The 61,421-nt window shown below is 38.0% G+C and overlaps 1 protein-coding gene across 1 annotated transcript; it reads right to left on the bottom strand.

The window, feature by feature from the left end:
* Positions 1-45,431: 45,431 nt before the first annotated feature.
* On the bottom strand, positions 45,432-60,529 carry LOC140135665 (uncharacterized). The gene is made up of 6 exons (XM_072157247.1): positions 60,211-60,529; positions 56,048-56,272; positions 55,640-55,757; positions 51,971-52,139; positions 50,554-50,972; positions 45,432-45,872 (listed from the first exon to the last, which is right to left on the bottom strand). Exons 1-5 carry the CDS (start codon positions 60,395-60,397, stop codon positions 50,592-50,594), a joined length of 1,080 nt encoding a protein of 359 aa, XP_072013348.1. The 5' UTR covers positions 60,398-60,529; the 3' UTR covers positions 45,432-45,872; positions 50,554-50,591.
* Between the last annotated feature and the right edge of the window lie 892 nt (positions 60,530-61,421).

Raw genomic sequence — 61,421 nt, 5'->3', positions numbered from 1 at the left:
GTTTGTTACATCTCATCAAGCTTAAGGGATGAGCCTATAGGAATAACGACCAAACAAAGAAATTCTTGTTTATGCCGTAATATTGTAGTCTTTCAACCCTTTCACAACTTCAGCTGTGTAACTTACAAAAATTCCCGCTAAAAAGTGGTTCTTTTAATTTTAGAAAATACATTAATAATCGCATTGGACTTTTCGTACTGATCGTACTATAAGTGACCACCAGCCTTTAATGTTCTAATCACACTATAGACTGGGATTACATGTGACGTCATTGCCAGGCAATTGGTCTCTATTGTTCCTTGCCCGGAAATATGCCCACGCAGTCAGGGACCGTGCTTTTAAAACGCCCGCCAGATCACAATAAGGCCATTGAACTGTGTAGTGGCCATACGTCCCACCATACGTACTCGTTGAAGTATAACGGTAGCACGTTCCCTTACCGACTCATTATTAATGTGTGGAAAGGGGTCAGGGACGGTATTCTGATCATTCTAATCCTTTCTTTTGAGGTCAATAGATAAAAGAAAGGCCTTGAATACAGGTGCGGGGTTGTAGATAATATTTAATCATCAAAGCTGCTGGCATAAGAAATTTCGAGGAGGCAGCGCTTATTATTTCTTGTAAACACAATCTAATGTGGTACTCACTACATGTAGAAGGCCGGGCGAGTCTGCAAATTAGTGCATGAAGCTAGTAAAGATATAGATGAGGTGACATGTGTTTACATTTGATACGCCCTCTGTTGGTCTGTGATCAAAACTGTCAGGCACAAAACACTATAGTTTACATGGAAGAAGTTGATTTTTATTCATTAACTTTGGTTTCAAAGCAAATAATACAAACAATGGTATCAATCTTGTTTATAAATGCATCAAGCTATATACATAATATCACACAAAACTTCAAAGGTTTTTAAAAGTTGAGTTTTAAAGAGATTTATGTGGTCTGTCATAGACACTTCTGTGTTATTTTGCCTGCTTTGAAACAACAGAGGGCGGTCTGAATGTAAACATGTGACATCATAGGTCACCTCATCTATAGCTTCATGTTCAGTTTAATCAATTAAAATACTATGGCAGGATATCAAAAAAATCGCGAGGCATTCTTTCTTGTTATGGACGACAAGTATTAATTTTTATATTATTATGACAAAATCCAGTCCCTTCTCAATTGAATAGGCTCCGAGATTAGACTTTCCTTTCCAAAAATAAATTATATGGCCTAGAGGACATGATATAGGCCTAATCTAAACCCATATTCGGTATCAAGAAACCTTCACAGTCCGAGCGGCGCTTGCACTCGCATCGCATTAAACTAGACAAAGTTCGCTAAACTGAGGCCTGCTTCAATTGCCAACCTTTATCGAGGGGCGAGTTTGAGGTTTCATAGTCATCTATTACCTATACCATTTTTCACCCCGATGTGGCAGTGATGTCAACGCGTTGTGAACAGCTGTTTCGCTCTCGCATCTATGCGGTGTCTTTAAGCACGTGCGTATGTACACCAGCGCCATCGAACTCCAGCGAGTGATGCTGCGCCTAATAAAATTCGTATAATGCCCCCAGCATACTTTCCTGCCGCTGCGACAAGCGGCAGAGCGTTTCAACCAATGACAAGCCTTGATTGTGTCCGATTGTCTGCAATGCGCGTGCGCCACGCCGCTCATTGCAAGCGGCAGGGTAGTATGAAACCAGCTTTATACTGACGTGACCCCGGATGTGACGTCACTGTCACATCAGGGTGAAATGGTATTGAACAACGCAAACCAACCAAATTTGTCATAAGTTTGAATAGCCATTAGAAAACCCGTGAATATAGTGTCAGAAAGTCTTACACATCTTAGTATAACCTTGTCATTAGTGTGATACTGAATGCAGCGCCATATTTGGAATATATTCGTACACGGTGTGGGCAAATAGTTGGTCAAATGTAGGCTAAGTAGGCCTAAATCATGAAAATCGCTTAATCTGAATAATACCAACCAGTAACGGACACTGAGACAACACTAAGTGTGAAGTTTGAGGTAAGTAAAGCTTTTCCTTGTTATAAAAAACAAGGAAAAGGCAGTCATTTTTATCACAACGCGATATTTAAAAAAAAAGGACATTTTGAGAGGGCCTACGCTGGTTCTTTTGATTCTAGTTTAAAATATGTTCATCACATGCAGTCCGATTTGGTATCTATGGTTTCATCAAAGTCTTGAGAACTAATTTGGATGGTAAGTTGGTTAACAAAAACGATACTGTTAAAAATAGCGGTATTTATGCAAGCGACGTATCTATTGTGTAAAATGCATTGAAAATTTTCGGCTAAAGAGGGCATAAATTAAAATCGCGAAGAGTAATAGCAACAATAACTATCTACATTCCAAGCGGAAACGCTTTTCAAAAACATACCACCTTTTTCGGGCAATCGCTGAAACCGAAATATGAAATTCCAGGCCATCTGTAAAAAAGTGCGTGAGCAGAAATGACCATGAACTTGGGTCACCGAAACAAGTGTTTATATTGGTGTCAGGCCTTTCATAGTGATACAACAATTAGCCCCCAATAATGGCTTTCATTTGAACCGTTATTTGTTAAACTGCGATTTTTACTTTTTGAGAAATCAATGAATGTATCAAAAAAACTTTTCGAAAGTCGATTTCAAATGGCCTAACCAGTTAAATAACCAGGTCATCGCGCACACCGACATCGCCCGGTTAATAATTACATTATACAACAAGAGACACTGAAATGAATACACGGTATCGATACACGTAAATGTGCTATGCACGATTGATATTCAGACGATAAATCTTTGGATACCGGGTTTGAAAATGATGAATATCTCCCGTAAATGATTTCGTATAAAGAAACCAGATCTGGTTCCTTGCACTTGAACATATATGTTCAACAGATATTATCGTCGTTACTTTGCGTACTGAATAACTGGCGTGCGTCTTGAGCTGAAAAAGTGACCAAAATACACATTTTAAATAGCGCAGCGTAGACCCTCGTGGAGGTAGTCTCGGACCAGACTGTATGTGGCTATCACGAACATACAGGATCGACGAGTGTCAGACCGACTGACACAAACTGGCTGTGTAGGAGACTATCATAGAGGCAGTCTAAGCAGATGACAATGGCGTATGTATGCTCGCTGACCATACAGAGGTCAGTCACAGGCTAATGTCATTAGCCGTAGTCGGATGTCCTTCAGCCTATTATGCGTTTAAAAACTATTAAACAGGTGAGAATACAATGGCATGCGTGGCTGTGGATTCAACCTACCATGGTATTTTCTAACATGAAGATATCGGGGCGATGACACTGTGTGGCGCCCATAGTATCGTGTTCATTAGATATTGAGATATTAGAGCTCGAAAAGACAACAGATGTGTTTTTATGATGAATAGGAAATAATAATGCCTCTTAAACCTGTTCGCGGTTAAATCCATAATGTACGATCTTATAATATTGAAATTGGTTAATTTTTTTCAAACCTGATTTTTTTTTGCATATGTGACCCACCCACCACGAAACGCTGGTCAATTTTGTTTTATTTCGTGTTTAGAAAATATATATCATACCAGAAGCGGATTATGGTTTGTTGAACTTTGCTCCTTCAGCAAAAGGATACCTTATTTTGGTGCTACATATTATCTCTTTTCCACATAGCTGGTAATAAATTGGTCATAATTAGCGGTCACTTCAAATCATTCTCAAGTCAACGAGGTTCAGGAATGTCCTGTCATTGTTAATTGTTGGTTAACCCACAACTAGAGCAGGATTTAGCCAAAGCAAACAAAGACTAAGGTATTATCCTCTTCAACAATAGGATTAATGGTTGGTTTAAAAGGTGTTTGGCTGGCGCTACGAAAATGACAAACATGTAGCACCAACTTGAGGTACATAATGAATACAACCTTTATGCACATTTTGCACTGTAGCTCAGAATAGAATTTGCCGACTTTACGAGCGGTTTGTGGTGGACGGTCACATATTGTAATGTTTACACATGTCCCAACTTACACCTGAATGGTAAAAGCTAAATATGTTGTGTTTGTAGGTCAACAGAACAATTTTGACATAAAGTCATATTATAAAACTCCATCATAAATGGCCAAAATAGCCAGTGGGGTTTCTTTCACTTAACCTTGTTATTTGAGCTTAAATGAAGAGAAACCCTTTTCGGAGTTATTACTAATATTATATCAGCATTTTGGGTAAAGAAAAACAAAGTTAAAAATTTGACGGAAATCGTACGTTATGGCTTTAATATCATGACGATATTATAACGAGCTAGTAATTAGAACTAACGTCTCATATAACGCGCGACATCATTATATTTGGCGTAAAACAACTCGGCTTTACTTAAAAAATTGATGTCGCCCGTGTTATATGAGACGAGAGATGCACTCCAGCTGCTAAAAATAATACCTTTATTCTCTAATTCTAGAAAGGATGTTATGGATGGCAATCACAGGCAGCGGCGTAGCCTCTGTGGCGCATGGACAAGGAGTGCATCTCCTTCAGCCCTATCCCTTTTATAATATTTTCCCCTTACGGAGCCCCTGAACCCTCGGTTCCATGAGCTTCTTCCACCCTGTCCACCCGCTTGCTACGCCCCTGATTAGTCGTGTTATGAACCACGTGACGCCGTACCAGGGGCTATTTTAGAAGAAAAAAGTCACTGCACGTTAGCAACGTAAAATCTAAAAGATCAGCTAGCGGAGACAAGCTTGAGGGGAAGGGGTTGCTGGCAGAGGGGTTGTATCCCCTCGACTTCTTAAATCACGCGTTAAAATCACGCATTTTAGTGACTCATTTTTGACGTAAAGGGCTGAGAGCTGAGAGCATATCACTCAGACATACCAAATTGCATGACGAGGAATAGCCTTAACTGATATCAAATAATTTTGAATTTTTGAAATTTGCGATATACACCTATCCGACTTCGCCATTACTGCTGTGTCCCCGATGTAAAACTGCGGTGTCCCGAGGTCGGGGGTTCTATCCATTATTTATTGTGTGCTATACAGAATTGTACCCGGGAATTGTACACAACAGTGATATTCAATACACAATCATGAGTATTGAATTACGAATTAAATCTCCGCTCTGGTACATCTGTGTTGCCGTCAATAGAGGGCCAAATACAGTAAACGCTTCTCGGATTGGTGTATAATACAAATTTTATGACAAATTATTAAACTGATATTTTTGACATTTAACAGTCCTCGAAATAAAGTTTATCAATCTAATGATATGCACTTAAAGTTGAAAATTGATACATGTCTGGTTCACTAATGTATTTCACTAATTCATTTAATTGACTTGTCATTATTTTTAATTACCTACAGCTCCATGAAAGTACACACTAGGATTATTAATGTCATTAAGTTTATGGTATTGATGGTATTGATATGCAAAAACGAATACAAACTCTACAAAAATGCATAAAATGCACACAGGTGCCTACAATTGCACAAAATTAATATCTGTAAAATGTAATAATAATTTAAAAAAAATCCTTTTGATTTACTGAGAAGGGTGGGATTCAGGTTCACCGGGATTCATTTAAAATATCATTCCATTTAATTGAATTATCATTTTTGAAAACTCCATAAAAGTACACAGAACCTCTTTATTAAATGTTGAATGAAATGCTCACGTGTCCCTACCATCTCTTAACCTGTCGCACAGTAGCGTAAAGTTCTCAAAATGTGATAAGATTTCTGCAACTTAAATGATGCAAAGGTGCATAAGTTGTCGGCAAATTGCATAAAAAGTTGCATATAAATTGCATTACAAAAGATTAAACACACTCTTCATGAACTAAATGTCTATAGTGCTCAACTTAAAACACTAAGATGTTCAGTCCATCGCATAAACATGGTGTTTATTTTCTACAAGCAATATACAGTGAGTAAAAAAAAGTGCAATAGTGCAAAGAATCCATCTTTATTTTATAACCATTTTCTTAACCTCCTTGGCACCAAAGTTTTCTTGTCCCTTGTCTTGTATAACTAAGTAGAGGATAGTGACCCCAAGACAGTTCCTTTTGGTTTTATTAGTTAACCCTTACACCCCAAAAAAACACAGAATACCACGATGAAAAATTCTGCGCATGCATGCATCCCAGGGTCTGCGATGACGCAATCACCCTAAGTGTCAAATGCTCATGGAATTGCGGGCCGGGCAGCAATTAGCCGTGTAGCTCCCGGTCCGCGATCGTGTGGTTGGCATGCGGGGGGTCAAAGGTTCGAATCCCGGGGGTGCCAAGTCAAAAATTCTTCTTCTTCTTGAAAAATTCGGATCTTCTGTGACTTCCGATAGCAAAAAACCTGGGTCAGTGTTAGGGTTAAAGAACATTTCTAGGCTACTATTATACATCAAAAAAATCAAATTAAAAAAAAAATCAAAATTGTATATTCATTTTAAATTCAGATTTTTGGAAATTCCCTAAGACTTCCCAAAAGGGGAATATACGTTATCTCCAGAAGGGAAGGTGGTATGACGGTCAAACAACCACCAAATTGTGTATTTTTACCCACACTATAATGTCATGCCAATAACTCAATTTCAGCCAAAAGTGGATATAAGGGCTTTTGCAACAGAGCTCTTCATTTGTTGTTATTTTCATATTTACCCTTACATTAAAAATGTTCATTTTCTATAAAAGAAACATACGAATTTATGGGCGGGTTTTTCAAATGTCGAAAGGAATGCATGCAAATTGAAGTGGTGTGAATTACAACTTTATCCAGTATACGTTGGACACATTGCAGGGAATTGAAAAATGGAGCTGGAGTTGGGTGAGGTATGACGGACTTAAGTAATATAAAAAAGTTAGTTTGAACCGAAAAAAAGGAATTGAAAGAACGACAAAAATCAACCTTGATTTAAGTTAAAGCCAGTCTCAGATCTGGTGTCTTTATTTCCCATTGTGTGCTCTCATTCAAATTACATGGTCTCGTGGACAAAGAGTTAAAATGGGTATCGCCTTAAAATGACTCATAAAATTTAAAGGGTTCACTTTCTTTTTTCACAAAAGGTGAATATTGAGTGTGGCATTTATAAAAAGTTTCAATAATGGGAAAGTTCAACTTAGTTCTTATGTGAATATTGATTCGTTGACCTATTGCACTTTTTTTACTCACCCTGTATATATACGTTTAATACCCAAATGATTTGATGTGCTCCTCATTAAGTGTCTATGTGTTTAGTTTAGCGTTTAAAGTGTTCAATTTAGTAATTCCTCTATACCTTTACCTTGTAAGCACATAGAAGAGTTTAAACCGTCTGATTTCACATGCATTTAGCAAATGAAAAAACAATCAATTTTTTGATAATTATCAAATAGTTAAGCAGTGCTTTTTTCACTGACCTGGACTCCTCTCTACTAATATCGATCGCAAATCAATAAATTATAATGGTCTTTAAAGATTTCCATGAGCATGCCGAGGAAAGCCGCGCTTTTAGCCCTTTTCACACTAATTGGCCACTGGGCGACACGGGGGGGGGCTAAGGAGTCATTTGATCTGCATGGAATGTGTCCCAGGAACAGTGGCGTAGATTTCTTTTTGACATGGGGGTATGCGGTTGGAAAAATTGTCTTGAAGTATAGTGAATTCAGCACCTTTTGGCGACAAGTTTATGGTACAAATGTTGGCATATTGAAGCTAAACTGGTAACATATGGTACAAAAGTGGAATAAATGCGCGCGCAAAAATTGTTTTTTTAGGTTAAAATGATCAAATATGAGGTTAATTAATAACTCTCAGAAGTAGGCCTACTTTTCCTTTTTTCATTTGGGGGGGGGGACAAGCAGGGGGCAAGAGTTAAAATCGGAGGAGGGCCCCCGCCCCCTGTGCCCCCGCCCGCCCCCACCGCCTCCCCCCACTAGTAACGCCACTGGGTGAGCGGCGATGAAAATGTTCCTGATTGTTATAATTTTTGGCCTGTTTTACTGGGACAATTGCGCACGAAGCGCGCAAAACCTTTCCATTTTACACTATTTTAGCACAAACAAAGGTGATATGTTATGGTAATTTGCAACATTACACTATTTCCCCCCCAAATTAAGGTGTTTAACGGTCTAAAAAATAAGATGCACAGGCAAATTTTGGACAATTTCTGTCTGGTAGATGGAGCTGCCCCACGCCTGTTGATGATTTTCTCGTCCAGAGGCTTTCCCCCACGAGTGACCGAAAAATTGGGAGGACAGGACGTTACTAGAGGCGTTGTGAGGCAATATTTGCTTGATTTCCCCTGCCAATGTTTGACTGATCACCACAAACTATACAATATAGGATATAGGATTTCCCGATTAGATCAGTCTTACTTTGTGGAGGAACTTCTTTAATTTCTTAGTCATTTTTCGGGCTAAAACTAGTATAGAAATATTTTAAGCACGGATTTTTATTTTTCACCGCACGGATTTCTATTCTCACTGCACGAACGTGCCAGGAGGCACGTTAAAATAGCCCTTGCGCCGTACACCGCGTTTGTATCAAAGATGCAAATCGCAATTCAGTGGACAATCTCTACGTATGAAGTCAAATTTTTACACGTAATGTTGCCTTATTATATACGCTGTCGAAGTGATGATGTAATAGGATTAACTACCATAGCAATAGATGAATACAATTTTTGAATATATCGCTCTCAGTCTGCACTACAACGTTCACGCGGTACCTATGCATTGAACCATAGATGTCAAAGAAGTGCTAATCACTTGCACCTGTTAGATAAGTATCTTTGAAAAGAGCGGTATTGTATTCAATCTAAACATCTCAAAAAAAGTAACTAACCCCCCTTAAATAATGGCCATTATTCAAAAACGGGCTATTATATTCCAAATCTGTAAAGTGTGTTGGAAGCAGAATTTATTTCTGCGCATTTTGACACCTCATTCGATACGATAGCTCAGAATACAATAAAACACCGGTCAATTTAATGTAGTGATGTCCAGATTTGAAAGTTGCACTTACAACAATACAAAAACACTCAGATATCATTATACCTATTGTCATTTTCAGTTTTAAACTTATGTGATTTAATGGCTTTTACAAATGTCTCTTGTAACTGTTGTTGTAATGTTAACCGTAATGTTCACTTTCATATCAGTTCATATCGAGTGTGGCTTTCTTCCTGTTTACAAGACGTCTGATGCGTCCCTGGTCTGTTGCTGCCCAATCCCGTCTCAGAATTTGTTCCAGTCCAATCAAAGTTGTTGTTAGCTTGATCCTCTTGTCTATCCGGGACTTTAAATGTCCCCACAAATCCTTCAACGGGTTCAGGTCTGGAGATTTGGCAGGCCATAACATACGATTGATGCCTTCCTGTTCCAGAAACTGGATGATTATCCTAGCCCTACATGGAGTTGCATTATCGTCCATCAAGATGAAGTCTCTTGTAACCTTGGTATGTTCAAAAGGTGAGATGTTACGAAGATGACCAGCCTCTCTTGATCTAACTTAACTGTTGAAATGACAACTTGGCGGGGCATTTAAAAATGTGTTAACTCTTCTTGTTTCAACTAGGGATTTAGTGAATATTGACCAACGATAAGAAAAATGACAATTGATATGATATTTATTTTCCCGACATTTTGACCCCCAAATGCATGAAACGAAACGAACATTTCCATGAGAGCCGAGCAGATTTCCTTCCATTATACTGAATTCGTATCAATAGAATTTACTGCAACTTTCAAATCTTGGATTACATTGATTTAAATGTAGGCTGCGGTGTCAATATTTAGACAATTGCTACAAATGAGGTGTCAAAATACGCAGAAATAAATTCTGCTTCCAACACATTTGACAGATTTGTAATACAATCGCCCGTTTTTGAATAATGGCTATTATTCAAAGGGGGTAGTTACTTTTTTGAGAAGTTAATGATTGCACACATACATGTGATGCGTGCAACCTGCTTATAGTGCAGGGCGATCTATTCAAAAATTGTATTCATCTATTGCTAGTTAATCCGATTATTACGTAACTTTGACAACGTATTGATTTCTTACAACATGTACAAACAAAATGAATTATATTATCAGTAAGAATTTTCCTTCGTATGTTTAGTTAAGGGCTGGGGTATGAACGTTTGGACAGTATTTATTTTGGGACATTAGAGCACATCAGACATATCGAATTGCATTCTGAATACGAAGAATGTCATTCTAATATCAAATAATTTTGAATTTTTGAAATTCGCAATTTAATACACATTTTATGGCAAATCATTAAAATTGATATTTTTGATATTTAACAGTACTTGAAGTAAACTTTATAAATCTGATGATTTATACTTAAAAATGTATGTAGGTGGGTTGAAAAGCCGACGATCAATTGAAAAATTTGACCTTTCGTATTGAAGATATGGATTTTTTTTCCCAAAACACCAACAAAAATTAGGTCTTTTTGGTAAAAAAATTCCATATCTTCAATATGAAAGGTCAAAATTTTCAATTGACCGTCGGCTTTTCCTCCTGCTACATACACTTTAAGAATATATCATTAGATTTATATAATTTACTTCGAGGACTGTTATATATCAAAAATTCGAAAAATATCAAATTTTTATAATTTGTCATAAAATTTGTATTATATTGTGATTTTCAAAAAATGAAAATTATTTGATATCAGAAAGACATGCTTCGTATTCAGAATACAATTCGATAGGTCTGAGGTGCTCTCATGTGCCACAAAAAATACTGTCGAAACGCAATAAACGCTCATTTTAGATCCCTTAAATATCCTTAATTGTCTTAAACGGACAAACGGACAAATTTTGTTCATATTCTACGACTGCTGGGAAACCAGTTTTCTTGTAATATTTTATTGCACATTGCTACACACCTATTTGGGAAAATTTGACATAATAATATTTGCACATTTTTATCAGTTGACTGTAATCACGGGCTTTCAAGGTTTTCAATGGTAAAAAAAAAATAAAAAATGAAATTAATAAAGCCTGAAGGAAATTAAGACGTTGTACCAGTGAAATTTGCCGATGAGTTTAAGTGCGCCGATCCACCGAAAAAGTGTGAAAACTTGTGCAATCCTCATTGAAAAGCTGCAAATGTTGGTTGTTTTAAATCCTAAAAGTACCCCCACTTTGTGGGTAAGAAACCTTATCAAATTTAGTATTACCCAGCAAACACAAAAACGTTTTTAAAACGTTTTAAATAAGTTATATTTTGGGTTTTGGTTTAGGTAAAAACGTTTTAATAACATTAAAATGTCGGGTTATATAAAGGTCATGAAATCGTTTTAAAATGTTTTGTATGAAAACACACTACAACAATATTTTTAAAATGTTTTCGAAATGTCCTTTTAAACTATTTTTGCAAACTTTTTTGGCCAAATATTTTGTCAACACTTAAATAACATTATGTTAAAATATTTGCACCCAGCAAACACAGTAATGTTCTTAAAATGTTTTTTACAAAACGTTTTAATAACATTTAAATGTCTGGTTATATAAAGGTCGTGAATACATTTTAAAAACGTTATTGTAAATTTTTGGGCAAACATTTTTTGCAAAATATGTTTTCAACCCCAAAATAACATTCTGTTTAGAATGTTTTGCTTCAAGTTTTCAAGCATGTTATTGGAATGTTATTAAAACGACAAAACGTTATTAAAATCCGACATAAAAATGTTTTCTGTAAAACATTTGTGTTTACTGTGCCGTAAATTACCAAAAATGTTATTTAATGTTATGAAAACGTTTTATACCATTAATGTACCCTTTATATAACCCGACATTTAAACGTTTTCTGACAACCTTTTATAACCTTTTGCGAATGATGTCGAAAACGTTTTGTGTTTCCTGGGTGTTTTGAAAAAGACATCTGTAACCTGCTACCACAAAATGCGCGTAAAGGAAATTAGTTTCGAGACATCCTGGCTGCTGAGTTGATGTTCTTTGAATAGCCGCGCACCTATACAAACTAGTACAGACATACTATTTGGCTTGAACAGGTGCGTGTGAAACAAAGAACACCAACACAACATCCAGGACGTCTCGAAACTACCAACTTGCGACTTTACTCTCATTTCGTGGTAACAGGTCACATTTCAAATAATTAGAAACCGATTGAAGTTTTGTAAAATCGTTTTAGTTGTCCACGGTGAGAAGGGTGTTTCCATAACCTGACCACCTTTTCTGACTACCTTTTCTGACCACCTTTTCTGACCAGCTTTTACAGTGAGCCCTGTGATATTTGATTCTTACACTATAGACCACAATGGCCTTATCCCAGTGCCATAGTCCAATGACATTAACTAAACAATCATAGTGCAAAATTTGTACCTTTTGCTTGTCGAGTACCCTTTGATTTTGTTTTGTTTAATACAGTTTTGTTTGTATATTTAATGTCTTGGATGCACCATCGGATCGAGTGCCACTGATGTAAAAGCAATTTCCCAATAAAAACTTGAAACTTAAAAACTACAACACTTTCATGGTAAATGAAATTATTTAAAACAAATAAAATTTTGCACACACATCCAATTTTCCTGACTTCATTCGAACGAGTGCTCCCTAGTGTTACCCTGTTCAGACTTTGTCTGTCTGATGGACAATTAAGGGTATACGATGTATTGTTGGTCGAAGCAGCAGAAAACAAAGTAGTTCACAGCACCTTGCAAATGGTAGTGAGCTTTAGCAAAAATTGCATTGCTCAATAAGCCCAATCGGCATTGGAAGTTTGCAATGCATTGTGGGACACATTTTGCAGTTTTGGGACACTTTGTCCTTTGACCTATCGGGAAAATTCAGAAAAATTGGGGTTTTGTGCGTACAAAATATAATTTAAAACGTGTTTATACTAGAATAAAAACAAACCCAAAAATTTGATTATTGTATAAATTAATTATTTTATTATTTATAATGATAACATTAATTATTAATGATTACAGCAATTTTCCAGATATGTCAGAGGTCAAAGTGTCCCAAAAAACCCGAAAGTTACAATGGCGATTGGGCTTATTCATAGCAAGCGTGTAGAATAATTCAAATATCACAGATATACTTTTGTAGGTGCTGCGGTTCTTGAGTTATGTTGTACTGTAAAGAGGGCTGAAAAACAACACTTTTGTAAAACGTACATAACTCATTAACAATAAATTAAGCAAGTTTTCCAAAGTATATGATTTGTATAATGAACTTCTGCAAAACACCAAAGTGTTATTTTTCAATAATATATTGATTGTATATTGTCTCCTCTCTAAACTGCCCTGTGAAAAACAAAAGAAATTTCACTTGATACTAGTAATTTCAATTTTATGTCACTTTTAACATCCAGAATGGTACAACATTATTGTGCAAAGTGTAAAGATAATAAAAATGAAGCAAACATCAAAATAATGTCAAATAAGATGGTCAAAAAAGATGGTCAGAAAAGGTGGTCAGAAAAGGTAGTCAGAAAAGGTGGTCAGGTTATAGAAACTCCTCGGTGAGAACGCGACACGCTCCGGATAATCGAGCCGTACAAAGCCACTGCGCAGTTGTCCCTATTGCTTCTGCCTGTATTCCCCGCTGTATTCCACCTGGTATGCATTTTGCAAAAGGATTCAAGAAATTGCGGTCCGCAGCCGCAACGGCACAGTAGTCATCAGGAATATGAGGAAAATATTTGCCATACATAGACAGCCAATTTTCCCCTTGATCGTTCATGCACTCCTTCAAAATTCCGGGGAGAGTATCGTGTTTGGTGGTGTTTGCTTGTAAAGATTCCCGATTCTGGATGTTGAAAATGTGAATGGTCTTCAAAGCGGGTTTCTCAATACCATAGTTCTTGTTAGTTTTAAAAACCACTTCGTCAGTATCTGGATCCAATGCCATGTAAATACTTCGTTTGCCAATACCGATAATGGTGCTGTCGTTTAACGCGAAGGGAAACCGTTCCCCGTTACTCCATTTGGGTACACTGTCGGGATATGAGTATAGATGAGCTCCGATCGTCAATCCATCAGCATTCCTATAACCACTGGCATCACGGAGGCACAGCATCGCCTTGGCAAAGTTCCAGGTTTCTGGGTAGTAGTACATGGTCATGGTAGCAGCAATATAAGCCCGGTAGCGAGTTTCAACAGCAAAACAAGTCGTGGTGTTGGGCGAATTGGCATATTTCAGTCCATTACACGGAATTGTCACGTTAGTGAAGGTCGGTAACAGTAATCCTGTGATTACCGCGGTGCTTAGCATTTTTCCCTCTCTTTTCTGCCAAAAGTTGCAGTCTGTCAGATTTCCGTCCAATGTTACTACCACCGCGATCACTATAATCTTACCACCAATTGTACTGTATCGAAATGCACACTGCTTGTATAGGTCACAGCTAGGCGGCCTTATCAAGTGAAATGCTAGATACGGGTACCATACGTGCTAGTCTGTGCTCAAACCGTGTACCTATATTACCCATAGGGAGAGAAACTACTGGGAACCACACACTCTCGGACCCATAGTGGCTTCGCAACTCGCTGTCGCGGCTTTACTCACCCCTCGATCACAACTATTCTTTTACAAAGACTACCTTTCGACGTGCTAAAAACCTTTGCCACCCCTCCCCCTTTTTTGTTTGCGCCGACAAAATCTTTCCCCCTCGCTTACATATGCAAGATTTGGAGTAACCCAAATTTAAAACCTCAATTGTCTTGGGCCTGTCATAATAATGTAGAAACAGTGCCTAAAACGTCTGTGCCAAAAATCACTTGGTAAGATATATGTAAGTATTGAATGTTTCGAGCGTCTCAAACTTTCTTTGACGACATGAGTTGAGTCCAGTGAGAAAAAGCATTCCACATTGGATTTAAAGATTTAAAATCTTCGCAAGCTTTGAGACATTTTATTTTCTTTTTTTACCTAGCACCTGCATGAGAATACAAAAAGAGCCAATTCGATTGAAATAGGAATATTGATTTGTGAGTGTACTTCGGTTATATTTATAAATGCGTTTTTATAAATACGCACGTGACCACCTCCGCGCTGCCATAACAGTAAGTCTCGAAGTGACCTTCTACATAGCGAGTGGTCTTTCTATACATTTGAATGCAAGACGGAACAACATGAGACTGCTGTGCAGCAAAATTGTCTATTTTGTTCAACTTTGTGATTATATTGTAAACGTTTCCGTCGTTGAATATTTTTTCCGTCGTTAAATACTTTCAAAATGTTGTTTTTGATAACATGTTACAAATTCGGAATTCCAAAATGTGTAATAATTTTGCAATTCAATTAATACTTAAATTTGATGATATTTATCTACAGAGTTCCTATCCCTTTCTGTATAGTGGTCAATGCATGAGGATTTGGTCACGCTTGCTGGTCTTGGTATGTCGTGCCCATGGGTCACGTGCATATTTATAAAAGGGCATTTATAAATATAACCGAAGTGCACTGTTTGTGTAGTCCATGTTCATATCCAGACATCAACAGATGTTTGGAAATTAAACTTATTGCATTCCATTCATTATATGTTGCATTACCGATAGTCATTAGCAAATGTCAACGATATCAATGTACTTTATTTAATTATGGCGATAAAATTCAGTAAACTACCTATCGGCGCAGATCGACACAAATCGTTTTTAAAAATTTCGACGTTTCTCACTTTTTTTCATATATTTTTGTCTTTTTATACCTTTGGTAATCTTATTTTGGTTTTGTAATTTATATTTCGTATCTTAATATTTGTAAAGGGTTTTTCGAATTTGATTGTCATAGTTTTGTCGGTCGATAAACTTGGTTTTTACGGAAATTGGGACTCGAGTACGGGTACGACGCGAGTACCCGTACCAGGTTTGTCGGTCCAGGTTTGTTGGTCGATAAACTTGGTTTTTCAAAAACTATGACAGTCGAATTCGAAAAACCTGGTTTTTCGATTGAAAAACCAGGTTTATCAAAAAAAACTATGACAATCGAATTGAAAAACCAAGTTTATCAGCGAAAAACGAGGTTTCTCGGTCGATAAACTTGATTTATCAAAAACTATGACAATCAAATTCGAAAAACCTGGTTTTTCGGTTGAAAAACCAGATTTATCAAATAAAGACTATGACAATCGAATTGAAACACCAAGTTTATCGGCGAAAAACCAGGTTTCTCAATCGCTAAACTTGATTTATCAAAAAACTATGACAATCAAATTCTATTGTGCAATATACTTACCATAGAAGCTACAAATTGCATTTATATTCCTGTAGGTCTTGCGGTTCTTAAGTTAAAGTCAATAATACATCAACCTTAGGACCGCCTTTATAGCACCCATATCATTCCTCTTGTGTGTCAGCTTTACTTGTCTCAATATTTGAGTGCAAACACCGTTAGGTCATGTTCCCGCCTTCAGACTTGTAGTACCCGTACCAGTACTCGTACCCGTACTCGAGTCCCAATTTCCGTACCCGTACTCGTACCCGTGGCTTCGGACCCGTACCCGTACCCGTACTCATGGACTGGCACCCGTACCCGTACCCATGGCCTGGGACCCGTACCCGTACCCGTACCCGTACCCGTACCCATGGCCTGGGACCCGTACCCGTACCCGTACTCATGGTCAGGGACCCGTACGGGTACCATACAGTACATGGTTACACAAAAATGCAGTAAAGTGAGAATAGAATACTCTCACTTCCCAGATGCATGTTAACTCACTGTGAGTCCTCTGATCATAAATTCATAATTAAAACAAATAGGTTAGGCCTACATCATGGATGGGGTTGGATGGGGAGTAAATGGAAAGCTATAGCAAATGCCCTTAAATTTATTTCAGCCTGGTCCAGGGCCCTGAAAAAGATCAATCCAGCCCTGGCTACACAAAATGTACATGTACATGTCTCATTCACACAATGACTGATCAATACAGAAAAAGACCCAGCAAATTGGGAAAACATTTCAAGATTTTTTCTTTTGTGGTGAATTTCAAGTTATCATGTTAAAATATCATTATTTTAGCTTTTATTAATCATTTTGATATTTTCCATTCAAATACACTCCACTTCTTGTATGCTGCACACATGTATAACTAATGATAATGTAACTGGTGTGACTTTTCTGCCAGCCACATGAGCTCACAATGTACATACTTCTTGTGCCAGGCTTGGGATAGTGCATCTGAGACAAATGAATAGAGAGGTCCTTACCATACAGAAATAAGAGATTTAAAGGAGTTTTAAAATATTAATAAAACATGGATATAATTATCCAGATGTGCATAATTAATGTTAATCTGTTGGATGTGTATTGTGTATATGTGCATGAATGTACTTGGAAAATTGACAATTAATTTAATTCCAATTGATGTTTTAAGATAAATAATTTTTCCACATTGTACATGGATTGATTGGACTGGAATCGGACTGGGGTCGACTTCGAGCCCGAGTCCTATTTTTTGACCGAGCTGAGATAAGCCTTTTAATGTTCAATTCTGAGCAGAGTCCGAGTCCAGCAAAAAGTGGACTTTAGTCCGAGTCCAGACTTGAAAGCTACATCACTGCTAAATATACTAAAGTATGTTGAAATTAGTATTGCAGTCTGGGTGTCCGTACATAGACATAGTTTTTTCACTTGCATCCCAAAATATGCCACATTTAGGCTAGATTCGCCATGACCACCAATATTTAATCTCTTTTTGTACATGTTTAATTTATTTATTTATACTCATACCCATAATTGGACCCATACAAGTCCAAATTTCCATACCTGTACCCATGGCCCGTATCCGTACCCATACTGGGACCCGTACCCGTACTTGAGTCCCAATTTCCGTACCCGTACCCGTACTCGTACCCGTGGCTTCGGACCCGTACCCGTACTCATACCCTATTTTGACTTTGGACCCGTACCCGTACCCGTACTCATGGACTGGGACCCGTACCCGTACCCGTACCCATGACCTGGGACCCTTACCCGTACCCGTACCCATGGCTTGGGACCCGTACCCGTACCCGTACTCATGGTCCGGGACCCGTACCCGTACCCGTACTCATGACGGGTCCCAATACTACAAGTCTGCCCGCCTTCCGCTGTACAAGCTTTCCGTGAGTTTCGATAACTCCTAGTATCTTTATTTCATTACATTTTTGTCTGTTTTATTTTCCGAACAAAATCGTATCAGGGTGGTCTTAACCCTGGAATTGTGGAAACTTCGGGGTCTCATAACTTCTAAATTCAAAAACAAGAACCTTCCAAAATAAATATATATTAGCACTCGGCGGCCCAGTCACTACCTGCCGCTGTGATTTGGGGTAACTCATTGCTTCCCCTCTCCAGATACCGGTACTTCAAGGTCGCTCATACCCCAGCCCTTAACTTGTGGAATACATCAAAAGAGATGTATTCCACAAGTTAATGAAAAATGCGGTTGGAAATTTGATGAATTATGGGTTTATTACTCAAAAAAATCAAAATTGCAAATGAGAAACATGTAAGAATGACTTAGGCATTTAGCGTATAGCAGGCTGACGATATATTCTTGAACTTTTAAAAATTACTTAACTTTGATATGCTTTATTTCATATTGAAAGCTAGTGAACTTGAATGCAATTTTTAAGAACGATATCAAATCGAATGTAGGATTAGGCCTAAATATGAAATATTTAGCCACAAGAAATAAATCATGAAACAAGTGGGCCTTCAAGCTGACATTCATTAGGCCTATATTATTAAAGACAAAAGGGAGAGGGGGAAAAAGAAGAAAAACGAACTGAAAAATTGCAAATCATCGCTAAGGATAACATGGGAATCGAACTCTCAACATTTCGCACTGCAGACCTTCGATCTGTCCACTAAGCCATCGCATCTTGTTCTGGCTCAAGGGGATTCTTTTGCTATCTTATTTCTCGTTCAACATGTTCAAGTATCTCACTCAACAACAATCTTTTCAAAACTGCTTGTACTTCAGTTAAATGAGATGATACTACCTTCTTTGACGACTACAATATTTTGTTACACAATAGAGTACTTAAAACACACACGTGTCATACTTTCAAGGAATTTTCTATAGAAACATTGGAAATATTTTCAATTCTAGAGTGAAAATTTATCAACCGTGGTCGGCAACACACATCACATCAACATGATCAAAGGCTACTTTCAAGTAGATGTGAACTACTTAAGAAATAAAGGGTAATGCATGATCCTTTACACGAAAATAATGTGTCCGAGGCAGTAAAAACGTAAATAATGGGTGAGGACACATTATTTGCGTGTAAAGGATAATGCTGCACCCTTTATTTCTATTCTATTACCACAAAATAGTGCGATTTAAAGAGAAAATATCACATTTTTTTGCCCAAATATTTCAAGTTGTTTACCTCAAGGTGTAGCGCCAAGCGTATGCACATTCCAATAGCACAACCTAACATTCCATTCTCCCCTATAAGCAGGTATGCACATACAATAACACACCCCTGGCATTCCATTCTCCCCTACATAAGCAGGTGTGCTGTGCGATGATATAAGAACATAAAGTTCGTTGCCCTTGACACTTTATCGCTAATTAATGGTCTGTCACGTGACGCGTTTCAACAAATCACAGTGCGCGATTTTGAATAATGGGTCGTGGGGGTAATAGAATTGAGAATAAAGGACTATATGAATAAAGGTGCAACAGGATTACCTACGGGATTATCTCAAGGATATAATTCTGTTCTCCATCCTTTCATTACGTTTGGGTTTTGGAAAGAACCTTCTGTTAAATCATGCATGACTCAATTACAAATCTCTAAATCCTTTCGTCTTATCTATTGATATTTTGAATAGTGTTTATCTTTCCCTAATAGATTATGATACTAAATGAACAATCAGCTTGGACAGTTCGCACTAGGCCGTACATCTCATAGGACAATGAAGCTAGCGCCCTGATCGATTCTTCCTGCATATCAATATGCTTCATTTACATTACATTACAGAGATCGGACACTAATCCCAACCATAACAAACCATGTAAACAATGATCACCTATATTACAGGTGATAGGTCTATATAATACAGGATTAGATTAGTAAACTATGATCTATTTGCAAGTATTATTTTGATTGAGCAGGAAAGATGTGATACTATTTTTTTTTATAGTAGTCTAGTTGCCGGCGTCAGGTATAGACGAATCTAAATTCACGCATTCCTACACCTGACTAGCAGCCTTTAGTTGGGTAGCCGTCGGCTACAATGCACTCAAAATGTGAAATGATTCGGCCTTGGCGGAAATTTTAAACTGCATTCCATCACCCGTTTTACACCTTTCATAATAATCGGATTAACTACACGCGGTATCTATGCTTTGATGTACTTCTTGTCCTTGCATCTTCTCTAGGTGTTAGGCGGCTTTTATTTGCACAATTGGACGCTCAAAACACTAGGTTGGTGCTAGCGGCTACCCAAAGATGTCCGACCAAATCCTGACCATGACTTGGCTCGTTGGATTCGTCTATAGACGAATCTAAATTCACGCATTCCTACACCTGACTAGCAGCCTTTAGTTGGGTAGCCGTCGGCTACAATGCACTCAAAATGTGAAATTATTCGGCCTTGGCGGAAATTTTAAACTGCATTCCATCACCCGTTTTACACCTTTTGCGAAAACACAGGTAGACAAAAGAATAACACAATACAGTTCCCTTCGACAAAACACACAGCATGGTCTATTCGTGACATACAGACTTGACATTTAATATGGAATATTTTTCGCAAAACTCCAAGACTGGTTTGGACGGAGTCTGCATAGACCGCACGGGCTATATATTAATTGGGGTGTGTCGGGGGATGGTGTAAAATAATTATTTGATATAAAATGTGCTTTTCGTATGTTTACATTATGGTGCTCATAATGTAGCCAATTTGCCTAAAATGGCGGATTTAGGGAGGCTGAATTTGAGCTTTGTGGGGGACACAATTTCAGACTTTATGCAACATGGTTCTGTTATTATCAAATTTATAGGGGTTTTAGGTGATATTTAAACTTCGTCAGCAACTGGCATTCATCACAGCTGAAATACACTTACAATGTACCAAGTTTTTGAACAGGGGAGGGGCATAAAATGGGGCTGTTAGAAGCTGTACGTACTCAAAAGTTTGAATAGCCCCTGGGGTCAAATGTTATAAACTTACGGTACAAAAACAACTGTGTGGATTCCTGGTTGTCCAATGAATTCACACTGTTTCTTTGTGTACAGTAAGTTTATAACATTTGGCCCCAGGGGACCATTCAAAGTTTCTGAGTGCATATCACTTTTGAGAGCCATATTTTTTAAAGCTCTTCCCACTTTCAAAACTGGTAGATCACAGGTGCATTTCAGTTCAGACGAACACTTATTGGTATTCAGGTTCAGTTAAATCTCCTCAAACCTCAATGAATTTGATAATATCAGAATAATGTTGCTCAAATTCAAAAATTTTACCCCACAAAAATCAAATTCAGTCTCTTTAAATCCGCCATTTTAGACTAATTCACTACATTATGAGCGCCATAATGTAAACTAATGGAAAGCACATTTTCTGTTAAACAATTTTTTTTACACCATCTCCCGACTCACCCCAATTAATATTTAGCCAGCACCGTTTATGCAGACCTCTACCAGACCAGTCTTGGAAGTTTGCGAAAAAGTATTCCATATTAAATGTCAAGTCTGTATTAATAATCGGATTAACTATATACGCGGTATCTATGCATTGACGTACTTGCAAACAAAAGGACTATATGTATGAATAGATGCGACGGGATTACCTGCGGAATTATCTCCATTATATATATTATTAGCTATTATTCTATTAACCCTCCTCGTCCTTGCATCTTCTCTGGTGTTAGGCGGATTTTATTTGCACAATTGGACGCTCAAAACATCAGGTTGGTGTTAGCGGCTACCCAAAGATGTCCGACCAAATCCTGACCATGACTTGGCTACTTGGATTCGTCTATAGGCCTACATAGAATGGTGGTTTTTTTTAATGATGATGACATGGACGTACTGATCATTATGCATGATGCAAACTCATAGGTGTTGTGCGTTTGGCAATTTGGGAGGGGTGGGGGTTCATAATGATCCCATAGGATTATAAAATCAAAATTTCTCAAATACCTCTTTCAAATATATCAAATTATTTAAATTATTTACATAAATAAACAAAAACAAATAAATAAATAAATAAATAAATTGAACAAATTTTAGCGTAGCATTAAAATCATAAATATAACCATTGCTGGCAGGAGGACTCGAACCAACGATACTGATATCAGCAGTCTGATGCTCTACCATTGGGCTATGACAAAATCTAGTGATGAGGGTCGAGTTTTTAGCTTATACAGTGTTTGGCTGTGATAATGCCGCATCGGGAAAGAAATAAATAATCTCAATTTGTAATTTAAATTTATTTGATAATTTTCTAACCTATATTTTCTTTAGAGCAGGGACAAATATTTCCCCTTTTATCTAATTTGACCGCTATATAAGAATCTACTTCTTTTATTACTGATTTAATTCCGCGATTTGTTCCATTAAGCAATATCAAAGATTAATGTCACACATTTCACAACAGATATTTAGTTGGCTTAGTGGTCTTGCACAGTGCTGTTTAACCGGGAGGTACCGAGATCGATTCCCACCTCTGCCTGCATTTTTTTAAAGACTGGGAAATAATAACCTGACATTCGCCGCTGACATTCGTACTGCAGAAGCGGAGTTACAACTTGTTAAACTTTGCTCCTTCCGTAAAAGGGTACATTATTTTGGCACTACATTATTTCTTCTTTTTTTTTTCACATTGCTGGTATTAAATATCAAATGGTCATAATTGGCGGTCACTTCAAATCATCCCCAACTGAACGAGGTTCAGGAATGTCCTCTCATTGTTAATTGTTGGTTAACGAATAAAGGACTATGAATAGGTCAAACATGATTACCTACGGGATTATCTCAAGGATATAATTCTGTTCTCCCTCCTTTTCTTACATCTTCTCTGATATGTGCTAGTGTCAATGGTTATTGTTAAAAGGCAATAAGGTGTGTAATTGCAATATTCTGAATAGGAAAGACTCTCTACGTCGAGTTATGTATGCTGGTGGTTCGCAATACTGTTATTTAAGAGAAGGTATCTTCCAAATCCAAATCGAAATGTCTTACATCTTCTCTGATATGTGCTAGTGTCATTGGTTATTGTTAAGAGGCAATAAGGTGTGTAATTGCAATATTTCCTCTGAATAGGAAAGACTCTCTACATCGAACTATAGATGCTGGTGGTTCGCAATACTGTTATTAGCTGTTATTTAGGGGAAGGTATCTTCCAAACCCAATTCCAAATGCATGTGAACACGACTTTACTGTTTATGTAAGTGGATGGCCTTCAACTGTACAGGTTGAGTGAACATGAAAAGTCAGCTTCATAGTAACCAAAATGATGTGACAGGAAAAGGCCTTGGCTATCGCACGCAACGCACTGAAGGGTCTATTGTTCTATTGTGTCCGATTTGAGCGCTGACATATTGGAAAATGTTGCCAATCAATATTCATGAGAGTGTACATTCAATGTCCAGTTATCGAAATTGGGTGACATGTGTTTGGCAGGTGTGAAATATATCTGACTGGGTGTTTTAATTACGTAACGTATTAAGCTTTTGGCATCATGAAATGGCTGCCTAGTGCTGTTATATGCTTAGATTCTATAATAATAATTATTATTTTCTTTATTCATTCATGACATGGAGGAGGGGGTTAAGTACCCAGTACAGTGAACCTTATGGTACATATGCGCGGGAAAATTCTAGCATAGGCCTATTGAAACTAAACTGGTGAAATATGGGTCAAAAGTGGAATTAATTAGCGCCAAGCGCTAAAAATGGCATTTTGTGGCTAAAATGACCAAATATGAGGTTAATTTTGACAGAAACCAATACACAGGCGTCAGTATTGGCGGGGGGGGGGGTGATTATATCGACCATCCCCTGGCAAAATATTGGGGGGATTTTACCCCCCCCCCAACTCTCCGCCTCCCCCGATCTACGCCTATGTAATTTAGAGCCCTGTGACTGCATCGCTCTCCTTCTACCTTTCTCTCCTTCTACCCCTCTTCCTTTCTTTTTTGTCTTCCGCCCCTCCCCTACAATCTCGATCACCCATTCGCTTCTCCTCTTTTCACCTCTCGACCCTCCTTCACTACCTCAATTGGACCTGGCTTTTAAAATGGATATTCGTGATATTAAGAAATCCATTAATTGATTTTATTGAACAGGCCTATATAACCATGATAACAACATAATAGCTGCGAAGTAGTTAATTATAGAAAGATAGACCTATATACCTGGCAGCAATGACACGTTGTTACAGGTAATCGATCAGCAACTCTATTGAATTTATTTAAACGAGGCGCCTAACTTAAGATGGGCGGTCAATAATTCTATGTCGACGGTAAAGTGTGTTTTTGTGTGTATGCGACAACTCGAGCACACCCTTGTGTGGTATTATAACAAAAGGTACCTCTCGTCCATGTAGACGCTTTCACGTGACTTTCATTTGATCACTAAATGACAGTAGCCTGCCGATATAGCGTTAATACGCTGTCAGGTCAGTTACCGATTTAATGGCGGAAGCCCTTTGTCCCAAACAAAAGGTACCTCTCGATGAATAGCTTGGCGGAAACTCTAATAGGCACAAAGGAACAATATGCGTAACGTAATCTATTTCCTCTCCTTTCTATATCTAACCTCCTTGATCGCACGAGTATAACGTGCGATATAAAAAAAAAAAAAAAAAAAAAAAACCCGACTTTTTTCATGGTATTTTGAAAAAAAAGTCTGATTTTCGCCGATTTTTTCTGGAAAAAACTAAAAAAAATTTTCGAATTTGTTTTTTGTCAAATCGTGGGATTTTACAAACGCGCGCGCAAGCTTTGAGAGAACCTTTTTTTTGGCCTAATTGTTGTTTGAAAAAATGTAATGACTTAGTTTGATGCGAAATCTACGTTGTAGTGGCAACCTGGATCTCATCGCTTATGATAAACCATTTCCTCAAGTGTTTGCCATTCTAAATATTTGTACTTTTATTTTTATATAGGCCTACAATTGAGCAACTATGCGGTTTCCATAGTTTTTAGGGCTAAGGCCAACCTTAACTTAAAATGTTCCGTCAGTGGGCCTACACGAAAGGTTTATGAGACGTATATGAGACGCTCCACACGCAGAATACACTCTAATGCGAAATATCTTATTATTTACTTTCAATATCTCATCAATATTATTATTAATGATTTTCTACTCTATCTATGAATCGATTTGCTTACTCGCCAACTTACTCCTCCAAAGAGGAAGAGTATGTTGCCGAGTAAATAACAATAGCTGCGGCCATGCTGCGGCATAATTTTACTAGTCAAGTAACTGATTTACGCATATTTGGAAGTCACGAAAATCAGTGATACTCGCCAACTTACGCCGCAAAAGATGAAGAGTAAGTTGCCGAGTATATATACTGACAATACGCCGATTTGGAAGTGCGAGATACTCGCCAACTTACTAAACTAGTACATACGTAGCTTACTCCGAAGTTACGCGGATTTGGTGCAATCGGCCGAATGTGTTGTAATTTCGTTCTGATCTACCAGAACGTAATTAAAATTTCACGATATTTTTGTTAATGGTTAAACGAATAAATCTGCAAGAATGTAGCCAGAGGTTTCCGGTGATATAAAAATCTCAACTTTCTTTGAGAAAAGTGGGAGATGATGCTGTAGATCACGAAATGCCATTTCAATATAATATAAATAGCTCTACATTGAAAAGAATTTAATGCAATTAGGTATAATAGGATCGTGTACTTTAAATATACCAATAAATCTCTTATTGCATTCAACAGGTTCATTTTGTTTCGTTAATGTATATTTTGTTTCGTTAATGTACATTTTCAATGTACGAAAAGAATTTAATGCAATTAGGTATAATAGGATCGTGTACTTTAAATATACCAATAAATCCTTTATTGCATTCACCAGGTTCATTTTGTTTCGTTAATGTAAATTTATAATAGTTAGCAGACCAGATGACAGACGTGGTTATTTAGGGGGCCAAGCCTGATAAAATTCGTTCATAGAAATTTGTACTATTTTGATATTTTGGTATTTTCATATGAAATCTAAAACAAATTACTACAGGTATTTGTCGTGAGCTTGAGTACCCTATAGCATAGGGAGGTGATGTTTCATCTTGAAGTAAAATTGAAACATTACTACCAATTTGTAATAAGTAAACAACTTTAGTCTGTTTCAATTCTATCAAAGTTACATTCATTAATAAAAAGTCTACATTGTTTCTTTCGCATTACCCGATTTGACGTACTTTCATGAAGTCGGGTTCTGGTTGGCTACTTGAATCACGTCATCATAACATCAGCATCTCATTCGCCGATCAATCTGTGTAGCATCGCGTGACTGCAGGCGTGATTGTGATATTACGCGATAGCTCGGGCAGTGCGATAGAGCTTTGCAAAATAGTGTAGAAAATTATATTTCATTTGATACTGTGATGTGCCCTGAGTAATTTAATTTGATGATTTATCTTTGTTTACAAAGTTACATGAGTGATGACATTTTGGGGGAATTCCCCTCTCAAATTGAGCAAAACAAGTTGAATCATATCTAATTTGGAATATTTGGAAACCCCTGAGGTTGTAAAGTGAAAATGATGTAATGGAATTCCCTAAGGAAGTGATGTAATGAGAAAGGTTAATGTTATAATTAAGGCTTGGGAATTCCCAAGATCACATTTGGCTATTAATACTTGGGATTTCCCATTGCTTGATATATAAGAAAATGTAAACACAATTATTGTCACAGTTTATAGTGTTGATGTGGGCTAGCTAGCTAATATGCTTACCGTCCAATTCCTTCAAAGAAAGGAAATTGCTAACCAGAAATATTTTACGTAGTCAATGCACTACTGCCTGCCAGTGTTGTCGGAGAAGATCTAGAATACGTCAAAGAACGTACTTCTTCCAAGAAAGGAAAATATATTCTTCTACCGATTTGCTGACGTCTGGTTAAAGGAGCAACACAACTGTCAATACAAGTGGGGACACTGCATCGCAGTCCTGCTTCCTGAAGATATTGTGTGTAAGGTGGAAATAGCACCATAGCAGCGCAAGGAGTTAAGCTTGGAGAAAACAGCGCAAGGAGTTAAGTTTGGAGAAAGCAGCGCAAGGAGATAACGGTTTGGAGAAAGCAACGCCATTTTTGTGTGAGGATTTCATACCAAGGATATTAAGTTACGCAAGTGTACACTGGATTTTGCTGATTTTCGCAGGACAAGTGAATAAGGATATATTACATCAGTCGTCCAGAACATTGCAAGAACTCTAGGATCACCAACAAGAAGACAGCTGGTTAAGTACTGATTGAGTAAAACTGCCATTGTGTGATTTTATTGTATATGCGATATTGTTATTATATGTACCAATCATACTCTGTTTTCAATTAAAGACTTAGATTTTGTTAGCTTATTCAAATAGTGTGTTTGTGTTGTGCATTCGTGTGAATTTGGGTAAAAGGTGATTTTGGCCTTGAGTCAAGTACGTCTCGTAACAATATACATTTCAACTCATTATACAGGGTGACCTTCAAGTTATACAGGGTGGAATAAAAAAGATTCTCATAAAAAATGGGTTACTTAATACATTGCTTATGAATAAACTGGAAGTAAACAACATTCATTTGGTTAGAGGATCGGGGGACCCAAATGACTTTGAAAGAATCCAAAATCACAGCTGTTTAGTAATCTCGGAATACAGGGTGTCCCAAAGTATGTTAGAATTTTTTACAATTCAACATATTTTGGACTGAAACATTTTGCCCCTAAGCCGTACAAAAAATTAATAAATCCATATTTAGATTCCTCATTAAATTTCCCTTCAGAAAATCTATACAGTACTTCGACTATGATAGGTTAACTAATTACACTTTTACAGTGACTTTTAGATTTTGAACACATCCGCATTACTTACTACAGTGTTTAATATGAAAACGGGTATTTTTGTATGGAAAAGTTTGTATTTTCTAGACTAAACCAATCATAAATGATTAAAAACTATTAGTAGAATTGTTTATCTGTAAGGTCATGAGTCTTTTAGATGCTAAAAAGAGTCAAAATCCAATTTACAGCCTTTAAAGAAGCAGATTATGCACTAAAAATATCAATCCCATATAGTTTGTGTGTAACACATCCCCACCTCCGCCACCCTGCCCATTTTGAATTCTATGAAGCACATTGCCAGTATTACAAAGGCAGAAGAATTTCTTTTTACAGGGTTGAAAGTGCATTTTATTTAGCAATAAAATGAGACCACAAGCATGACAATAACTTCTTGCTTGGCAGAGATATCATCATTTAATTTGAGTCGACTTTGAAAAAACGTAACATCGCCACCTTTTTTGGGTTGGCGAATTCCAGACGCACGACCATAGAACCGAAAAAAGGTACCATTTTGTTGAAGGAGCAGAGTTCAACACACTATAACCCCGCTTCTGGATATTGTTAAAATAAGTCAAATGATATGCCATTTTAAAGCTTATGATATATATTATTTTCTAAACACGGAATAAAACAAAATTGACCAGGCCGACTTTAAGGCTGATTCGTCGTGTCCGGTCAAATATACTAATCTTACAGGTGCGAGTGATCAGCTTGATATAGTTAGAGGTATAGAGGTACGACGTGAACGTACCAGTGCAGCGCGGTATATTCAAGAACTGTTTTACCCTGATGTAAAAACACATTTTTCAAGGAATGTTGGGGTGTCTTCACCTAATGAAGGGGTGGTATGTAAAGGCGGTTTTAATAGGAAGTTAAGTGGGCTAGCCATCTGCCACCACAAAACACTAAATGGTCATTGTGTGTAGTGGTATGAGTGATCATGCCACAATAAACAATGCCATATCAATAATGATATAAAATTGGATCGGTTGAGCCCATATTTATTGGTCGAGCTATGAGTTTTAAAATATTGGACGAGACGAAGTCGAGTCCCAATATTTGTCCCATATTCTGGCTATGTACAAAAGTCCCACCTTTGATGATGGCGCCGTTAATCCTCATTTATCTCATTAATCAATTAATTTTTGTTCACCATTAATGCCAAATATACATGTAGAGTAGAAATTCCTGAAGAGAATACAAAACCTTTAAAGTGTGTGTCATTGTCCATGTTTATGTAAATTATGCAAATGAGCTGCTTAAGGCCTCGTATCCATAGGCTGTTCCCTTGTGGCGTGTGCCCTTGTTCCGTGTTTACTTTTTTCCCATGTGACCTGCCACACAGACAACGAACCTTTGTTTTGCTTAGTGGCCGCTACGGTTCGTTGTCTGTGTGGCAGGTCACATGGGAAAAAGTAAACACGGAACAAGGGCACACGCCACAAGGGAACAGCCCATGGATACGAGGCCTAACGGTCTCCAATTCCCTACCTCTACCCTATTATGGCTATATTATGATTATTATCAGTTATAGCGCCTTTCACCGCGAGTCTTGCATTTAAAGCCATATTATAACATTTGCTGAGGAGGACACCCTCACTGAATTTTTTTAATTCATTTTTTACACGATTAAATTGTACTTTATTAAACCAATATAGCCTGCAAAAATCAAGACTCTAAGTGCTGTAGTTTTGTGAAAATCCGAGATTTTGAATAAAACACCGGATTCGGCGCTTTATTATTACGATGGAATTATTAGTTGAACGCATACACGATGTTCATTACACACAGTACGTGACGGCGTGCGGGACGGTGATATACGCAACAAAAGGTCGTACTATAACATGACCGAAGGAGTGGTACGTATTGGCGACATGTGCGCTGGTAGTAAATTCAATTTTCTTTGCTTTGCCGTAGTTGTTCGGCTCAAAAATAAAGGGATATATCTGACAGTAAAAGCTAACATTTTATGGCAAAGAAATGCTAATCTATTTTGTTTGAAAATGTTATAATATGGCTTTAATATTGCGAAATCTGCCCGGGGAAACATGCCAGTGGCAAATAAAATGTATACTTTTATATATTTTGCAGGAATAATTGATAAATACAGTACTTTTAATTACCGCATTTGTGTGTGCGCAGAGCCATCTTATTTTTATCGAACCCATACCCGTATAATCTTTTTTGTCTCGATATTTAAGTGCAAACTCCGCTGTATGTCATGCTCCCCTCCGAATCCGACTTAATATTATGTAACCCTTGCCTTAACCCTAGAACTACTGAGCCACGTCATTTACCGTTATATTTGGAACCATTGTATAGCTATGGATCTCCTCTACCCAGTGATACCAAAATAAGTACAAACATTCCCCACATACCTTCGCTATGAATTCATAATGCGCACATGCAAATTTGGGAAATTCTGGCTATGTACAAAAGTATACTATTAGGCAAATTGATATTCGGCTAAAAATTCTACAAAAAATACAGGAAATGACTATTTGTACCTAACAAGTAAAAAGTCAGTAACTCTTGGAATAATTTCACAAGAGTGAAAAGAAAATCATTGATTTAACTGCAGAACCCAATGGTGGGCCTCACCAACCACCTTCCTCCCCTCTATGGTCATCTTTGATGGCCGGTCCTATCCCCGAGTAAGGTGCTGGGGTAAACATTTTATCACTAACATGAGCGCGAAGGATGGCTCTACGATTAGCTTAGGTCGTTTGGGCACAAAGCGCGTGCGGTTTTTTTGTTTTGTTTTGTTTTGTTTTTTGTGACGGATAAAAATCTTAGGGGGTGGTACAACCTTCGTAGTTCTAGGGTTAAAAATGAAACTTGGTAGAAATACCATCAGATGATAATAGAGATATTCAATGCCATTACAAATTTGGTAAAATATTAAAATTAGGGAACTTTATTACATCAAACTATCTCTATCGTCATAATATTACTTGTTAATATCCATCTAAAAAAGCTTCTACAAAATAACTGACACTATCTATCTAGAACTCAAGTTAAAGCGATTGTCGCATAAAAAGTAAAACATTGAACATTTTATACATTGCAGTTTCAAAGTACCTTTTGAAACGATTATAATGGTAAGAAAACATATACTTATTTACATCCATGTATACTCGGACAGAGATTAGCTTAAAGCATGGTAAAATGTCCCTCCTTTCAAACCAATGTGCATGCACTTGATGCGTAGACCATAAAGTTGTCCTGCAACTATATACCATGCATTTTGTCATTATTATACAAACTTTACTTATCTTGCCTGCAAGCTTAATACGCATATCGTGCATTTGCAGCATAAGGATACATAATTATAGAGATTAAACCACCGTTAATGAAAAACAATAAAAACAGAAAAAAATCCATTATAATGATTATTCGCAATGTTAGAATTGCAAAAGGTTTTTGTGACTAAGTTTTAACTATACTACTGATAATGTCCATTGAGCCTTTCCTAAGACCCATTCCATGTCAACTCCAGGGATGTGCACCGCAGCACCTCTTCAATTTTTTTCTTTTTCTGCGTGGTGGTAGATATTGATGAGAAAGTAAAATCCCAAAAATTTGAGCTTCATACTCCATTTCGTCTTCCCGTGGCATCAATTTGAAATTTAGGGGGGTTGGCATAAAAAATGTGTCGCAAAGCGAAAGACGACGTTTGGAGGTCCATAAATGTATAAAGGGAACCCTTTACAACTTTGAAAAGTATGTATCCTGGGGTACTTATTTGTGTAGAATTCAAATCTGGCATCAGAAAACTTGTACCTCCTTTACTTTAAAAGATATAGGGCCCTCAAAATGCAACTTCGTCCATCCAGGACCAACTTTGGGGGGGTCAAAACTCCAAAAGTAAAAATAATTTTACTGTCCATTTTTTGCCAGTCAGAGCCCTTTGGTAGGACATTACTCTTATCAATATTGAGCCTATTAGAATACTTTTAGCTGAGATATTACCCATGCAAAACCCCAATTGTACATTTTTTGTACATTTGGACCCCCCTGAAAACCAATGTCAGACAAATTGATCCACCATCAACTTCAGGCATGTTGAAAATATGTCCTTGGACAACATTTCTGAGAGATATTGGCTTGGGGTCTCGATGGCTTCAACACATTAGTTAGGTTTGCATTCTCCATAGAGTTGTACATAAGGGATCAAATCAAAACTCGACCGCCGGTTGCCCGCCGGTTCCGGGCGGTTCCGTCCGGTTCTAAATTATACACAGTAATGAGGTCAGTCGTCACACCCTGGTTCATATGGCCGGTTGGTATCATCGAGTGAATGAGTGGAGTGATTTCAATTGATTTCTTTTCAAATTTAGTACAATAGGAATAATCGATTTACCTTCTCGGAGTTCTTCTCAATCAATGTGGCTACTTTTAGCATTTTATTTTGATAAAATATAAGCAGAGACTTGGTCTACTTATTTCTAATTATTTTACATCGTGACAGGTTAGACAAGACCTATTTTAAAGTTTCATTTCCGAGTGGATAATCGCGATCGCGGAATTCTGCATGTTTTAAAACCCAAGGGTAATGCGTTTTTCATAAACTGTGTTTATAATCAAAAGAAAGAAAGCAAAAAAGAAACAAAGAAAGAAAGAGGGAGCGTGGGGGAGAGGTGGAAAAGGGATGAGAGTATGAGATGTGTCGCTCACTAAGTTCGTAATATAGGCCATATTAGGCCGGTATATTGGGCCTACAACGATGTTGGCCAGGCTCGTTGAGGTGATGTGCAAGAAGAACTAATGATTTTGCAAGATCGACAAAATATATGCGAATCCCACCACCCCTCGGCACCGCGCCCTTCATCAGCACCAATGGAGATTAGCCATGCGGGCAGGGTGGCAAGTCCTCTCCTGCTCAGTCGTCAGAAATGTTGTGACAAAATTTGAACACGAATCGAAAAAATTAGTATAATTCTATCCTTTCTATTATGTAAATCATAAATAATATGAGTGCTAGATCAGCTCCTCTGATATAATACTCTTTAGGTGGATCAGCCTACCGGGACTAAAATATAACCAAAAGTTGTAAAAGGCCTACGATTTTAGGATATAATTATCCTCAATTTTGTTCATTATAGTATGTAAGTTGCAATTTTTTTGCATAAATCACAAAATAAATCCCCAGTTGAACTACAAAGCAAATTAGTCAATCAATTATCACTTCTACTGGGAATTTCTTTTGTGAGTTATGCACGCATCATGTATTCTGGAGGCAGATTTGAACAAATGACCTTTCGTATATAAATAATAATAATTGTCCATCACCAATACAGGCCTATGTGATTCACAAAATAATAAAATTCACAACTTCTAAATTACTTAACCTATAGAAATCATTGAAACACTGTTCTGAACTGAAATTAACCGATCTAAGCAATGGTGATATATATTCAAGCAATTTTAACCATAAACAAGAAATCATTTCCAAAATTAATTTGCTTTGGTGACAAGCCAATAGACACACGACTAAGAAAAATCGATCATCGTGTAGTACTTTCAAATGGACTATTGTGACCGTGAAATTTCAAGTATGCGCTATTGTGATCGCGAAACAAACATATCGACATTTTGTTAATCTCTCCGGTTATGTGCTTAAACCAACCGGCGGTTGCTACTCATGCATTCTTGAATATTCATATGCCAATGACCTCTGCCAACCGGACGGAACCGCCCGGAACCGGTGGGCAACCGGCGGTCGAGTTTTGATTTGATCCCTAAGTCATTATACATGCGAAATCAAAAATGTGTACAACTCTATGGAGTAGGCAAACCTAACTAATGTGTTGAAGCCATCGAGACCCCAAGCCAATATCTCTCAGAAATGTTGTCCAAGGACATATTTTCAACATACCTGAAGTTGATGGTGGATCAAATTGTCTGACATTGGTTTTCAGGGGGGTCAAAATGTACAAAAAATGAACAATTGGGGTTTTGCATGGGTAATATCTCAGCTAAAAGTATTCTAATAGGCTCAATATTGGATAAGAGTAATGTCCTACCAAAGGGCTCTGACTGGCAAAAAATGGACAGTAAAATTATTTTTACTTTTGGAGTTCTGACCCCCCCAAAGTTGGTCCTGGATGGACGAAGTTGCATTTTGAGGGCCCTATATCTTTTAAAGTAAAGGAGGTACAAGTTTTCTGATGCCAGATTTGAATTCTACACAAATAAGTACCCCAGGATACATACTTTTCAAAGTTGTAAATGGTTCCCTTTATACATTTATGGACCTCCAAACGTCGTCTTTTGCGTTGCAACACATTTTTTACGATGACCCCCCCTAAATTTCAAATTGATGCCACGGGAAAACGAAATGGAGTATGAAGCTCAAATTTTCTGGATTTTACTTTCTCATCAATATCTACCATCACACAGAAAAAGGGAAAAAATGAAGAGGTGCTGCGGTGCACATCCCTGGAGTTGACATGGAATGGGTCCTAACTGTTCTACGATATGCGTCGTACCATGGAAGTAAGAGACCATCAATCCCGCGCGAAATGCTTGGGACAGTGTTTATTTTACGCATCCCCTCTCCCCTTATTCAATGTTGAATGCTGAAAAATAGTAAAAAGAGGTTGCGCTTAATGTCTGCTCCAACATTGTTTCCAGGGGAGGGGAAGGGGAGCAAGCAAGTACATAACGTGAGCTATGAAACGTATCATGTATTTTCAGCATTATGTTCAATTCACAGGAATTTGATCTATAAAATATCATCTGTCCCAACGATATTCACACAAGATTGATGGTCGTACGTAAGCGGCGAATTGAATCTACTTATTGTATGAACCTTTCCGTTGGACAGAGATGGAGCCAGTTGTTTGAATGGCTGATTTCATTCATGTATTTGGTCAAAATGACCAAAAGCAGACGCCTTGACTTCTTTCATTCTCGCTATTAATCATGCAGTTCTCAATTAACATGATTAATGTAGTTGATTGCATTATTTGAATATAGGATAGGGCGCAAAGGTTTTCCAAGATTTTAACATTAAATTATGCTATTCTCTGTTTCTTTTAAGTTCTTGGTCTGGAGAGGTTATCCCCAGCAGGTGTTTTCGACACATTCCCGTGTCTTTGTCACTTGACGAAACCTGTTCTATCTTACAAAATGTACTTAGTCATGTTATCGTCAGAATATCATAGCTAAGTTACCGCTAACAAAATAGACAAAACAAGTGTCTAAATTTTGCACGCGGTCTATTTCTCAAGTTAGAGCAGATGCCGAAATCGACTCTCGTTATCCATGTAATCTATTCGTATTTTGATTGATAACATACTTCTGCCTTCTAGCTTTGTTGAAATCTGGTGTCCAGCTATTACCTAAATTATTGATATGTCTAACTGCCTTTAGCTTTCGGAATAGAGTACCCAAAAGGCAAATCATGAAACGAGCCATATGCGTACGGCTGCGTGAACCAAAGCGGATTTTAAACAGTTAAAGAAACCAACACTTTTGTTAACGTTTGTTCCATTAACTACTCAGGTATATAGCCTCCCTGGTAGTCCGTCAGTAATCAACATATCCGAAAGGCAAATCAATGAATTTTCCTGGGGATTTTTCTGCAGAAATCGCTTGTATAAGTTTCCAGTATTTGAGAAGCACTTGCAGATACCGTAAACGTTCGCCTAATGGCGCTTTTGGATTCTTAGATATGTGAGAGCGCCATCCTTGTAAAATCTCAACAGCATTAAGGATACGTGTATGTTAAATTGAGCAACCTGGACATAATGCCTCAGAAAATAATATCGTGACATGACCCAATACTTTAGGTCACTAGGTTAGTTGCTAGAGCAGCAAATGTTTTGGGGTTTCTTCCGGTATTCTTTCTCAAAGTGTCATTGGACTTAATTTGTAAATCGATTCATACGTTATACCTAACTCATTTTGGTAAATCTTTTTATAACATATTTTTTAAATATTCTTCAGTTCAAAATTACACCCTTCTATTGTCTGACCCGTTAGCTCAGTCGGTAGAGGGTGCGCCTTGAATGGTGAATGGATATTTACATGATGATGTTTAAAGTGCTTTCTCCTGCATGATGGATTTACATGCGTTGCTTTAGTTCGCATTTTATGCTTCATTGATTTTTCGGACTTTATGTTGTCTGTCTATGGCATTCATAGAATGTGTAACCTTATAAATATCGAATATTGTATTTAAGCTATAGACTTGTCTGTAACCTTCAAATGGGTGCCACAACTTTGCACGCTTTGCGTTTCTGTGGCATCCACATCTCTCATACCACATTATTAAAATATTATTTTGTAATATTAATATTGGTATCTCAATTGTAAATTATTTGGCATTGCATTGTTACTAATTTATTACAAAATGTTTCTTTCTATATGATGTTATTTATATGTATGTGTGTTGAGATGAAAATAAAACTGAACTGAACTGAACTGAACTGAATGGTACTTGTTCGAATCTTGTATATCAGACCCAGGGCTATGACACTCTATTCACGTGGTTTCTTTTCCAACGCTAAAAGATTACGAATTTTGGTGGTTTGTAAATGAAAAGTGTCCGCACTATCGATTGATTACGTAACTGTTATGAATAATTTATTAGTTTTTCAATGCAATCGCCTCGACCCATTAATACATATTATCTGTATTTATCAAAGTACTTGGAATAGCAATCTGGTGAGTTCACTGAACTACGCCCAAATACTGATGGAGTTTTAATGGCGCTAATCCTCTCCATACACAGATGAACAAATACAATAGGAGAAGGTCAACACATATGACCTCCTATATGACATGTTATATGAGATGTACAACAACCTGAATATCATAAAGATCAGTGTTCGTTTGTGCATATGAACTGCATATTTACAATACTAAATATTACTCGTTATATATTATGTCAAATATTGGTATTATGACAACACGGTATATACATTGTATATAAAACGCCTAATACATCATACTATCATGGCGTCAGGTCATTGGTTCATCATATCCCGTATGTTTCTTAAAATTCATTCATATTTGAGACAAATTTCTGTGCCCATTTTATAGGCGTACAGGTGGATCCGGTTTTTTTGTCATTTTCATTTCTTTTTGATGAAAGAATTAAGGTTTTCCACTGCACGGAGGCCACTATGTGATACTAATTTAATGCTATTTGTAAATGAATGCGGATTCCCGGTTGTTGTTTTTCCACAGTGTGACAACTGTTTACCCATCCAGACAACATCATCACATAATAAAACGTCTGTATTTGTACGATGAGTAAATATTAAACTGAACTTTGCCTTGGAACATTGTGTAAGACGGTGTAAGATTTTGTGGGCGCCCTCAACATTATTATCCTCTTTGTATCCGTAAATGACATGGCATAGACTGTGTGAATTCTATGAAGACTACTTATGGGGTCATATCCATGGACACAAGTAACGATAATTGACAACACGATACGCGACTGTATTTAGGGAGGCTAACCACTAGGCCTAATAATTAATAATGCCGGGTAGGGCCTACTCCTGGGCGACTCGTGTGGGCAAGGACGCTTAGGACGGTGACCAAATGAGTCTCAAATTTCACCGGGGAGGGGGGAGGGGCACTCAAGTATGATAATGTAGGCCTATACGCATGTGTGGCCAACTTTTTTAAACACCCCCCTAAAACGAGTTTTACCCTACCAGCAAATTTAGGATCAATAGGCCTAAGCTAACTTAATACACTAAAGGAAGTTTTGGATGAGAAAACGGACATTTTGATGAGAAACGGCCAAAATGGTGAGAATTTAAATTTTCTCATTCTTTTGGATGAGAAACTTCCTGGTGTGTGTGTCAATCATTATTGTCTTATTAAAATCCGGGACTTTGGTTGACCTGTGCTAGACTCCAGCACATGTTAATGACGCAAAGACAGTTGTGGTAACACCATGGTCGCAGACCTGCAAAAAAGCTCAAAAACAGATAGTAATGAAACCAGTTTTTATTTTCCTTGCTCTAGCGAGTTCACAGAGAAGGTGTTTCTAGTACAATGCAGCGTCGGACTCTAGCTGAGAGCGTAGCCTGGGTCCAAACGGACTCCAAGAAGGGCTCTCCATACACAAATGAACAAACACAAAGGAAAGTAGTCTCCTCCGTGACCATGGAGCGAAACCAAATTGGCTGCAGAGGAGACGGGTAATTTTGCCATGCAAATGAGGTGAGTGCCCTCTCAAGAATAACTACTCTCTGATCAGACCATTGATCATATAACTATCAGACCACGAAGTAGTTACGTAACTCCGTGATGGTATCGGAACCAAGCACTGTTTGTATGGCGATCATTACGATCACGCTATTTTGGTATGCCTTTTTTGTGTACTGATTGTTTCGATCATGGTTCATTACTAGCCAGTATTCAATGATAGCTATAGAGGCCTTGCTTTTATCGATTGGCTCCAAACAAAGGATTTGAACCGGTTTCTTCCCCGTAATCATGGGGCAGTGCAGTCCATTCAATCAAATGTTGTCATCAACCTATTTGATCGTAGTGCATTTTGTTATGTGTGTGAGACGAACTGTCGCGGTAGATGCAATAATGCTTTTGTTGAATGCATTTGAGTAGTCCGCCATATTTACGGGATAATACGTCATATGCACAGCCTCTATTCAGTTGGTCGTTGTATGATTTTGTTCGTTCACTCATTCAAATTTTATTTATATCATTTGAAGACTGAGCCTATTATGATACATCCTCCGTGGAACAGTTTCAAACAAATATAGCTAGGGATTATTGGGGCAGAGGTTATCTTTTGAATCCTCATAGAGGGCTATCATTTTTTTCGGAAGGGGGGGGTCCCCAATTTACAAAAAGTCCGCGTCAATAAAATTGCGCACCCCCTATTTCGGCAACAAAAATTTTATGATCCCAAACCCCAAAATTGTATTGAAATCAGTCTTTTTGAATAAAATAACACACTTTCTGTGGTCATCGTGTGACTCTCTACATTTTGGTCATAAAACATTTTATGTCCCCCTCCTATTATTCTTTCCAAGACTTTATGACCCCCGTATATTTGGGACCCCCCCCCTTCGAATAAAATGATATACCTCTTATGACCACTGATGCATAGGCAAGGACACTCGCGCGAATTGAATGACTTGTCGCACGCGACAGTTCGTCTCACACACATAACAAATGCCTATAAAATCAAATAGGTTCATTACAACATTTGATTGAATGGATTGAGTTACTCTAAAATGAAACGATAAAAACAAAGAATCATGAAAAAAGACACATACAAGATAAAATAATAAAATAACATAAACAATGTTAAAGATAAAATCAAGAAAATAGAGAATAAAATTTCCTCAAATCAGAAAAAAAACATTGACAGACATCATAATCTGTCAGAAATTACTGCATGAGATTCGAACCATCAATCTTCTCCACAAGTTCTCTTTATCCTCGCACTATAGTCTAATGCTCTGCTCACTGGGCCACAACGTATCAGGTGAATGATTACCGCATTATCATGAACGAGTTTCTTCGATCTTGTTCATAATTGTATGTGTCGATAGGTTTCACCCTTTAACTACACGTTAAATCAGTGATAATAGTCGGCTTTTACAGGGATGGCGCTCTCTCATTTCCATGAACTCCATAGCGCCATTAGGCGAACGTTTACGGTATTGAATCACGGCCCTTCAGCAGCGGACCTTACATACCTCATCACATTAGAGAACATACGCAGTGAAGATCACGGCGCAGTTAACGTTCTTTTGAGTGACGGATGCTGCTTAGCTCTTTTTTCCTTTAATTTAAATTTTTTTTTTCTTTCCTTTTGAGTCTTTCCTTTCTTGTTCAGTTTGCCTTGGTTGAGTAGCGATCTGAACCCCCGTTTTACCCAAAGTACTCTCGTAACCGGCATTTTGAAAAGATAACATCACTGGTTCGGTTTGAGGTGTCTCGGGGCGCTCACTGTACGCCACTAAATTTTCTTAAGCCGAGGCAGCCGAGATAGTTGAGATAGCTCATGAGGAAACCAAAAGAAAGGGAAGCCTGAAGAGGAAAAGGGAAGGGAAACTCCAGAAAGGGACGAAGAGAAGAATACTGAAGACAAACGAAAAAGTGCAAGTTTAGAGGGAAGTAATTTAAGTGAATGAACTAATCACCTCTCTATGCATGGTAGGCTGCTTTTGATTGACAATTTTAAGTGCAGGTTTTGTTTTTCCAATTCATCATAACAATACAGTCAAATTTTTGTCATATTTTCTAATTTCTTGATAATGAAAATCCGTTTGTTACATCTCATCAAGCTTAAATAACCAACTCATCACGCTCATAGTATTGGAGCTCTAAAATGACAACAGATCAGATGTGTTTTAATGATGAATGGGAAGTAATAATGCCTCTTAAACCAACCTGTTCAAGGTTAAATCCATAATGTACGATCTTATAATATGAAATTGGTTAATTTTTTTCAAACCTGAATTTTTCCCGGGGATTTTTTTTGGGGATAATGTGACCCACCCACCACGAAACGCTCGTAAATTCGGCCCCTGGTCAATTTTGTTTTATTTCGTGTTTAGAAATATATATCATACCAGAAGTGGAGTTATGGTTTGTGGAACTTCAGCAAAAGGATACCTTATTTTGGTGCTGCATAATGACTCTTTTTCACATTGCTGGTAATAAATATCAAACGGTCATAATTGGCGGTCACTTTTGATCAACTTTTGAAAAGCACCCTAAACAAGGATTTAACCCTTGGCTAAAACGATACCCTAAACAGGTAACAGCGCCTGTTTTTACGCCTTAAACTGGGAGTTTATTCCTTGCATCACATTTCCTACCCTAAATTTCATTTCCGCGTATTTGCCATTGCAGCTTTGCTACCTTTTTTCCCGATTTTTCATGTTTTTGACACCCTAAACACGATACGCGCGTATCGTGCCTAACCACGAAAAGCTACCCTTTTGTACGCCTTTTTATTATCGCGGATGGTGTACAGACCACAATGGGGATCATCCCCAAGTTAACGAGGACGAGGTTCAGGAATGTATTTTAGAAGAAAAAAGTCACTGCACGTTAGCAAACGTAAATCTAAAAGATCAGCTAGCGGAGACAAGCTTGAGGGGAAGGGGTTGCTGGCAGAGGGGTTGTCCCCCGAGTTCTGTAAACTTTTACAAATCACGCATTTTACTGACTCGTTTTTGACGTTAAGTGCTGAGAGCTGAGAGCACATCAATCAGACATACCAAATTGCATTCTGAATACGAGGAATAGCCTTAACTGATATCAAATAATTTTGAATTTTTGAAATTTGCGATATAATACAAATTTTATGATATTTTTGACATTTAACAGTCCTCGAAGTAAAGTTTATCAATCTAATGATATGCACTTAAAGTTTAAAATTTATACATGTCTGGTTCACTAATGTATTTGACTAATTCATTTAATTGACTTGTCATTATTTTTGATTACCAAGAAAGTACACACTAGGATCATTTATGTCATTAAGTTTATGGTATTGATATGCAAACATGAATACAAACTCTGCAAAAATGCATAAAATGCACACAGGTGCCTACAATTGCACGAAATTAATATCTGTAAAATGTCATAATAATAAAAAAAAAATCCTTTTGATTTACTGCGAAGGGTAGGTTTCATTTAACAGTAGACTTCGGTTGTATATATAAATGCGCTTTTATAAATGCGCACGTGACCAGCGCCATATTTGCATTACATCACTGTCAATCACTACAGTGGCTACAGTTGTGACCTTGTTTCTGGCAAGGAACATTGGCTGGAGGTTCGATGCTATAAATATGCAAGGATAAATCATGGATATCAAAGGATCATGATTATTGCACAGCAACCCCCCCATGTACAAACATAACTAATGTTTATTTGTTTATTTATTTATTTATTTATTTATTTATTTATTTATTTATTTATTTATTTATTTGTTTATTTATTTATTTATTTATTTATTTATTTATTTATTTATTTATTTATTTATTTATTTATTCGACGAAAAACGAAAACCCTGTTCTATTTTGAACAAATTGGGAAACAGATTTTTCCTGTACAAATGAATGCCGACCCCAATTTTTTTGTGTATTTTCTCAAATTGAAATTTATTTACAGATTTTTGTGATTTTTGGGGTTATTTAAAAAGATTTTTAAATACCAACCGACCGACCGACCCTACTTGAAAGGTCCGTTCGCCCATAGAACAGGGTTTCTCTCTTTCTCGCCTTACTTATAATTTTATAAATATTATTTGTCCCCCCCTTCCCCCAAACCACCCCTCTCCCTTTTACACTCATAAATTAATTGTTTTTTGCTAACTTTCCCCTTCCGTGTAAAGTAAAACTTTATAAGCCGGTTGAATCAAACTGAACAAAATTGACGTATACAATTACAATATACCATGACAAGATGACGAGATCCAACTTACTAGCTGACTAAACCTCAAACCATGGATCACATACGTGATTGTACGTCATATTGTCATATAACGTATGAGCGTGATGTATAGTATACGAGTCTTCCTCAACATCTTCCAGCCGGGATGATTAGATCATGATTGTACAGTCATCTACGTGTTTATACTCTAAATTGTACGTCAAAGGGTGACAAAGGGTGTACAGATTACCGATTTAGTATGGGGGACACAAAAAGGTGCTTTTAAGCAAACACATTTTGAATTTGCTTTTTGTCCATTTGCGAGCGAATGAGTAAATTAGAATTGAGGAGGTCGGGCGGGGACATCTAGCCTATTAGTTTGAGAGGGTCATTATACCGAAAAGGGCTAAAGTTATAGTTTCCACAATTTACGTTATAATTAGAGTTAAAATTGGGGTCAGAGTTATGTTCATTGGCGGCGCTACGGGGGGATACTTATCTTGACTCCCAAATAAATAAATCCACGACCCCTTCCTTCCGAAGAAAATGACAGCCCCCTAAGCTCCCTACGTGCAAACATTATCAAATAACATCATCGGCAGCTACCCAGTTCTGACCTTAATGCCAGTAAGAATCACATTTTCGTCATCAATATGGCCAATTGCCACGCCCATTTAGCACGGAATTAATATAACTTTTTAAATCAGCTATATCTAGCTTTTCCGTCATAATTTTTTTCCGTAATGGAAAATCCAAATAAAGAGTTTATGTTTCGGGTCAAATTATTTTGCCCTTTGCAATCAATGCCACTATTTTGCAAAGCCAATTTTCCTTGTAACCTGTCATTTTCGCCTATACTTTTGCGTGTGGAATTCGGGTACCTTACATCGTTGAACACGGTGTGGCGACTTGTAGATATCACGTGCGCATTTATAAATGCGCATTTATATATATACCGAAGTCCACTGATAAGCCAGCGAGAGCAGTTTTTTCGAAGATCATGTTGTACTTGCGACCACTCTATCACACCCGTGGACTGTATGAGAACAAAAGATACTACTGGCTCAAGTGCGCGCTCAGTTCACGTGACTTTCTTTTGATCACTTTTTGACAGTAGCCTTCCTGGTCAAGCGTTCAGGTCAGTTGCCGATTTAATGGCGGAACATTTTTGTCCTGAACAAAAGGTACCACTTGATGAATTGCTTGTCGGTAAATCGGCATTAAAGGAACAATGTGTTACGTAATCTGTTATGTCCATCTTATATAAGCTCCTTGCATACACAGGCACAACAGGTGATGAGTGCAGCCTGCATATAGTGCTGGGCAATACATTCAAAATTTGTTTTGACCCATCACTATGGTAATTACATCACTACTTCTACGGGAATTAAAGACTGTCAAAACAAATCAAGAAAGATCAGGGATAATGCAACTCACGAGTCTAGCTGCAAGGTGCACTCATTTTATCTCCTGTGATTAAATAGTGTACTCCGGTTATATTTATAAATACGCTTTTATAAAAACGCACGTGGCCACCTCCGCGCTGCCATAACAGCTTGTAGATAGTAAGTCTCGAAGTGACCTTCTACATAGCGGGTGGTCTTCCTATACATTTAAATGCAAAGGCGGAACAACATCAGACTATTGTGCAGCAAAATTGTCTATTTTGTTCCATTTTGTGATTATGTGGCAAACGTTTCCGTTAGTTTAATATTTTTTCCGTCATCAAATACTTTCAAAATGTTGTTTTGATAACATTACAAATTCGGAATCCCCACATGTGTAATGCTATTGCAGTTTGCTATTCAATTGATGATATTTATCTACAGAGTTCCTATCCTTTTCTGTATAGTGGTCAATGCATGAGGATTTGGTCACGCTTGTTTGGTTTGGTTTTGGTATGTCGTGCCCATGAGTCGCGTGCGTATTTATAAAAGCGCATTATAACCGAAGTATACTGTTAAAGTCAGGAGCCCACATACATTTTGCCTACAATGCCGTCCAAAACTGGTCCTGTTCCCTTAATTCAAGTCCTCATGAAGTAATAACGGGTATTTTTCAGGTGAATTTAAAAGAGGGAGGGCGCAGTGCATTTGTGACGGTGTTGCCCTTGGGTTTTGATTCGCTTCATATAATACATCAAGTTGGAGTTTCGCTGCATGCTAGATTTAATGGTGGGCGGAAGCCTATCACTCAAACAATCTGATTCCACTGACATTTTGAGATCAGCGGTTTAGAAGTAAATTTTACCAATTGTTTGTGAAGACTTCATGATTACGTTTTAATCCAACGACCTACTTCAAAACAGGCATCGCATTCGTCCGGTTGTTTCTTAACATTTTACTTTTCTTACCATTGCCCATACTATGAAATATGAAATATGAAATATATATAAGCTTGGTAAAAAAAGGTTATACCCCCCCCCCACACACACACACACAACAACGAATAACAGTGTGATTTCATTTCGCATACCAATTTCAAATAATTGATTGACTTTTATTATGTATCCATTTTACATATTTTTCATGCTCTTTTCAAAATCAACTTCATTGCAAGAAAATTTAATTTTCTTTGGTGCTAAAATTATTTTTCTAAACAGTGTAAAGTTTTGCACTATTCAAGTCACAGTGCAGAAACCACACTTGCTTCTGTGCAAAATTAATCTCGCGCCGCGCCTTTGGCCTTGATATGTTGATGATCAGAAAGCTGTCTTCCGACCTCTCTGCAGCTTTTGACACCGTGGATCATAATATCTTGATGCAGTTGAAACAATGCATGGCTTTGAAAACGAATATTGCAAGGTTTCTGTTACTTTGCCTTATCCAAAGTTTATGGTAAAGTATGGTCTTCCGCAAGAATCCGTTGTATGCCCAATTGGTTTTATTATGTATACACACATTGTAGAGCGTATATATTACGTCATCACAAACTTATGTACCACATTTACGCCAATAACATCCGGATGTATAAAACAGTTTATCCCTACATACCAGGTGATGTCGCTTGTACCATTTTTAAACTGACATGTGTTTGAATTTATTTATTTGTTTATTTATTTATTTATTATGTTCAAGATAAAGAGTAAATGGCCTAGTTTATAAAAAAAAAAGGTTTTAATTGAAGGTGTTAACTTTCCTGGTCTTGCCTTCTTTCTTTTTAATCATCACACAACCATGCAGCTCTCTGTCATCCCTTTCATCACATTCCATCTCCGACCAATAGCTCCCTGTTGACTCATAACCTTCAGGACAATCTCCCCCTGTCTTACCACAGTAAAGCATCTTACTCACGGCCATGCTACTGGCCTCAATCGTACCTACAGTCAGACCGATGTTCTCATACGAGCTAGCCTGCTGAGCAAAGAACACGTGACCAACATTGGCAGCGAGGCGTTCGTGAGCGTCTGGTGGGATGTTAGCGAGGACCGGCCAAGTGTCGAAGGTACCGTAGCTGAATGGATTCGTTGCCCAACGTTCGAAGTACATCTCCTGGAGTTCAGAAACGTTTTCTTCCCCATACATATTCCTCAACACGTTCAATACCTGATCAGAATATGAAAGTAGAAATTATGTTATTATAAATCAGTTAAACCCGACACAAACATGGGGGACGGATCTTAGTCAACTTCAAGTCTTTAAAACCCACTGTTTTACATTATTATATTTTAATGAATCCAAGTGTGTGAAAATATTGGATCCAACACATAATAATGATAAAATCGGATGCTCTACGCCCAATATTGATTGGTCTCGCTATGAGTTTTTAAATATTGGACTCGACTAATATTTTAAACATCATAGCTCTACCAATAAATATGGGCTCAATCGATCCAATTTTATATAAAATCACGTTTAAAGTCGGGTTATATAAAGGGTAGGACTATAATGTTTACAATTGGAAAAGATTTTTGAAAACTTAATAATGCACATCATTTTAAAAGGGCATTTCGTGATCCACAGCCTCATCCCCCACTTTTCTCAAAAAAAAGTTGAGATTTTTATATCACTGGAATACTCTGGCTACATAATGTTTATGTACAAAATATTTCTTGCAGATTACTTCGTTTAGCAAAGATATCGCGAAATTTTAATTTCGTTCTGGTGCACCAGAACGAAATTACAACGTATTGTCTATGGAGCAGTGTAATACACATAATCATGCATAACTCACAAACGCAAAATCGGAATCAACTGAAATTTTGGGAATATGCTTTTTTCGTTGATATGTACTGAAAAATGTCATAAAAAGAGGATGCTAGGATCACGAAATACTCCTTTAAGTGTTGACAAATATCACAAAATATATTATTAAGTGTTGAGAAAATATTTTGCCAATACATTTTGCAATAACATTTTGACCAACATTTGTCGAATGTTTTTTGTAGTCGTAAAACGTTTTAAAATGTTATCGTGATCTTTATATAGCCCGACATTGAACTGTTATTAACAAACGTCAATAACGTTTTAACAACATTTTGTATTTACTCTACAGAGTACGGTAATTAGTATCCGTGCGTAGATAATGCAACCGTCATTTCAATGCGGCAACAGCCAATGTCGTAAGCAAACAGATATGTGACGGCAACACTTCCTGGACGTTGTACGCAATATTTTTCGTTTCGACGTGTACATGGTGTACGTGTTTTTGCCTCTTAAGGTTATTAATTATTTTAAACTGTTGTGATTTGGTAGTTCACAGCATCTTACGAAGGGTAGTGAGCTTTGGCGAAAATTGCATTGTTCATTTCATAGCGAGTGTGTAGAAGAATTAAAATATCACAGATATACTTTTATAGGTGCTGCGGTTCTTGAGTTACGTTGTAAAGAGGACTGAAACAACAACACTTTTGTAAAACATACATAACTCATTAACAACAATAAATTAAGCAAGTTTGCAAAGTATACAATTTGTAGAATGAACTTTTGCAAAACATCAAGGTGTTATTTTTCAATAATATATTGATCTAGATAATAAAAATCGATTTTTAGGTTGCTTCGACCAACAATACCTCGTCTACCCTTAATATACAGTATCGTGTAAAAAAATAGGGCACAAAATATTCGCTGTAGCAGTAGTGATGTAACAGGAATAATTACCACAGCGATTTGTGAAAACTATTTTAGATTGTATTGCCATGCATAATGCTGGTTTCATACTACCCTGCCGCTTGCCGCTGAGCGGCGTGGCGCACGCGCATTGCAGACAAACGGACACAATAAAGGCTTGTCATTGGTTGAAACGCCCTGCCGCTTGCCGCAGCGGCAAGCGGCAGGAAAGTATGCTGGAGGCTTTAGACATACGCTGTAACTCGCAGCATCAAAGAATTTCACATATAAACTCCTAAAACAAAAGTTTGGAAAGTTTTTTCAAGTATCCATTTCACAGATTATTTGTGACATGTTCATATCGTGTTACATATCAATGGACAGCTAATGTGTTTCACTTTATAATAACACCACATTTAAAACAATCACCTTTTTTACGGCTGAGTACACTTTTGTGAATGTAGTGGGGTCTGAAACAGAATGTGACAAATTTACCATTATTCTGTTCTCAAACAACACTAGTCACTATTATCTCAGTAGAGGGTCGATAAATCATACACAGCCACAACAGCCTGGCACATCTTCCTCAGCTGCTTACCAGTCTAGTCTATGGGACGGCATTCCGTTATTCAACCAGGATTCGTCGCAGGGTATTCACTTTAGTTGTATTGGCTACTCTGGCACGCACAGCACGACCAAGCTGGTCCCACAGGTGTTCCGACGAGATGAGGTCTTGGCTGATGGCAGATCATTCCATTCTCTCTATTGCCATATTCTGTAGGTAGTCCTTGATTATCCTGGCTCTGTGGAGCGAGCGTTGTTATCTTGGAGGATTACATTAGGTCCCAGATTGTGGTGATATGGGAATGCAGATTGATGCACAGAATGGTGGTAAATTTGGCACATTCTGTTTGAGACCTCACTACATTCACAAGACGTTTACTCAGCCAAGAAACAGTTGATTGTTTCAACTGTTGTGTCCTTATAAAGGGGAATATTGATATGCAACACGATATGAACGTGCCATAAATAATTTGAGATATAGATGCTTGAAAAAAATTTCGTTGAGGAGTTTAGTCCAAAAAATGGCCGCAACATTGTGCAAATTATGTTAAATTTGCCATATTTGGCAGAGACACAATACTTATAGAGCTAATCATTATAGGCTATGGGTCCATTTTAACAGAACCCATATTTAATGGGAAACTTTTATACGGGGTCAAGTTCAAAATTGCTCGGACTTGGCTAAAAACAACAATATTGTGTTCATCCAGTCATAAGGATTCAGAAAAAGTATAGTTCATCCTATCTAAGACTTACGGTTATGACGTTATGTGCAAATAGGTAACATTGTGACGTCATGGGTCGTATGTTGGTTCCACAGGTGGCGAAAATTAAAATTGCTCCAATTTGATGGGAATTGTCTCTTTGTTTGGTCATGAGAAATCAGAAAAAGAATAGTTTTTGCTATGTATGATGTACATTGAACACTCGACTTGCAGTCACTGTATACTATGGCTTTTAGTGTAACACCATCCATTATGTAAGTAACTTCTGGGTTGGCGTTGCCAAAATGCATAGTTTGCATTTCCCTGCGTTGAATCTAAGGAGCAATTTTGTGGACCATTTCTGGAGCAACAGTGTCAATAGTGGTGAAAATCTTGGTGTCATCAGCAAACATTTGTATACTGAAGTTCACATGTTGAGGCAAGTCATTGCTGTACAAGATGTCCCAACACTGATAAACTCCACTAGCACATCTGCCTGGTTTGAAATAGCATTCCTTACGGTGACTGTTTGTGATCTTCTCGTTAAGAAATCTTGGATCCCGTTCAAGACTTTTCCATTGAAGCTATATGCCAGTGGCGTAACTTTGGGTCAGGGTGCCCGGGGGCGAAAGTAGTTCGGGTGCCCCTGACCAACATGGTGCAGAGCTAATCAATTTTAGTATTGAAAGCCATAGACCTACCGAATAACTTACGAAGTGTTTCAGATTAAATTTATATCATGTTTCAATGCAGTTCATGTTAATAAAACTAAATGTTTTCACATTCTCTAATGTCTTTACTTTGGAGACTCGTCACTAGCTGCAGTGACGTAGCATATGGCGCCCAGGGGCAAGAATACAAAATACCCCCTCTTCCTAAAACAATTGAGTGCGGGCGCCGAAAATGTGCATAAATACCACTAATTTGGTATTTAATCAAGTTGAATTTAGGTCTTTAAAATGACAATTTATATGTTGCAATGCGCGCGAAGCGCGAAAAATTTTGTGTTGAAGGGCACCCAAATGAAGAGTAATTCAATGCATGGTGGGTAAAGGTTTCCACTTCTTTCCTATAACAAAGTAGGCCTACTATCGTGTCAAAGGCTATCCAGGCTTGGGTGCCCCTTAGCCCGGGTGCCCGGGGGCACGCCCCCCCAGAGCCCATAGGAGTTACGCCACTGCTATATGCTTTCAACTTGTTGATTAGTCTCATATGTGGCACCGAGTCGAAAGCTTTTGCATAATCCAAACATATGTCAACTCCGACTCCCTGGTCTAGATTCTCAGTAACTTCTTCAAGTGTCTCAAGTAAATTGGTAAGGCATGACATTCCTTTCAGTACAAAGCGGTGCTGTCTTTCAAATAACGCACCATGTTTTTCAACATGTTCCATCATCTTCTTCTTGATTATGGTTCCCATTATCTTGCATCATTTTGTATACACGTGAGGCTCACTGGCCTGTAATTTTCCGGTTATCCCGTGATTTGTTATTTTTACGGGATAACCGGAAAATTTGCTGCCAGTGGCTTCCCCGTACTTTTACGGGGACCAATAAAATTACGGAATTTAAATTTTACTTTCAGTGTGTTTAAGCAGGATTAAGTGGGAGTTAGTGATACACATGGGTTTGTAGTATTATATACATGGGGGTGTGGAGGTAGGTAGGTGGTTCGAATCACAAAAAGGTGTTTTGATCACGGCTGGTTCCCGTAAAATTATGAGAAATTTCGAAATACGGGCGTCCGTTAATTTACGGTCATTTTTTACAGTGTACATAATAATTATACAAAGGAACGGGTTTCACATTCATGACCTGGAGCTTGTTAGTATCAAAAAACCACACGATTTAGCGTCACTCCCCTTCAAATGCGGCTAAAGATTAATCAAGTGTTTTAAAGCCTATACATTACCTCCTCCATAATCTCTTCATCCGAAAGTCCTTCCACTCTTATGGCTTCTTCCCTGTAAGTATGGCCACTAGAATGTTCGATCCAGGATGCATCCATTCGCGATCTACATTCAAGAAAGCTGGATAATGATGGTAGTCAACATCTTGACGATCACTTGCGTGGAGAATCCACTCTGCGTCACTCCAAAATTTGGAGGCGAATCTGAGCAAGACTCCTTCAATCGTCCCTCTTTGGTAACGGCAGAGTTGCTCCGTTTTCCACTCTGGGAGCGGCGGTATGAAGGTTAGCTCACCCTGCTGCAAGACTCCAAGACTAAAGGTCACCAGGACATAATCCGCAACGTATTCTTCTTCCTCGGAGGGTGTGTTCCCGGTAGTTACTGTTACCTTGTCACCAGATTGGTCGATTTTGACAACCACCTGTTAGAACACAACACTAGCAATTATTAGTAAATTGACCACACGTAGGCCTACATCAGTCAAAATGAATTAACCAATTATTCCAGTGGATCAATTACCAAAATAGAAACTCAGTGGGGAAAACCACATTTTCCCCGAGGGACACAAGGAAGGGGGAATTAATTCCAGGGAATGTCTGCCTAAAATGCGCCTACAATTCCCCCACTGGAAAATGGGCGACTCACAAGGGAGGCAAAATTCACATTAATGCACACTCCTGGGATCCACATCGATGTGCATCAATGTGAACTTCTGTGCGCACTGACGGAATCGCTCACTGCGATCATTTCCGAGATGTGGAGTGCTGTGCAGGTAGTTGCTATTTTGATGCGGATCACGGGAGTGCATATTTATGCGCATTGATCCCGGCATTGATGCGAAGATTGCTCTCGTGTGTAGTCGCCCAGCATACCACTCCACGCCATACATAAATTCTCCCAGCCACATTTCCCCAATATGAAATTTAAAAAAAGTAAAATTAAGTTTGGCAGAGGTGGGGTTCGAACTCAAGGCGCACCGCTATCTTGGATACTCAGTATTACTAGTATGAGCATAGTGCCTTAGACCGCTCGGCCACATGTCTTGTAATTTTTACAGATTTTCAACGTTTTTTCTATCCTTATTCTTTCAACAACAAAAATATTTTGACGTATATAAAATTGAAATAAAATTATCTGCCTCTTAAACGTCATCAAATGTGCCACAATTGGGTATCACGAATCGTTATATATGATGTGCAGTAAATATTCAGATATTCTTTTATACATAGGATGCTTCAATTTTGACACAAACAATATTTCATTGAAAACCCTCTCACTCGGCTATTTAAAAAAAGGTAACCACGCTTCCCTAGAATGTGCAATAAATTAGTTTTCTTATTTTAGCAGCATTCCAGAAACACTTGGCGTTTGGCGAAAAGAGGAGTAGTCGCCCAGTAGGCCCATATTATATATACTTACTTCACCCAAATGGAGGTGGTCTTCATCCAGTTGTTGTTCAACATCTGAAAAGAGTCCACTATCGCCGTAGTCGGTGATCAAGTAGTAGTCGGGTTGTAGACTTTGACGGTAAGTTCCAACTAAAGACTCACGCTTCATCTGGATGCCCTGATCGAAGTCAAAGTAATACCTTCGGAAGGATATAGAGATAATGGTGAATGGCATCGTAATAAACACTGGACCATGTAATGGACATTTCGAGAATATCCCAATATCAGACGGGAGTTAATTTATCTTTGGGCTGGGAGGTCTGCCCATTAATTGACCATTAATTTAGAAAGTGACATTCCCAGAAACTATATGTCTACTTATTTTTTATTTATTGCAGACGCAATTGTCGATGTGACTTCAATAGATGAGGTTAAGCCACATAGTTAAAGTGGGTATTGACTGTCTTCAAACTTACATACAATGTCAAATATCGTCCACTTAATATGCATACATGTGAAAAGATCAGCGTAAATGTGAATAATAAGCACATTTAATAAGCCAATGTGTTGGTACGCGTAAATTACATTGTGGTCCCACATTATTGTAAACAGCGAAACATACAAAGGTATGCCTAAGATTAAGTGTTGACCATATAAAACTTCGTTTGAGAAGAAACAGTGATTTTATGTCGGTATACTGTCTGATGCCTGGAAAAAGCATAAAATTCGTAAAAATCGTGATCGTGTTTGTGGGAGGGGTGTCTTCTATCCGATGGACCAGGGGTGGCTAAAGGTAAATCATGCCATATATCCAGCAAAATTTATTCCTCGACACCCCCCCCCCGAGGAAATGGGCTAGCGACGGCCCTGCACAGGCCCGTATCAAGGATTTTTTGGGGTTGCGACCGGGTCATAAGCTGACCTTATGTGATTTAAGAGCTTATTTTCAACGTTTTTACAGAAAAAAAGTGGATCTTTTCATTCGGATTGGCATTGAGTCTAACAACATCAAAGAGGAGAGGGCGCTAGACCACTAAAAACACTAGTGTTCATAATCTTGTCTTATCCGACACAGGCATCCATCCACCTGAAATAAGCTGATTGGTTCCTTCAAACTTAACAATGAATTCAAGTTGCAGATCAACTCACTTAATCCCTTGCGTTTTCGTTACGAAAACTGTAAAGATAAAAAGACCCTTAGCACAAGTAAATTCGTTATGCAACTTTTGATAAGTTTCGCAATTCAACTTGGCTGCCTGGGGCCGAGCAAGTTTCACGGTGACAAGAAAAGCGCGAATTAAGGTCAGCAACTATTTTAAACTGTTGCGATTAGGTAATTCACAGCATCTTGCGAATGGTCGTGAGCTTTGGCAAAATTCCAATGATCATTTCATAGCGAGTGAGTAGAAGAATTCAAATATCACAGATATCCTCTTGTAGGTCCTGTGGCACAGTGTTATCGCCCCGAAATCTTCATGGCAGAAATCGCCATGGTATAGGTTGAATCCACCGCCACGCATGGTCATTTTGTTCCGACCTGTTTAATAGTTTTGAGACGCATAATGGGCCAAAGGACATCTGACTAAGGCTACTGACAATAGCCCGGTGACTGACCTCGCTGTGTGTGTGAGTGAGCATGGTACGCCATAGGTCATCTGAATTTTAAGACTACCTCCACGATTGGCCTATACACTGCGCTATATATATAGTTCGGCACATATAAAATCAGAATTATTGTCAGTTTTTGAGTTCAAGACGCAAGCTTCTTTCTTAAGACGCAAGCTAACGACTATCATATCTGTTCAACACGTATATTCAAGTGCAAAGAACCACATCTGGCTTCTTTAGACGAAATCGTTTACGGGAGATATTCATCATTTTCTACCCCGGTATCCAAAGATTTTCGTCTGAATATCAAATCGTGCATAGCACATTCACGTGTATCGATCCCGGGTATTTATTTTAGTATCTCTGCTGTACCAAGTAATTATTAGCCAAGCGATGTCGGTTAGTGTGGTTCGTGCGTTATTTTGTAAAGAGGGCTGAAACAACAACACTTTTGTCAAACGTGCATAACTTATTGACAACAATAAATCAAGCAAGTTTTCAAAGTATATGATTTGTAGAATGAACTTTTGCAAAACGTCAAAGTGTTATTTTTCAATAATATATTGATTTTGATAAATAAAATCGATTTTTTGGCTGCTTCGACCAAAAATAGATCGTGTAGCCTTAAGGGAAGGGGTATGAACGTTTGGACAGTATTTATTGTGGGACATTAGAGCACATCAGACATATCGAATTGCATTCTGAATACGAAGAATGTCCTTCTGATATCAAATAATTTTGATTTTTGAAATTCTCAATGTAATGTAATTCTCATTTTATGGCAAATCATTAAAAATTGATATTTTTTATATTTAACAGTACTCGAAGTAAACTTCGAAAAAGCCGACGAAAAGCCGACGATCAATTGAAACTTTTGACCTTTCGTATTGAAGATATGGATTTTTTTCCCAAAACACCAAAAAAATTAAAGTCTTTTTTTTCCTCTCAGCTACATACACTTTAAGAATATATCATTACATTTATAAAATTTACTTCGAGGACTGTTATATATCAAAAATTAGAAATATCCAATTTTAATAATTTGTCATAAAATTTGTATTATATCATGAATTTCAAAAAATGAAAACTATTTGATATCAGAAAGACATGCTTCGTATTCAGAATGCAATTCGATACGTCTGAGGTGCTCTCATGTCCCACAAAAAATACTGTCGAAACGCACATTCCCGATCCCTTAAGGTCCTTTTCAGAGAATGAATGCAAATCGCGCGAAACCTATTTAGGGGTCAGAAACAGGGTGGTTTTTAAACTTAGTTGGTGCGTTTAGGGGTCATTTCCCGCAATTTCACAAAGAGTGTTTTTCTGGCGTGTTTCCTCGGCTTGACTCCTTTCGGGGCGGATTCCCTCTGATATTTTGCGTTCACATTATTCCACTTCTACGATCGCTATAGGCAGTAACCTGTTCTCGTAATTCAATATTAGAGTTTGCGAAATGAAGTAAATGAAGTAAATTTGAAAATTCACTTCAACTGCAACGGCAACTTCAGAAATATCGGTTGGATTTCTTGCTCAAATTCACTTGCACTCGGGTGTGATTAAGTAGCCGAAAGCCCCAACAAAACTTTATGATGTACCCCTCCCACCCCAGATTAATCATCATGGGGATCTTCTCTCAGGGGCTGGTTTTGGCCCCTCTTAACTCCCTCGAATATGTTCTGGCGCTCACTACACCCACCACACCGCCCACCCTGCCCGCGATTTTTTTTTGTATATTATATTATGTAACGCATGTGGTGAAATCAGTTGATTTTTCAGTGAGTTTTGTATAAAAAAATCGCACCCCGCCCGGGATCACTATGCAATACACCCGGAAGCACATCATCAAATTTTGGTGGGTATACGCCCCCGGAATTTTGAGGTGGTGCGTCTTAATACGGGGCTGACGGCGTCACAAGGTTTTTGGCTTTCTGTATGGTTGAAAATCGCCTGGAAAACCCCCAGATGTTGGGCTATTTAGGGGTATTTTAGAGCTGAAATTATCAAAATCAATGGTCTTTCGGCGCTCTGGTTGTTGTTGTTGTTCTTGGGTGTTTTTTTTGGGGGGGGGGGTTGCGGGGTGTAAAGTACATACCATTGCACGATTTCATCCAGTGGCGATTTAGCCAACCATCCTTTCATTGCCATGGCGGTTTTTTGATCAATATCGGGCCGCTCGTGCTTGACGACACCCTCGGCGAGGTCATTGGTAGCTGTTGGTAACATGCACAAAAAGTGTGTTAAAACATTTTTTAACAATATCGGATAGAAGACACCCCTCCCACATTTTAAAACAATTTCTTATTTCAACCGGGATTTCAACGCTTCCTTTACGCGTACACCGGTTTAAGGCTGCGCCTGGTTCGAACTTTTTTTTTGTTTTCAATAAAATAATATTTGTTAGAAAATAAAAATGACTTGAAACACATTAAATAACGAATACTTGTTGTATCGAATATTAAAGAACACGTATGTTAATTTATCACAAGGTATTTGTATTGACCTTCCTTAGCTGCATACAATATTCCATCTTGCGTGTTTGCTTCCGGTGTAATATCTTCCCCTTGATCATTGCGGACCTCCCAGAAAGCAAAGTCATACTTTTGAAGTCCAAACCCAAGCCTTTGCAGGTAATCTATGTTTCCATAAACGAACATATCTCCAGGGTTGAATGTTATACCACCGAAGTCAACCGATCTCTCGGAGCGCCCTCCAATCTGATTGGTACCTGAAAAAAAAAAAACAATGTCGTAATAATACACACACATTCATATACTTAGACCGGGACGGGACTCAGACTTGCAGAACAAGACTAGCGCCTAACATATATCCCGGGAATTTTAGGATAACCAAAACCCGGAAAAAATAGTACTATGCTGATTTTTTTCAGCATAGTTCCATAATGATGTGAGAAACAACATATCAAAAGTCCCCGGGTGTCCCGAGCACACTAGACTTGTTTCAAGTCCTTTGGCGTCCATAGTTAGTGAATGTAAAATTCATGGATCTGTGCTTTGCCACAAACATTTCTGTTTCAAAAGTTATTCTTTAGAAATAATTATTTAGCATCATAACATGATAACTTTGTAAAAATTTATTTGACATTTGAATTGTTGAGGCCAGATAGTGGACTTTCTTATCTTACTTTACTCCAGGCATACTGTGCACTGCAGGGGTAGTGTTTGAGCAAAATGCCCACCATGCCCACCCCACAAGGCACACTTCCTCCCTAGTTCATGTTGCTACACAAAAATCTGACCTGACTAAAAATTTTAGAGAGTCCAGTATATGATAGGCCTACTTCTACCACTGATTATACATGGATCCAATGAAGAGCATGAATAGAGAAAAAGTAAGGAGTAAGCCTTGATCAAGGCTACGAGCACACCGACATCGCCCGGTTAATAATTACATTCTACAGCCAGAGACACTGAAATGAATACCGGGAATTGGTACACGTGAATGTGCTATGCAAAGATAAATCTTTGGATGGCCGCCATTTTCAACATAGTTCCTTTATAATCTCTGCTTGTGGGCTACATAAGAGGCTAAGATGGCAATACCCATGTTTGTGATACTCAAATTTCCAAAAATGCCATCTAGAAGGTTCTAACTATTTTCTAATGACTGTAATTCAAAATCACCGCCATTTTCCCAAAATTATATAATTTATCGGGTTTAAATTGCATAAAAGCATAGGCGTAGATCCCGGGGGGATGGGGGATCCCCCCCCCCAAAATTTTGCCAGGGGGGTTGGTTCATACAATTATCCCCCCCCCCCCCAATGTTGACGCCTGATAATGGGTTTCTGACCAAATTAACCTCATATTTTCCCATTTTAGCCCCAAAAGTGCAAGCGCATTTATTCCAATTTTACACCATTATTTCATCTGTTTAGCTTCAAAATAGCAAAATTTTTCGCGCGCTTCACGCGCATTTGTACCTCAAACTTATTCTGTCGCCAAAAGGTGCTGCATAGACTATACTTTAAGAATTTTTTCCAACTTCACCCCCCCCACTTGATTTCTTAATTTGTGGCAAAATCCAAGATCTTTGCAAACGTATTCGCAAGTATCCGGCGCACAAGGTTGGTACGCAACGCAATTGATGCAATGAGGACTAGGGCTGAAACCTGTATTCATCAAGGAGGTAGAGGGCAGAGCAGCACAGTAAACTCACTTCAAAAGAACCAAAGACAAACTAATCAGCCCTTTTCAGGGCTACCTTTTATTCAAAGTTTTAGCCATTTAAATTGTTATGGACATGATCATGATGGGTATAAGCGCGAAAATGTTGAAGGTCAGGTCAAAGTCATCCGAGGTGAATTAACGGTATAGATTGTCAGATTGTCGATGCGCCAAAATTGTTAAAGGTCACCTGATGTCGACTAAGTATATATTGTTGGATTGTCAGAATGTTCAAAGTCACGTCATAAAACGTAATCACAATTAAGCATCAAAACCATCAAGGTCACTCATAGCAAAGTTAACAATGACTGATAATAGATATTTGGATTGTCATGAATTGGTTATGATCCCCCTTGGGCAGCAAACATTCTTAAGGTCGTCTGAATATAGACGAATCCAATTTCACGCATTCCTACACCTCAATGGCAGCCATAGCTGGGTCCCCGGTGGGTCTATCCCACCTGAAATGTGAAATGATGCGACCTTGGCGGGAAATTTAAACTGCATTCCATCACCCGTGTTATATATACGCAGAAAAAAGAATGATGAAAGTTTACAACACAATATAATATAACATCGATTTTTAAGCGGCTTTAATCCACCCAATTGGGCACTCACAACTCCAGTTTACCCACCATTACTTGCTCGTTGGATTCGTCTATAGATTGTTGGATTGTTGTGAATCTCGGTGGATGTGACTTCCATTGATCCCTTTGTTACAAGTATGAATTAAATGTAGACCTATTTCAGAGCACACATTTTTCAATTTAAGGGGGTACTACACCCCCTGCCCAATTGTGTGCCTATTTTTGCATTTTTCTCAAAAATTATAGCACATTGGGGACAAGTAAGATATGTATATTATAGGGGCAAGGACTACAACTACTGTACTAAAAATTCAGCAACTCAAAGCAAGTAGTTATTGATTTATTGATCAAATATTGGTTTTCCCTCATTTTTGACTGTAACTCCACAACTATTGCCTGTGCTGAAATCAAATTTGCAGTGCAGTAGTGTAGTACTTGCCCCTATAATATACATATCTTACTTGTCCCCAATGCGCTATAATTTTTGAGAAAAATGCAAAAATAGACACAAAATTGGGCATGGGTGTAGTACCCCCTTAACTTTCAACATGAACATTCTTGAGAATTTCCTAGTATGTTATTGGTGGTAACGATATTTCCCACCCAGTTGGTTGTGCATGTGTCACACAAAAAAAATTACTAGCATTCCAATTAAGTACTTGTCAATGTACAATTATGAAACATGAACTTTATCTTGCATCTTCCATTTCATAACATTGATGGGAATTGAGATGAAAACAAATGAACTTGAACTTAAAAACAGCTTCCACTTGATTATTACTTGTGCTTGGCGAAATACATTGGCTCATATAGCTCGAGATACTCTAGCTAAAATACAGGTTTACATTTACTATCTTACATTATCAGTCCCAGAACAACGCCAAATATGGATTAAAAGACCTTTGACCTTGGATGTACAACAGCATGTTATGATCTAATGGGAAACTGTGCACATCAACAAACACCATTTCTATCAAAAAGGCAACGGCCGATATAATTTGAAACCACATAAATTACTAGAGTTGGTTCTTCTCTTGGATTTGGACCAAGCTTTAGAATATCGACTGTTGCGTTTTGAAATAAAACAAACCAGAAATGTATCACCCATTGTAAAGATATGGCACATGTACCGAATACATGTACATACATTGGCTGACCTTGTGGATTTCCTGGCCCAGCCATGCTAACCACATAAGGAGATTATACGATTAACCTAGTGCAGCTATTGTAATAGCGGATTATGTAATACTCCTGATCCATATTTGGCGTTCTCTTGGACTGATTATCTTGCTGTATTTCAGCTAGAGCTCCAAACGACAAGCTTCCGGGTTTTTTTGGAGAACAATACTGTTACGTAAGATGAAGAAGAAACCCGCCTCGGAGCCCGCCCTACTCATTATTTCATTGTACTTATTGCAATTTGCCTCACACATTACGTAATCAACACAAAGCTTTTGTGAGGATTAGTGAGTGGATAAGAAATTGACAGTGGAGGATACGAAGGACACGCCGATTGTTAGTTGTCAATCATGAATTGCCGCAACGTATTAATATTTTACTGCATGGCATTCCGCAAACACCAAGACAAATTATGCCGTATTTTTCCAAAGATCATCTCATATGAAGTAAGCTGAATGCGATCTGTACTTTTGTAACATTCCGATCGCTTTTGATCACCTATTATCGGCGAATTTGCTTGAAAACACGTGAGTTCAATGTTGTGTAAACATAATTAGCATAGACACAAATGAAATTACGATGCAATACAATGCAATTTGAATGCGCAGCAGATCTATAGAAATAACGTTGCCCGGTTTTATGCAGAATTAGACCCTGTCTGGGCTCATACTAAACATGCTAAAATAATGAATTAAATAATGTCACAAAATTACCTTCCAAAATGATGAAATCGGTGATATTTTGAGCAAGAAGCAATCGTGCCGCATGCAGGCCACCCGCCCCGGCTCCAAGAATCAAATATTTGGCCTCCTTTTTAACATTTGCAAGCGATGGATGGACAAAACTCATCAGAAGAAGAGTAGAGATGATCCACATTTTGATATGAGAGTGGCCCGCCATACTGGAGCTTTGGTACTTAGACCTGATGTTAGCCCTGCTGCATACTTTTTAGTGGCTGAAGAATATTCGATGCCCGGGATTCGATGCATCATGTCTTTGTTATTTAAATCTATATTCCCATTACCTTCTGGTGAGTGACTTCTAATGAATGTTTCCAGGAACATATTATTTTCACAAAACATTCGACATAACATAACAATTGATGTGTATCTTCAATATTGATATTTAAAAGACGTCGATAATAAAAAGAAAAAGAACTAGACATTGTGCTCACAGAGCACGGCCCTTAGCCAGTGATGTTGATCTTTTTATGACCTTTGACATAGAGTTGTTCAATGCGACATTTGTACCACCAGCCTATGGTTGGTGGTGACGACATTGTAGGGCTACTATGTAATTTACGGGAGCAGCAGCATTTTGAAAGTATTTGGGGAAAGAAAGAAGAAGAATCAGACAGAAAGACAAGACCTAGCTTAGCTAGGTAAATACACATATATCCTTGGAAGGCTCTGTAAAGATTGTTTACCTATCTTTACAAAACCTGGCAAGGACATACCGTTTCTTACTATAATGTATACTTTAAATTACACATAAATGAGGAATGATCAGCCCAATTATTATTTTACATGGCTCATTGAACCACAATGGGCTTGTAAGGACTATATATCTTTGCTGTATGGATGATATATTTGTGTGCAAATCTATCATGGGGTAGACTGCTTTGCATTCCTTTTTTAAACAATTCATACCATTCCATGCATTAAAACACAACACATCCACATCCCCAGTGACTGCCCTGCCCAGAGAAAAAGGGTAGATAGCTGTTGGATCAGAACAGGATTGGTGTATTTTCCATGGTGGGATAGAGGGATAATAAATTTAAATGGTCTACTACAGTAGACTAATCATGGGGGGTCATAGGGCCCCCCTAATAAATTATTGTGAAAATTACGTTTTTGGTCATTGTCCGTAAGTGGAAGAACTTTGACCGCAAATGATCACGTGTCATTTGTGGCACCACCCA

This window comes from Amphiura filiformis, chromosome 16, assembly GCF_039555335.1.
Source record: "Amphiura filiformis chromosome 16, Afil_fr2py, whole genome shotgun sequence".
Taxonomy (NCBI): Eukaryota; Metazoa; Echinodermata; class Ophiuroidea; order Amphilepidida; family Amphiuridae; genus Amphiura; species Amphiura filiformis.
The sequence above is the reverse complement of the archived record's forward strand: the minus strand, read 5'-3'. Positions and strand labels throughout refer to the sequence as shown.

Coding starts and splice junctions, on each gene's coding strand:
- LOC140135665 (XM_072157247.1), bottom strand. CDS start 60,397: ATGGCGGGCCACTCTCATATCAAAATGTGGATCATCTCTACTCTTCTT. Junction 56,273..60,210: donor CGATTTCATCATTTTGGAAG/GTAATTTTGTGA, acceptor TTTTTTTTTCAG/GTACCAATCAGATTGGAGGG. Junction 55,758..56,047: donor ATTGTATGCAGCTAAGGAAG/GTCAATACAAAT, acceptor TGTTACCAACAG/CTACCAATGACCTCGCCGAG.